The sequence below is a fragment of the Rhinoderma darwinii genome, chromosome 3 (genome assembly GCF_050947455.1).
Source record: "Rhinoderma darwinii isolate aRhiDar2 chromosome 3, aRhiDar2.hap1, whole genome shotgun sequence".
Classification (NCBI taxonomy): Eukaryota; Metazoa; Chordata; class Amphibia; order Anura; family Rhinodermatidae; genus Rhinoderma; species Rhinoderma darwinii.
The window spans coordinates 277,652,337-277,724,425 of NC_134689.1; the positions used below are offsets into that span (position 1 = coordinate 277,652,337).

The following is a 72,089-nucleotide window of genomic DNA, read 5'->3' on the forward strand; positions in this document are numbered from 1 at the left end:
ATCAGCGCCAACTGAGAAATGACCCTAATATTACTAGGGTGGACTGTGTGGCTCGCACGGTTATGGGAGGCATAAACTGTCTCGGTTATGCATAGCACAGGCCTGTGTGAATGGTGCACTGCTGCCTTAAGCCCTGCAGTAGGTATAATGTAGTGTCAGTTTTACCCAGGGTGCTCCTTTAAGCATCACTCCAGAGAGAATGAGATGAGGCAACACATGCATACTGTTCTCTCTATTAAAGTTGTGGAATTCCCCCAAAAGTGGAACCCCACCTGTCACATTCATATACGGTCGCTATGCCATAAATGTTCCAGATTGAGATACCGTTTTATGTTTTACTGCGGCCCTTGAGATAGGTATAATCTGACAATGAGTCCCTCGGACTAGAAAAAGTTGTGCACCCCTGCCTTAGCAGTGTGCACGGTCTGTGATTACAGGGACGGCCGCATTTAGGGGCCGTGCTCCCATTATAAAGTATGGGAGCATGGTCCGCAAAATATAAAAAACATAGGACATGGTCCCATTTTTTTATTTTTTTTACGGATGCGTTCTACGGCCCAGACACCTTCCCATAAATATACGGAAGTTGTCCGTTGCCATAGAAATGAGTGCATCAGTATTTTGGTCCATAATTGTAAATCAAAATCCAGTCTCGTTTATGGGGCCCTCATACAAACATAAGTATAGTATTTTAAAAATAATAGTAAATGCTGTAAATGTTATGCTGATAGTATGAAGATCTGTATACTGTTTAGGTGAATGCCATAATGTCGGTACTATACATAAAACATTTTGCTAAGGCTTTAGTTCACATCTGTGTCAGAGCTCCATTCCGTTGAAGCTTTCCGTCGCAAAGGAGCCCTGACACACAAACAGAAGCCGTAGGTTTCAATTTCCATCACCATTGACTTTCAAGTTGCGACTACGCTATTGAGTTTGTAAAAATGACGGATCCAGTGCACAACAGAGACCAACTGAAACCATTGGCACCGGATCCGTCACCATTGAAATCAATAGTGATGGAACCGGAAACTTATGGTTTCCGTTTGTGTCAGTCAGGGCTCCATTCCGACAGAAAGCTCAGTTGGAATGGAGCCCTGACGCAGACCTGAACCAAGCCTAAGGGTATGTTCACACGCTTACTAAAAAACGGCTTAAAATACGGAGCTGTTTTCAAGGGAAAACAGTTCCTGATTTTCAGACGTTTTTTAAGCCATTCGCGTATTTCGCGGCCGTTTTTGGAGTGGTTTTCAATAGTCTATGAAAAACGGCTCCAAAAACGTCCCAAGAAGTGACATGCACTTTTTCGCGGTCGTTTTTCAGAAAACGGCCCGTCGGAATAGAATGCCGGTTTTCCCCCATTGAAATCAATGTGCAGATGTTTGGAGGCGTTCTGCTAACAATTTTTCGGCCGTTTACGGGCCAAAAATAAGCTGTGTGAACTAGGGATGCACGATGCTTCAATACTGTTTCGATACTCTGCATCCCCAAACGGTTCGATACCGTTGTTTCATGTATTTCGATATTAAGCTGCGCCGCAGCACAGCTCAGTATAGTAACACATGAATGTATGAGAGCGGGGCTGCAGCTGTGTGATAGTCATTGCCCCGCTCCTGAGTCCTGACAAGTGCGCGCCGTCAGGATGAGGTAATGCTGCCGGCGCTGCACTATTGATTGCCGGCACTGAAGACAGAACATGGCGGCCGCACTGCAAAACACCCCTTGTTCTGTATTCAGTGCCTGAAACGCCGCACATTAGTGCAGCGCCGGCCGCATGACCTTATGCTGACCGCGCGCACGCACTTCCTGTCAGGAGCGGGACAATGGCTGTGTTACACAGCCACAGCCCCGCTCTATAACAGCGGAGATCAGAGAAACCTATAATCTCTGCCGCTATTCCCATGAATGCTGCGATCACAACGGACTGCAGCATTCAGGGGAAAGTGAGAAGGGGGGATACCCCTAGATCGCGTCACAGGGAATTCCTGTGATGCGATTGAGGGCCACACCATATATGGGCAGAGAGCCCAGGGTCTATTGAAGGACCCCAGGGCTGTCTTACCATATTTCCTGTTGTTAGGGCATACTTGGGTATTTCCTAACAACTGCCTGTGTACTATCCGTACACAGGCTAATGTACTGGCATATAGATATATGCCTGTGTACTATCAGTATATAGATATATGCCAGTACATTAAAGTTTAAAAATAAAGTAAAAACAAAGTAATATTAAACTTAAAAAAATACACATGTATTTTTTTTATTTATTTTTTTACAATGAACATTAAAATAAGTCCCAATACATAAAATATACACATATTCGGTATTGGCGTGGCCGTAATAACCTGCACAACAATTTGTTTGCGTCCTTTATGATGTGTACGCTGTAAAAAAAATTAACTAAAAACTTTTCACTTATTAACAGGTTCCCGACCGCTGGCCGTATTTATACGGCCAGCGGTCAGGGTCTCTAAAGTCCGGCGTATAGTATATATACGGCCGCACTTCAGAGACTGTGCACGCGGGATCGCGTGCACACAGCTCTATGCCCTGGCTGTTGCTAACAGCCATGGGCACTGGGCAGAATGTCAGGGGTCAATCTTTTGGCCCCTGAACATGTGATCGCTGTGACAACCAATCACAGCGATCACATGCATTTCTGCATAGAAAACAGTGTGCACGCGATCGCGTGCACACAGCCCTGTGCCCTTGCTGTTACCAACAGCTCTGGGCACTGGGCAGAGTATCAGGGACCAATCTGATGGTCCCTGAACATGTGGTCGCTGTGACAACCAATCACAGCGATCACATGCATTCCTGCTTATAAAACAGTGTGCACGCGATCGCGTGCACACAGCCCTGTGCCCACGCTGTTACCAACAGCTCTGGGCACTGGGCAGAGTATCAGGGACCAATCTGATGGTCCCTGAACATGTGGTCGCTGTGAAAACCTATCACAGCGACCACATTTGTTTTATTTTGACTTTTCTGGCAGTAAATCTCCTGCCTCTTTTCTTCTCCTCAAACATTGTTTCAGTTTGAGGAGAAGAAGAGACTCGGGAGAATTGCTGCCAGAAGATTACAGTTACAGTTACAAAAAAATACAGTTACACTCTAAAACATTCTCTGTATAGATAGATTTCTATCTATCTATACAATCTATCTATCCATCCATCTATCTTTTTTTCTATCTATCTACCTTTCTTTCTTTTATTCTATTAGAATAGGCAGGTAGGGAGTATATAATTATATATATATCCACATATATATAATATATGTAGCAATAGCGGTTTATTTTTTTGTTAGCGGTAGTGTAGATATATATAGCAGTTAGTTTGTGTGTTTTATAAAAAAAAAAAAATAAAAAAAAATTTGTTGTGTTAGTGTTAGTGTTAGTTACGTTATGGCGAGGAAGTTGTTTAGCGCCGAGGAGGCATACGCCATGCTGTGGTCTGAGTCGGAGACCGCATCAGAGATGGCGTCCGAGATGGAACCTGTTTTAGGTAGTGACGATGACAGCGTCACTTCAGGTTCATCTTCAGGGGACGTTGTCCCTGATGCAGTCGAAACTGCAGAACATGAAAGCGCAGGGCCAAGTAGCGCTGTAGCACGGGACAGCCTGGTCCCTCCAGTCCAGGCTCTTGTATGGGCACCTGCCCCATCTTTTGGGCCTAGAATCCACGGATTTACGGCCACTCCTGGCATAACCGTGGACAATACAAATTTTGTCCAAATGGATTACTTCCATTTATTTATAACGGACGACATCCTAAATCAGATTGTCCACGAAACAAATTTATATGCCACGCAATATATAAGGCAGAAACCTTCATCCACCCATGCCAGAGATTGGACGCCCACCAATTTGCAGGAATTAAAAAAAATTTTGGGGCTCACCCTAAATATGGGTATTGTCAAAAAGCCCTCCATTAGGTCTTACTGGTCAACAAGACCCGCCCAAGCCACCCCAGTATATTCAGCAGTAATGCCCAGGTCTCGTTATGAGACAATAATGAGGTTCCTCAACTTCAATGACAACGCACAGGCCCCCCCCAAGTACCGATGCAAACCGGGATCGGTTGTTCAAAATAAGACCGCTAATAAATTCCCTGAATAATTTATTTCTGCAACTCTACACCCCTGAGCAGAATGTAAGTGTGGACGAATCCCTCCTCAACTTTCATGGCAGACTTAGCTTTCGCCAATATCTACCTTCCAAAAGGGCAAGATATGGCGTTAAGCTCTACAAATTGTGTGAAAGCGGGTCAGGATATACCACCGCCTTCAGAATTTATGAAGGGCGGGACCGCACAATAAATGTTCCTGGATGCCCCCCTGATCTTTCCACCAGCAGTAAGATCGTGTGGGAGATAATGCAGCCTCTGCTTCACAAGGGGTACCACCTGTACTGTGATAATTTTTATTCGAGTGTGCCCCTGTTTAGGCATTTGCATGCTGCAAGGACTGGGGCATGTGGTACCATGCGCAAAAACAGAATTGGTTTTCCACAGCAATTAGTGGGGAAGCGCATGGTAAAGGGGGACTCCTGTGCTTATGCATCTGAAGAATTGCTGGCGGTCAAGTTCAGGGATCGCAAAGACGTGTATGTGCTAAGCACGATTCATACCGCAGGAACAGTGGCAGTGAGGGAAAGAGGGGCAACATCGGACAAGCACAAACCAGTGAGCGTGTCCGAATATAACAAGTACATGGGGGGGGTGGATTTAAGCGACCAGGTTTTACAGCCCTATTTAGTAAAACGCAAAACTAAAACCTGGTACAAAAAGGTGGCCATTTATTTGTTACAGGTGGCCATCCACAACTCATTTGTGCTCTACAAAAAAAACAGAGGCAGAGACACATACCTGGATTTCCAGGAAAAAATTATTGAAGGCCTCATTTTTGATGTTCAGGACACCCGAGAATGCCCCCAGTCTGAGGATGTCACGCGACTGACTGAAAGACACTTCATCAGTCGGATTCCCCCAACAGCAACCAGAAGCAACCCCCAGAAAAAGTGCCGCGTCTGCAGAAAAGACGGGCATCGCAAAGATTCCCGATATTTCTGTCCCTCATGTCCCTCGCAACCAGGCCTGTGCATTGAGCCATGTTTTAAAAAATACCACACTGTTCTGAATTATTAGATTTTAGTTAATTTGTTGAAAATATATTTGCCCTACATTACGTTTTTATTTTTCCCATGATTTTACTCCAAGGGTGAGGGAGGGAATGGGTGGGGGGTGGATGTCATGTTTGCATATTCTCTAAAGTTCATCTGCTGGAGAGCTCCATTTGCATTAACCTGCAATTTCTTATTTTAGAAAACCCCAAAAAATAAATTCCCATTATACCCCTAGATGAATATTTTGGGATTTCTGCTTCAAGAGCAGATATTTTGGAAGTGTTATAGCAACTCTGTTGAGTTTTGTAAAACCAGCTTTGAAAAAAAGCGATATGTGAAATAATCTTCTTCTATCCTCCGCCCTCCTACATCTCTATGTGATAAATAAGGCCACATATTTGGTATCCCCGTGCACGGGAGAAGTGGCAGAATGTGAACGGAGATTAATTTTGACCGTGGTCTATACCGTGTGTGAAAAATGCTGGTATAAACTGTCGCATTTGCTAAAAAAGTGCTGATTTTATTTTGTTCCATCTTATTCAAGAAACTTTCAGAAGAAAACTGGACTTGCTAAAAATATGATAAACCCCTTGAAGGAAACCTTGTGGGGTCTACTTGTGTGAATGAAGTCATTTATGGGGTGTTTCTAATGTTTCAGCAGCATTAGGCCCCCCAGAAAACAGTATGCGGCTATAAAATCAAATGCAAAATTCCTGGACCGAAAAGGCCAAAAAGCCTCCTTTTATGCCAAGCCCTGGCACATGCCCGCACAGTGAATAAGGCACACATATTTGGTATCCCCATGCACGGGAGAAGTGGAAGAACGTGAAAGGAGATGAATTTTGGCCGTGGTCTATACCGTGTGTGAAAAATACTAGCCTAAACTGACGCATTTGCTAAAAAAGTGCTGATTTTATTTTGTTCCATCTTATTCAAGAAACTTTCAGAAGAAAACTGGACTGTCTAAAAATATGATAAACCCCTTGAAGAAAACCTTGTGGGGTCTACTTGTGTGAATGAAGTCATTTATGGGGTAATTCTAATGTTTCAGCAGCATTACGCCCCCCAGAAAACAGTATGCGGCTATAAAATCAAATGCAAAATTCCTGGACCGAAAAGGCCAAAAAGCCTCCTTTTATGCCAAGCCCTGGCACATGCCCGCACAGTGAATAAGGCACACATATTTGGTATCCCCATGCACGGGAGAAGTAGAAGAACGTGAAAGGAGATGAATTTTGGCCGTGGTCTATACCGTGTGTGAAAAATACTAGCCTAAACTGACGCATTTGCTAAAAAAGTGCTGATTTTATTTTGTTCCATCTTATTCAAGAAACTTTCAGAAGAAAACTGGACTGTCTAAAAACATGATAAACCCCTTGAAGAAAACCTTGTGTGGTCTACTTGTGTGAATGAAGTCATTTATGGGGTGTTTCTAATGTTTCAGCAGCATTAGGCCCCCCAGAAAACAGTATGCGGCTATAAAATCAAATGCAAAATTCCTGGACCGAAAAGGCCAAAAAGCCTCCTTTTATGCCAAGCCCTGGCACATGCCCGCACAGCGAATAAGGCACACATATTTGGTATCCCCATGCACGGGAGAAGTGGAAGAATGTGAAAGGAGATGAATTTTGTCCGTGGACTATACCGTGTGTGAAAAATACTAGCCTAAACTGACGCATTTGCTAAATTCTTGCATTTTTTTCCAATTTTGCCCACTTTAGAGAAAAAAATAAAAATGATATATACTGACAAATGCCACTAAAACAAAGCCCTATCTGTCCTTTAAAAAGAGTGTAAAATTCAAAGATGAACTTTATTCACCTACAGAGTTATAGTCATCTAAAGAAGCGCATAGCAAAATTGTGACATTTGCTCTGGTCATTTAGCTGTAAAACAGCCTAGTCCTTAACCGGTTAATGTAAGGCACGAGGTGTGATGAATTTAACCTCCATGTGCCTGACATTAATAGTAATTAACCTCATAATGTACCTCACACATTAACCCATTATGACTGAGAAACATGATGGGGTTAATTACTATTAATGGGAGGCAAAAGGAGGTTAAATTCATCATCACACCACGTGCCTCACATCAGAAAATGGAAGAACTTTTTTTTATTTTTTATTTTTTATTACTGTTGGCAAAGTATCGAATTGGTATCGAAATAGCAATACTAAACGAAGTATCGGTATCGAAGTCCAAATTCTGGTAGCGTGACATCCCTAGTGTGAACATACCCTAAAGCTGGACAGGTTACAAGTGCAGCTGAAAGGAGGCCCTCTACGTTGCATCTTACTGTCTACAGGACTGCACCTAATGGACTGTGTTAATGATCTCCAGGACTCATAAATACTGGTAGATTAGGATTCACCAGAGAAATTGGGACAACAGTCATAGACTTGCTAGAGGGCTACGAGATATGTTCTGTGCTGACTGCTTGGCAAGTTAGCTGTAGGAGAGCGAAGAGCCGATATTCCGCATACGTATCCAAGATGGCTATCCTGTATATGGCTAGCTTAACTGAAAACTCTCAGATGTTCTTTTAACACATATAATTGAATACATGATGTGCTACGGCGTGTTCTGAAAAATGAAAGTGGCAGTATGATAGAAGAGAAATCTAAGCTGGTACAATCTTAGGTGCCCATTCCTTAGTTTTGAGAATGCTTGGTGTACCCTTCATTTGTTTAAGGAACACATATGTCTAGTTTATATTGACTCAATAAATTAAGTGTAGTAGGTACTGAACATTTCGATGAAGAATGGCCACAACATCGCACCACGGTTCGCCTGAATCGAACGTAGACCATTATAGGGTTGTATGTAATTGAAGTTCGGTTAAGTAGAACTATAGGGAGTCCTATGGGCGTAATACGGAGGCTAAAATTTAGGCTCTATTATGGCTGTGTGAAACTGGATTGAAGGCAATTTTCCTGGTGGGACCTGCTCCTTTTTTTGGCAAGAAATATATTCCACTAATAGGAACGGTTAAGGGTGCACTCACGTGATTGTATTGTAAATGTAATTCTCCATTGTATGGCTCTACAATAGATGGGCTATTACATGACTTACAATGTAATTATCACTCAGTTTGGGTATCCACCTTTATTTGACTGCTGTGTTCTTGATCTCGCTTGCTAGGCATTTGCATAGTATTCATATAACAGCCGCCCTTGACACTGAACGCCTTGCCAACAACAGCGTGTTGCTATGCAACATAATGGGACAGGATATTAAGGGCATTATCTTTAGAGCCTGCTGCCCTCTAAGGAATACATTGTTTATCTGACACAAAAATAACTAGGTAATTGCAAAGTAGTAACATCCAGTAACCGTCTGTATCAATGAACTCTCGTGTGAACACAGGCAATTACTGGAGACCCTGGCCAAAATCCCACTGGAGTCATTATTTTCTCCATATGTCCTAAGTATCAGAAAGTGGGATTAGGTTGGGATGTTGTAATGTTCAACCTGTTTCAGATTTATCATTTCTGCATTTCTGAATTCTCTAATAGGTCAAACGTCGCTTCTTCTTTTTCTTTTTTTTTTCTGAACGCTGTTAAATTATACAGTTTTTTCACAATAATAGCACTTAATTGACCAGGAGATGACAGGCAGATCATTCACGAATGAACAAGTGTCAAAGGTGGCATCAGTTGACCTTGCCAGGTCAGAGCTCTTTAGTACGACTCCTACTACTGCCAATGTTTGTATATGGAGATTCTGTGGCTGTGTGCTTGACTTTATGCAGCAGTTTGCAAAGGGTGTAGTTGAAACAACTCAATAAATAGGGGGGTGTTCATATACTCCAGGCCATGTAGTGTATTTAAAGAGGCTCTGTCACCAGATTATAAGTGCCCTATCTCCTACATAATGTAATCGGCGCTGTAATGTAGATAACAGTGTTTTTTATGTTAAAAAAATGACACTTTTTGAGCAAGTTATGAACAATTTTAGATTTATGCTAATTAGTTCCTTAATAGACAACTGGGCGTTTTTTACCAAGTGGGCATTGTAAAGAGACGTGTATGACGCTGACCAATCAGTGACCAATCAGTGTCATACACTTCTCTTCATTCATTTTTAGCTGTACTTGCAGCACAGCATGATCTCGCGAGATCACGCTGTGCTGTCACCTACTTCCACATTAACTTTACCGAAGTGTCTTGAGAGTGAATAGACATCACCTCCAGCCAGGATGCGATGTCTATTCACACTCCCGACACGTCGGTAAAGTTTCTGTGGGACTTAATCACACAGCACAGCGTGATCGTCAAATCTGCAATATAAATTGACATTCTGCGGATTTTTAAATCCGCACCGCAGGTAAATTTATGAACGTTTTCTCGGCAGTATGAGATCTCTTCAAATCTTATCCACTGTGCTGCTATTATAATAGATTGCAGATTTTCCATCTTTGAATCTGCCGTAGGCTGGGTTCCCACGGTTCGGATACGCTGCGTAAAAACAGTGCAGCGCATCCGACCTGGAACCCGCAGCACCTTCCGTCCGAAAAACCCCAAACAAATCGTGGTGCATTTTTTCTAACTGCGGAAAAAAAGCGCTCGTACTCCTGGGATGACATTGCAGGCCATGTGACGGTGCAGCCTGTGATTGGCTGCAGTGGTCACATGGGATGCAACGTCATCCCAGGAGGCCGGAAGAAGTAGAGCCTTATGGGTTAGGCCTGATCCACATGAACGTGTCCGTTTTGCATCCGCAAAAAATAGACACGTTTGTAATGCTTTGCAGTTCCGCGTGGCATCAGTTATTGATGTCTGTTTATGTAAAAATTTCTTATATTAAATTTTTTTTTTCCCTTCATTTCTTCCGTTTTTTTTATGAACGTTTGCGTGAATTACGGACAACACACGGAAGTGAGTCAATGATTTTCACACACCCATTGACTTCATGGGTGCGTGGTGCACAAAAAACGCACAAGAATAGGACATGCAGTGAGTTTCACGCAACGGAAACGCTGCGTGAAAAACACTGCAAGTCTGAATGGGCCCAATGAATTGCATAGGTCTGTGTGACGTACGATTTTTTTTTTCCGGATTTGCGATTTTTGCGGCGTAATCGCGAAACCGCCGCGAAAGTCGCAAAACATGGCTTTCTGTTGCAGGTTTTGTATCCCCATTGAATTCAATGGGGAAAACCCGCAGCAGAAAATCAACAAATTTGACATGTTGCGGATTTAAATTCTGCAGCGCAAGTCAATTTATTAACATTTACGCTGCGTTTTTGTCTGCACAGTGAGCATGAGATTGTCTACATCTCATCTACTTTGCTGCTACTGTAAATGCTGTGGAATTTTCACACAGGATTCAGTTTCAGAAATTCTGCAGCATTTACACTATGTGGGAACCCGGCCTTAGGCCCCATTCACACGACAGTGTTTTTATCTATCCCAAAATACACCCTAGGTATCGCTTTAGTGTGACCCCCCCACACTTACATGCACTTAGAACTTAACAAAATTTTCCCCTCTCCATAAAATATAAAGTACGCACACATGGCTCAGTGAACTCCGATGTTTTCGTACGCCAAGCCACCTTGGAGTATGGAGACAACTCTGAGTCTCCCCCTGGATGTGGCTGGCAGCAACCACCTCACTAGGCGGGTACACGGTTGGAGGACCCTGTATTTGATCTAGATGTGCTGGGACCTGCATCTATCAGACATTTATGGCATATTTCATACCTCTCAACCGTCCCGGATTCAGCGGGACAGTCCGGGCGATTCCAGGCGGTGCCCCGGGTATGTCCCACTGTCAACCTAATTCTGAAGCAGGGAATCATCAGCTCCCTGCTGCAGAATTAGTTCATAGTGGAGGAGCAGAGGGAGCTCCTCCGCTCACCGAGGACTGCCCGGGCACAGCGCTACTTTAAGCGCTGTGCTCGGGGACGCCCTTGACGTTACTGTCCATATATGGACAGTGATGTCAGTGGCTACTCCTGGAGCGGAATCTCTGGCCAGAGTCGGCAAGGGGTATTCCGCTCAAGAAGTAGTCGCTTCCTCTGCTCTGAACTACTTTTCAAGCAGGGAACAGATGGTTCCCTGCTTCAGAATGAGTGGCTACTCCTTTAGCGGAATCCCCATTGTCGATGATCTGGCCGGCGATTCTGCTCCTAGAGGAAACCCCTGAGGTCACTGTCCATATATGGACATTGACGTCAGGAGCAGGGAATCCCCGGCAGAGTCGGCAACGGGGAGTCCACTCAGGAAGTAGGTCCATATATGGACAGTACCGTCAAGGGCTTCCCCGAGCACAGCGCTTAAAGTAGTGCTGTGCACGGGGAGTCCTCAGTGAGCGGATAAGCCCCCTCTGCTCCTCCGCTCTGAGCTAATTCTGAAGCAGGGAGCTGATGGCTCCCTTCTACAGAATTAGTGGCTATTCCTTGAGCGGAATCCCCGTTTCCGATGGTCTGGCCGGGGATTCCACTCCTAGAGGAAACCCCTGAGGTCACTGTCAGTATATGGACATTGACGTCAGGGGCTCCTCCTGAGGTGGAATCCCCGGCCAGAGTCGGCAACGGGAATACCGCTCAAGGAGATGCCACTGACGTCACTGTCCATATATGGACAGTGACATCAGGGCTTCCCTCTAGGAGTGGAATCCCTGGCCTATGCTCTGGCTGGGGATTCCGCTCCTACAGGGAGTCCCAATTGTTTGGGAATTATACTGCATGGGGGCACCTGTATGGGCATTATACTGCATGGGGGCATCTGTGTTAGCTTTATACTGTATGGGTGCATCTATGGGGCAGTATACTGTATGGTGGCAGCTATGGGGGCATTATAATGTATGGTGGCAGCTGGAGGGTATTATACTGTATAGTGGCAGCTCTGGGTGGCATTATACTGTATGGTGGCAGCAATGGCTGCATTATACTGTATGGTGGCAGCTCTGGCGACAGTATACTGTATGGTGGCAGCTATGGTGACATTATACTGTATGGTGGCAGCTAGAGGGCATTATACTGTGTGGGGTCAGCTAATTAGTATTATTATACTGTTTGGGAGGCATGAAACTATGTGGGCTGAATTGGGTGTGTATGGGCAGGTATTGGGTGGGATTTGAGGCGCGACTTAAAAGAAAAAAAATTGTTGCGATGCGCACTCGGTTGTCCCTCTTTGTGATATTTGAAAGTTGGGAGGTATGCATATCCTGTGGATATGCCATAATTGTCTATGTTGGGAAAACCCCCCTTTAATCCCATTTTTGTAAATATAAACACGCACTGTTTTCAGATGTAATTCGGGCGTTTTACGCCTCGACTTACACCTGAAAAAACGGCTCCATTACGCCTACAAACATCTGCCCATTGCTTTCAATGGGTTTTACGATGTTCTGTTCCCACGAGGTGTTATTTTACGCGTCGCTGTCAAAAGACGGCGCGTAAAAAGACTCCCGCGAAAAAGAAGTGCATGTCACTTCTTGGGACGTGTTTGGAGCCGTTTCTCATTGACTCCATTGAAAAACAGCTCCAATAACGTCCATAAAATACGTCTGAAATCAGGAGCTGTTTACGCCTGAAAACAGCTCCGTATTTTCAGACGTTTTTTGCTAAGCCGTGTGAACATGCCCTTAATCTTAACTTTGCAACTGTTGGTGCGATACACGTTTCTTCTTGTCTTGACAACCCGAATGCCCTGTCTGTGGCTCCCATCGTCGTTTGGAAATTTCAGCAGATGCAGCTCGTAGTTCAGGTCAGTGTCACTTTAAGAAATTGGGTTTTACTGCTGTAAATAAACCGCACTGAGACAATACACGGTTGTGGGAACGTTCCCTGTGGGAGTTGTATGCATTGTGCCAAAGGCGGAACTGGATCCTATTAGAGGAAAGCACTTACTGAACAGGCATGGAGTTGGGGAAAATGGCTGACAACTACCTCATGTCTATTTACAGAGGATAAAAGGGCTGCCTGATTTTAGGACTTATCTTACTATTTCCTAATATAAGCTTAGATAATAGTATATCTAATGTTTTAGTATAATAATATTTGTCATAAAGTGTGAGGAAATAAAATCTCATGGAAAGTGAGATTAATAAAAGAACGCACAAAATATATTTTATTCAGCATTAATCATGTTTATGAGGTGAATGTCACCAAGAGAACAACAATAACCATAAGGATCGGTACAATCAATTCTGTTACTTTTATTTATGGTCTTTGATTAAGGGCGTAAAAAATGATGAAAATAAGGTACAAAATGGACGATATATATAAAAACGAGTGCAAAGGAAAAGTGGAGTAATTGCGCATAACAACCAATCAGAATCCACCTCTCATTTTTCAGAAGCCTTTCGGAAAATGAAAGCAACAACTTGAATGGTTGCCATGGGCAACCACACCCCTTTTACTTTGCACCAGTTTTGATATATCTCCACAAATGTTTTTAAAAATCAATTTTAGCATTATCTAAGTAGTATAAATAATACTGTATATGTACCGCAAAATGCTGCTGCAAAAAAGGAAAAAAGCAAAAAATCACACATAGATGTAAAGGGTTAACTGAAATGATTTGTCTAAAGTCTACGTCTGTTATCTGTCAGGTTCGTTATTTATCGGTCTTCCACCAACTAGAGGGCGGGCGGTCCTAAAGAAAGTGACGTGCGCTGGGTTTGCTGGGACTTGTAGTTTCCCGCTGCGCTCACCATTCAGCTCAGTGACGGGTAGGACAGGAAGTTCTCAGTCAGGACAGGATGTTGTCTGTTGCCAATAGCAACAAGTGTTAAGCGCGTTCCCTGACCAGTGAAGATGCCGATCATAGTGAAGGACTACTCATGGCAGCAGACCGAGAAGGAGATCTTTATATCCGTGCCACTGAAGGGAGCCGCGGTGGGTCACAGCAATGTTATGTGCACGGAGGAGTACATCAAGGTGAGTGAGGTGCAGCCTCCCCATAGTACACCCGATACCCGGACCGCAGCCATGAATGTTACTATTCATATATACTGATATCACATTTTTGTTGGAGTTTATTACCAGCTTGCTTTTATGTTCTCCTTAACTAGAGTATAATAAATAAGTGAGCAGAATTATTGTATATACCTCGTGATTAATATAGCGTCCACATGTTCTGTAGCGATGTACATACATTGTGATTACTCACATCAGTCCCTGTAACCAATGTATCTCACAAATTGAAAGGGGTTTAATCTATTTCCGAGGCTCACAAGTTTCGGAAACAGCGTAACTCTCTGTGCTGTTTATGTATCTCCCATTCATTTCTATGGGAGTTTGCTCTGCAAGCTCGGCTGTTTCTGTCCCGTCCCCCCCCCCCCCAACTTGTAACCCGGTGGAGAGAACCCAGTGACCGTGGAAGAATATGGGACAAAGGGCCCTGTTCTAGGGATAGGTGCGGGTCACAGAGATAGGACCCGCAACTATTAGACATCGATGTGCCACAAATATCTCAGATGGAAGACCCCTTTAAGCTTTACATTTTTTATTAATAATATTGTTATCATTCTTTAGACCTAATGTAAACCCCTATGCCGGCTTGAGCATCAACAGAATATGAGAATTGACCATTAGTTTTGATCTTTCTGAAACACAGGTGAATTTCCCACCTTTCCTGTTTGAAGTTTTTCTTTTTGCATCGATTGATGTAGACAGAAGCATCACAAAGATTGGAAATGGAATCGTTCTGTTCACTCTCCATAAACAGTCGCCTTCTATGTGGGATTCACTATCCCTCGCTAATGGTAAGTGCTGAAAATCACTGTTGGATAATATTTTGATAGTGATATGCTAAATGACGTAGCGTTAGGGGGTGCAAAACTGCATTTGCTCAAATGGCATGTTGCCGGAAGAAGAGGAGGGGGTCATATGCCCAGAGGCGTATCTATAATCCTATAGGACCAAGGGCAAATTTTGAAACTGGGTTGACCCCCCCGCCCCCCCATTTGTTGTGTGGGTCTGGGCCCGTACTATCTGTAACACACGTTCTAATCGGTAGAACTGCGCATTTGCTAAATAAAGGGCAGGGACGCTACGCATGTGCAGAAATGCTGATTAGAACGTCGAGCCGAAAGTTCGTACTGCGCATGCGCCGAGCAGGGACGCGCGTGCGTTACAGATAGCACGGGGCCAGGCATGAGTGCGGCAATTACGCTGCCTGGCCCCTGTCAATCCATGTAAGAAGGGAGGGAGGGGGGTTGAACTGGGGAGCGACGTAAGAGAATTTAGGTGCAATGGTAACGCCCTCATTGCACCTAAATGCTCATTAGCATAAACTTAATAAAACTTATTTCTCTACAATGGAGGCAGTAAGCAGAAAATGAAAATACACGTTAGGAACAGGTTAGTCTCCCCTACAATACCCTGTTACTAGTTTAACACTGACATTCAGCTGACAGACTCCCTTTAAGTGAATATTCCCATAATTATGGCATTGGTGTCCCACCCGGGGTCCCACTATAGCTGAATGTACCGCGGTGTCACCAATTGATTTTACTTCTTCTTTTAAACCGTCCTCTTGTCACGAGAAACTATTTTGATAGACAGAGTATATTGTGCGTTCATGATATGAAGTAATAGCTTTTGCTATATGGTCCGTTCAAACAGATATGTATTTTTTAACTGTACAATTTTTCTTTTTAGTCAATAAGGAGACCATGCAAAAACTTCGAGAGAACGCTGTTGTAAGAGTGCAGGAGAAAGCCAAGGAAGATGCTCAGGCCAAAGCTGTGAAAAAGAGAGAAAATGAGAAGTACTCTCTAGGGGTCATGATGAAGGTGACAATCACACAATACTTTATATATGTGCACCCGTCTCCGCATCTCTGCTCATTCATCTAGCGGTTTCCATTATACGGAGCAGTACGCGACATTGCAGTTTGAGACGGGAGAATAAAAACTCTTTTGCTTTTAGTTTTAAAGGGTTATCCAGTTACTTATAATTGTGTACGTTATGCTGCTTCTGGACAAGACAATTTATTTTAAGATGGATTATTTTGTGATTGTTTAACCCCTTCCCGCCGCAGCCCTTTTTCAGATTTTCATTTTCGGTTTTTTTCCTCCCCACATTCCAGAAGCCATAACTTCTTTATTTTTCCATCGATATAATACTATGCGGGCTTGATTTTTGCGGGACGAGTTGTAGTTTTTCATAGCACCATTTATTTTGCCATATAATGTACTAGGAAACGGGAAAAAAATTATTTGTGGGGTAGAAAATGAAAAAAACAGCGATTCCTCCATGTTTTTTTGCCCGCCGTTTTTACGGACTTCACTGTGCAATTAAAACAACATGTTAACTTTGTTCTGTGCGTCAATACGATTACGGCGATACCAAATATATATAGTTTTTTTCTATATTTTACTACTTTTACAAGTAAAAACCTAAGTGTAAAAAAAGAAAATTTATTTTGTGTCGCCAAATTCCGAGATTCATACGTTTTTTATTTTTCCGTACATTAAGTGGTATGATGGCTTATTTTTTTCGGGATAAGCTGTAGATTTTAATAATACTATTTTGGTGTAAATGCGACGGTTTGGTCACTTTTTATTGAATTTTTTGTGGGAGATTAGGTGACCAAAAAATAGACATTCTGGCGTTTACAATTTTTTTTTTTACGGCGTTCACCGTGCGGTTTAAATAATGATATATTGTAATAGTTCAGACTTTTACGGACGCGGCTATACCAATTATGCTTATTTATTTTTTTACTATGCAATAGGGGGGAAATGGGAAAAGGTTTTTTTTTTGATTCTGCAGCAGCATCAGCGTTTGCAGGTAAGTCGATGTAGCTACTTACCTGCAAACGCTGATGCTGCTGCAGAATCAACTGTAGCCTCTGGTGCCGATGTGTCCTCGCTCGTCCGACACGATGCAGGACCTGTGAGTGACGTCACAGCGTGATCTGGCAGAAGCTGGGCGTTGTGAAGAGAAGTGGATGATACTTCTCATCAGAACGCCCAGCTAGTAAAAGTATTAAACACGCCCCGATGTACGCACATAATACACGCCCACTTGGACTTTTACTTTTAAACACACCCACTTGAACTTTTGCAAGCCTCATTTACATAACTACAAAAATGGTCATAACTTGGCCAAAAATGCTCTTTTTTTAAAAATAAAAACGTTACTGTAATCTACAGTGCAGCGCCGATCTGCTGCAATAGGAGATAGGGGTTGCAAAATCTGGTGACAGAGCCTCTTTAACTGATTTTTACTTTTTTTATTAGTTCCCCTAGGGGACTTTAACCAGCCATCATTAGATCGCTTACACAATATACTGCAATACTAATGTATTGCAGTATTTCGTGATTCTGACAGGCATCTATTAAGCTCTGCCGGAGGCAAGGCTTAATAGGTGTACAAAGATGGCGGACCTGGGGGCGTTCATTAAGCCCCCAGGCAGCCATAGCAACCATCGCCCCCCGCGATTGCGTTGCGGGGGGCGCCCCCCTCCTTCTGACGATTTAAATGCTGCGGTCGGAATTGACCGCAGCATTTAACGAGTTAAACTAGCGGGATCGCGCTCGAACGCGATGCCGCTAGTTACTCTGAAGTGTTGGCTGTAACATACAGCCGGCATCGTATGGAGCGAGCTCACTGCGTGAGCCCGTTCCATACTTCCCCTACCCGACTTTGGCGTATGGATATACGTCAAATGTCGGGAAGGGGTTAAAGGTCGCTACTATGGGAATTTATACTTAAAGTGTAGCTAAACGATCGACAAACTTCTGACATGACATAGAGACATGTTAGAAGTTTGGATTGGTGGGGGTCCGAGCACGGAGACCCCCACCAATCGCTATAACGAAGCAGCTGAAGCGTTCATGTGAGCGCTCAGCTGCTTCGGGTCTATTCGGCTTTTTCCGGAAAGCCGATGTATCGGAGTACAGGCTCATAGACTTTCTATTGAGTCCGTACTCCGATACATTTATTTCCGGAAAAAGCCGAATAGACCCGAAGCAGCTGAGCGCTCACATGAATGCTTCAGCTTCTTTGTTCTAGCGATTGGTGGGGGTCTCAGTGCTCGGACCCCCACCAATCCAAACTTCTAACATGTCTCTATGTCATGTCAGAAGTTTGTCGAACGTTTAGCAAAACTTTAAAGAGGTTGTTCAGTTTCTTCAAATATGTTATTTTTTGTATAATAAAATGTTACACAATTTTCCAATATACTTTCTGTTTTAATTCCTCACAGTTTTCAAGATCTCTGCTTGTTGTTATTCAGTTGGAACATTCAGTGTTTACTTCCAGTAGATAAAGTTCTGTCCATGGTCATGTGATGGACACACAGGTGCATGGCTCATTATAGTACATTATGTGTATCAGAGCTGTGTCTTCTAACAATCCCAGCACCCGGGTCCTGGTACCTCAGGGGGCCAAAAGGCCTGTCTGCCAGACAAGAGCCGCACTATAAATGGCACATGGTAGGTGGAGAGCCCTGCTTCAGGTTACACCTCTGTATTCAAGCAACATTTGTTCCATTTAAGTATAAATTTATTGATAAGGGAAGAATCTCATTAGATACCTCCACATTTTACTAAAAATCTAAACACAGCCTAAAACTCCATAAATGCTGATCACAGGAACCATGATGGGGGCAATGTTTATTTATGTAGTTCTATTCCGTATGCATGGACAAAATGTATATTCCTTTGTTTGGGGTCAGAAAGTTTTGCCAATCGCACCCCTGATTGGAGAATTAGGGGCCACTTAGCGAGTGTTGGTGCACCTGTTAAATGAAGCCGGTTCAATAGCCACTTGGTGTAAAAGGTTGCCTAACACTTTTATTAATATATTTTCTTATCCCTCACTTAGATCGATGAAGAGGAACGAAAACGAATAGAAAATTTGAAAGAGGAGGAAAGACGGAAAGCAAGTGAAGAGTTAGAAAAGTTTAAAGTGCAGCAGAGAATAGAAGAGGATCAGAGGAAAGTCCAGAAGGAGCAAAAAAAACAGGAGGAAGAAAAGAGGAGAAATGCCTTAAATAAATCCATGTTCACAGATTCTCCAAAACCCTGCATACAAGGTACCCCTAAAATATGGAGTCAAAATATAAAGGGAAGAAGCAACATTCATCATGCTGCCCATAGGGGTTTAAGTTCCTTATAGATCCTTTTCATTCTGGAAATCAATGATGGCCGAGATCACAGACTTCACCAAAGTGAACTTCTTGCATGTAACTGTGATGTATCAGTAGAACATTTTGATTGGATTTCTTCATCAGGCATCACATTACAACACACAAACTATACAACAAAGCCATAAAATAACACATTTTATAGTGTAATCTATGGTTTAAATGGCGTTACAAATTTTTCTTATTTTAAGGATTCAAAATGTCGCCTTTAAAAATATATCGTTATGAGAGTGTATGATGAACTGATCATTACCCCTGTGAGTGAAAGGGTTAATTAACCTGACCGCTTTGGGATTGTATCTCAGACTGTTTGCTCCATTCGTTGGCAGCAGGCAGAGGGCTCTTCACTCGCCCAGAATGTTGTCACTGTCATGGCCGGCCTTAGCTATGTTCGACCAGTGCGGTCGCACAGGGCGCCAGCCGCCACACGGCAAGAGGGGCGCCAGCGGGTGTGTGTATCCCCACGCCGTTGCAACTACCAGCGTGGATACACACACTAACTGCAGTCGCCTTTCCACCCGGGCGCTTCTTCACTTAGTGGCCGTCGCTACCGCTGTAGCAGCCATAGCGGCTGCTAGCGGTGACACCGAGCATGAGGGCGGTGGCGCCGCTAGCAGCTGCTCCGGCTGCTATAGCGGTAGCGACGACACTATAGTAGAGCAGGGAGATATCTCCCTGCTCTGCTGTCTACTAGCGCCACTGTAGCTCCCTGAAGGAGCGGAAACCCCGTGTGGCCCGGGATTCCGCTCCTGGAGCGCTGCTTGATGTTTCTGTCCATATATGGACAGTGACATCAGGGGAAACTCCTGAAGCGGAATCCCCGGTCACAGCATTGCAGACTCTTATGACCTGGGATTCCACTCCAGGAGAAGCCAATGACGTCATGGACACAGACAACAGGAGCTTCTCCTGGAGTGGAATCGACGGTCATAGCATCTGCAACGCTGTGACCGGGGATTCCGCTTCAGGAGTTTTCCCTGATGTCACTGTCCATATATGGACAGAGGCATCAAGTAGCGCTGCAGGAGCGGAATCCCCCGGCCACACGGGGATTACGCTCCTTCAGGGAGCTACAGTGGCGTTATCTTTACTGGAAGGGGGGGTTGCTATCTACAGGGGGGCTGTGGGCTGTGTGGCACTACCTACAAAGGACAACTGTGCAGGAGCACACAAAATACCCAGCTTTCCCGGGTATCAAAAAAAAGTGTGGAAATAAACTAAGATATAACTTTTATTTAATCTAGCTAAAAGGATTAATCCTGTACTCAGACTAAATAAAAGTTATATCTTAGTTTATTTCCACACATTTATTTGATAGCTTGGAAAGCTGGGTATTTTGTGTGCTCCTGCACATTTGTCCTTTTCTGAATGTCTATTGCCCGCCAGCTATCAGGGTAATTTCGTAGTCCTTGCACTACCTACCAGGGGGCTGTGGGTAATATGGCACTACCTACCAGGGGGCTGTGGGCTGTGTGGCACTACCTACCAGTGGGCTGTGGGCTGTGCGGCGCTGCCTACAGGGGGGCTGTGCGGCGCTGCCTACAGGGGGGCTGTGCGGCGCTGCCTACAGGGGGGCTGTGCGGCGCTGCCTACAGGGGGGCTGTGCGGCGCTGCCTACAGCGGGGCTGTGCGGCGCTGCCTACAGCGGGGCTGTGCGGCGCTGCCTACAGCGGGGCTGTGCGGCGCTGCCTACAGCGGAGCTGTGCGGCGCTGCCTACAGCGGGGCTGTGCGGCGCTGCCTACAGCGGGGCTGTGCGGCGCTGCCTACAGCGGGGCTGTGCGGCGCTGCCTACAGCGGGGCTGTGCGGCGCTGCCTACAGCGGGGCTGTGCGGCGCTGCCTACAGCGGGGCTGTGCGGCGCTGCCTACAGCGGGGCTGTGCGGCGCTGCCTACAGCGGGGCTGTGCGGCGCTGCCTACAGCGGGGCTGTGCGGCGCTGCCTACAGCGGGGCTGTGCGGCGCTGCCTACAGCGGGGCTGTGCGGCGCTGCCTACAGCGGGGCTGTGCGGCGCTGCCTACAGCGGGGCTGTGCGGCGCTGTCTACAGGGGGGCTGTGCGGCGCTACCTACAGGGGGGCTGTGCGGCGCTACCCACAAGGGGGCTGGGTGGCGCTGCCCACAAGGGGCTGTGTGGCGCTACCTACAGGGGGAATCTGTGAGTGGGGGGCTGATGGTCATTTTACTGTGAGTGGGGGGCTGATGGTCTTCAAGTGGCTTCCGCCTCTGACCTCCAATTGAAATTAATAGGAGGCAGAAAATACCTGCGGCGCCCGTTTGGAGCTTTTTTTTCCAGCGTCTTTTGCATTCGCTTCAACAGTTTAAGAAAAAACAAAAAAAAGGTCACCCAACACTGTCAGTTGCTGAAAGAATTTTGAGGCAGATTTTTTTTGCCTTACAAAAAACGTGTGTGAACATACCCTACGAGTGTAGTACTTGTTCTTAACCATTTTCTGTCTTTCTCAAAACAATTTTTGGTAGGGGGGCCCTGAGGAAATTTTGTTTTTCCAGTGCTGCCTCGAGTCCGAAAAGGTTGGGAAACTCTGTACTAGGCTACAGGGTCCCGTCATGGAGCAGCTCAGTTCATCATGGGAAAGGGGCCTAGGTGAGTACAATTTTTGTTTTTGTTTGGGGGCGCTGTCTACAAGGGGAAGGTGCGGGGACTGTATGGCACGATCTACAAGTGGGAGGTGGGGGACTGTATGGCACTGTCTGCAAAAGGGAGGTGGGGGGCTGTATGGCACTGTCTAAGGGGGCGATGGGGGACTGTATGGCACGGTCTACAAGGGGGCGGTGGGGGACTATATGGCACTGTCTACAAGGGGGAGGTGGGGGGCTGTATGGCACGGTCTACAAAAAGGAGGTGGGGAATTATGGCACTGTCTACAGGGAGGCTGTATGGCAAAATCTACAGGGGGGCACTATACTGTGTGGGGGCCACTAAGCGGACATTATACTGTGTAGGGGTACTACAGATGGCATAATACTGTGGGCACAATTAGAGGACAAAATACTGTGTCCTTGAAGGGGTTGTAATATATTATTAAAATACTGTATGGGGGCACTAAAGGGGCTTTATAATTTTTTTATGGGGCATTTTTTTTTTAATGATGGAGTGGGGCTCCGAAAGATCATTTCGCACAGGGCGCCATCTATCCTAGGGCCGGCCCTGGTCACTGTCTATGCCTATGGGGCACCAATTGCATGAGTAAGAACAGTCAATAATAAACCTCTGATGTCTGAGCTACTCAGGCGAGTGGCTGAAACTAACATGACTCTCCTCTTCTGAAGGATGATGTCCGGTAGAGACATAGATTCTTGTTCTATATGATATCAACACTGGAGTTGTATAAATTGCGGTTGTTCACTATATGGCTGCATGCGTTTATGCAATGCATGCAAATTTCTGCAGCATTTATGATAAAAGTAGCAGACATTTCGCTACGGAAAAACCACACCTTTTCCTGCATTTTTTACTGCAGAAAATGGTGCAGATTTTTCTGTGTTTTTCTGAATGCTGGGAGTCCGTGACCTCTCCTCTGTAAAACGCAGCAATTCAGTCCACTTTCCGCAGCAGGAATTGACATGCTGCGGAATGAAAATACGTACCGCAGGTTAATTTAGTGACGTAAAATACCTCTGCAAGGGCACAACACCACTAAAATGCACCATGTTGAACCATTGAAGTGCTCTACTACAGACATATGGTCCATGAAACAAGGTGGGCAACATTCCTTAGACATTTGCCATACCTTACTGCAGGGGGCATTAAATGTTGCCCAATGCCCACGATAAACTGAAAATTTGTGCAAAAGTTGCAGTCTATACTTAGAAAATGGTGGGCACCACCCCAAATATCATATAAAAACAAAAACGAATAAAATATAAGGTAGTGTCCTGATAGAAGCCTATAGCATAGCAAAAAAAGGATAAAGAAAAAGTGGACATCCTAATAGCAGGGCTCTCAACATCCAAATAGTCTTTACAGATCAATCTTTATTGAAAAATGACCATACATTAAAAACATTGTTTAAAAAAAATAAAAATAAAATGGATAACAAGGGTGTTTTCAGAATGAACATGTGAGCAAAGATATACAGGGACGAAATAATCACCAAGTGGGGGGAAAAAGAAGCCCCACGCATATCGCAGCTCTCAATGTCTGCTTCCTCAGGGGTCGGTCAGTCAATCTTATATAGTATAACAAATTAAATCACCTGGAGCGAGGGAAATGCAACTAGTGAACAAACATTCGCCTGTTCTCTTTGGTTAAAGATACGAAGATACAATGTTTAGGAAATTCAAATGTGTCCCTGTGCGCTCAAATGACAGAATATGCGCTTGCGTGCCTTCATCAGGGAATTTATGTCACAACATAAACGATACACTGATAACGCTACCAAGGTGTAAGGGGGCACGCTGTAGTGGATAGATGACGCTGATATATTTATTAATATATATATATATATATATATATATATATATATATATATAATATTGATACAATAATACGTAAAATTATATATTACGCGCTGTGGAGTCACAAAACAGCCAGATTTAGCAGCAATCTATACATCTGCATATACCGGATAATAAAACAACGGCACCGGTAGATACTTGTATAGTTTGTAAAAAAAATAATAATCCCACTAGTATATAGATGAGGCAAATACGTTAAATATAAAGGACATGTATACAGGGTGGGCCATTTATATGGATACACCTAAATAAAATGGGAATGGTTGGTGATATTAACTTCCTGTTTGAGGCACATTAGTATATGGGAGGGGGGAAACTTTTCAAGCTGGGTGTTGACCATGGCGGCCATTTTGAAGTCGGCCATTTTGAAGCCTGTGCTAGCATTTCTTCTGCGGTGTTGCTATCAGTGTGTGAAGAGTGGGAGAAGAGGGTTGCATTGACAATCCAACACAATGGGCAGCACTTTGAACACATTTTATAAGTGGTCAGAAACTTGTAAATAACTCATGAAAGAATAAAGTACGTTAAAACCAAGCACACCATTGTTTTTCTTGTGAAATTCTCGAAGTTTGATGTGTCACATGACCCTCTTCCCATTGAAAAAACTAAAGTTGGATACAAAATGGCCGACTTCAAAATTGCCGCCATGGTCAACACCCAGCTTGAAAAGTTTCCCCCCTCCCATATACTAATGTGCCACAAACAGGAAGCTAATATCACCAACCATTCCCATTTTATTTAGGTGTATCCATATAAATGGCCCACCCTGTATATAAAGATAAAGTAGATGATGAACAAATTTAGATTAGTGTTGATCCAAATAATCATTAACTTATGACATACATGAATAGATTATATAATGATAAAAAAATAGTCCTAATAAGCGCACGCGAATGAAACCCCAAAGACATATAAAGAATATGTATATATTATAATAATAATCTATAAAACTTATATATATATATGAGCAATAGCAAATTAGTACATCATATAAAAAATCTTCACTTACAAAATATTTAGAAGATAAAAATAGCCCTAATAAATAAGACGTGTGCTCCCCCACAAATCGAGTCCTCCAATAGAAACTGCGTAGAAGAGAAATTCTCATAGAGAATTTCAGTCAGACTAAACCGTAATAATACACTCGATATACCAAAGTCACATCCTCATAGCTAGAGGAAAGACCCTTGGATTGGTCCTACGTGGATAGTGGCAGGCTGACTAACATGGCCACTGATCACCGGCAGCGCACCCCGCTCCTCAGTTTACATTAGGTCTGTACATTGGCAGGCAGCCATTCTGGTTTCTGATTTCTTGGCAGACGGGAAGGGGCAGAAGCCTGAGTCAGGTGTTTTGGCACTGTGGCTAGTATTTAATATGGGCACTGTAAGTCAGTAATTTTATTTTCTGTCTAACGCTGATAGAATCGACCCTGCCCTAAACATGTACAACAAAGTGAAGCAAAGCTGTAAAACAAAAAATTTGGGGAGCACTTGATTTATTTTGTTTCTATCAATGAAGTATTTTTAAATATATATTCTATTGGTAAATGCAGAAGCACAGTGCAATAAACCGTTATTAAATATGAAATATATTTTTCATAATGATTGCTGCTTACTTTTGTAGTCTGCATAGATAATAATTGTCAGAAAATCTATTTTTATTTTTGATGTTGTGTATTTCTTTTTGGCTTGGTTTGTGTTTGCCCTCTTGTGGTGAAACATGAGTAAGAACACAGCAATGAAAGATCGCCCCATGCATGCATGCTTGCCCATACTTATTGCATTGTTCCGTATTTACCTGGGTTGACAAAAAGACATATGTCCATCAAGTTCAATCCCACTCAGATCAATTACACGTCATTCGTTGTCAAATGTATTTGTAACCCGCAATGCCAGTTTTCATTAGATACACATCTAGCCTTTCTTTGAATGCTGGCATAATATCTGCCATTACAACCTCTTGGGGTAGGGCATTTAATAGCTTGACAACTGCAAAGAACTTTTTCCTATATTGATGTGTGAATCCCCTATCTACCACACGTAAAGAATGTCCCCTGGTCCTGTGTATATTTCTTGGATAGAATAAATAATCTATTTCTTTGTATTGACTACACGTATACTTATACATGTTAGGGCTCATGCACACATCGGTTATTTTCTTCAGTGTACTTTCTGTGTTTTTTTTTTTAAAGGATAGCACACTGACCCATTCACTTCTATGGAGCCATGCACACATCCATTTTTATTTGTATTTTTGCAGATCCTTGTGCCCGATCTGCAAAACTCATAGAAAGTGTAAAGGATCTGCCAGACACCTCTTCTGTGTCGACGCCCGTGGTTAATCAGTCTGCATCTGCTGCTAGGTCTGATAGAGTGACTCGATCTGCTACCACTCAGGCTGGTAGGCTGAGGAGTGGGAGAGCCTATCACAGCCTGGCCAGACGGAGCTAGCTCCCGCCCTCTGTCTATTTATATCTTCATTTCCTGCTCTTCCTTGCCTGTGATTCTGTCTGTTTCCTGGCTCTGCTGTTCCTGCTAGTACTATTGACCTCTGCTTCAAATTGAACCTGGCTTTACTGACTACGCTCCTGCTCTGCGTTTGGTACCTCGTACACTCTTGGTTTGACTCGGCTCGTTGACTACCCTGTTGCTCACGGTGTTGCCGTGGGCAACTGCCCCATTTCCCATAGCTTCTGTGTACCCTTGTCTGTTTCTCTCTCGTGCACGTATTGAGCGTAGGGACCGTCACCCAGTTGTATGCCGTCGCCTAGGACGGGCCGTGCAAGTAGGCAGGGACTGAGTGGCGGGTAGATTAGGGCTCACCTGTCTCTCCTTACCCCGTCATTACAGAAAGGTTCTATTCCTGTCAGTTTTTGCCGATCAGTCTTAGGGTATGTGCACACACACTAATTACGTCCGTAATTGATGGACGTATTTCGGCCGCAAGTACCGGACCGAACACAGTGCAGGTAGCCGGGCTCCTAGCATCATAGTTATGTACGACGCTAGGAGTCCCTGCCTCTCCGTGGAACTACTGTCCCGTACTGAAAACATGATTACAGTACGGGACAGTTGTCCTGCATGAGGCAGGGACTCCTAGCATCGTACATCACTATGATGCTAGGAGCCCGGCTCCCTGCACTGAGTTCGGTCCGGGACTTCCGCCCGAAATACGTCCGTCCATTACGGACGTTAATGTGGTCGGGTGAACCCAGCCTTACACATTCTATTCAATGGTCTGTTAAAAAAAAACTTACCGCACATGGAAGCCATCTGTGTGCGGTCTGTGTTTTGCGGATCCGTGCATGAGGCCTTACTAAGATCACCTCTAAGGCATCTTTTTTTTCCAAGCTATAGAAGACCAATTTCTCTAGCCTCTCACTGTAAGCGACACCACCCATCCCATTTAATAATCCAGTCGCCCGCTTTTGAACCCTCTCCAGTTCTCCTATGTCCTTTTTACAATGCGGTGGCCAAAACTGAATTCTATAAATCCCAACATGTGGCCTTATAAGGGATTTATAGAGGGGTAATATTACATTTGAATCTCAGGTTTTTATTACTCTTATGACTGCGGCCTAGGGGCTTTACATTAAAATTCATCTGCCATGTTTTTGCCCATGCTGCCAGCTTATCTAGGTCTTTCTGTAATATTTTATCGTCCAGCTGAGTTTTAAGTATCCAACAAAGTTTTGTGTCATCAGCAGAAACTGACCCCTTACTGTCAATATCATTCACAAGGTCATTAATAAAGAGGCCCTATTCTTTTTAATCTAACACGGATCCTTGTGGTACTCCACTTCTGACTTCAGCTTATTTTGAGTAAGTCTCATTTATAACGACTCTTTGTATTCAGTCCCTTAACCAATTCTTTACCTATCTACATATGTCCCGTCCTTGTGTCTGTAGCTTCAGAACAAGACTGTTGTGCGGTACAGTATCAAATGCTCTTGCAAAATCCAAACATCTCATCCGTTGCATGACCAATATCCAGATTCGCACTTCCCTCCTCATAGAAACCGAGCATGTTGGTTAGGCACGACCTGTTTTTCATGAATCTATGCTGGTTATCAGTTATTAGATTATTCACTGCTATATATTTTTGCAGTTCATCTCTTAGAATACCTTCAAATATTTTACATACCACAGATGTCAAACTTACTGGATGGTAGAAACGTAGTTCCTTCTTTTTCCCCCTTCTTAAATATTAGTACAACATCAGCCATTCTTCAATCTAGGATATGCCATAAATGCCTAATAGATGCTAGTACCACCTCCTAGTACCCGCACCTATCTCTAGAAGCGGGCCCCGATATGCGGATATGCCATAATTGTCTGAAATGTTCATTCCCCTTTAAGTTGGTAATATTGGGAGGATTACATTGATTACTGTCCCCCTAAATATCTGGCAATGGCAGCTTATCCGTGAATACAGATCAAAATTACATGTTTAATATTTTAGACTTTCCTTTGATCTCTACAATTAAGTTTCCCTGGTCATCTTTTATGATGGGAACAAGTAAAAAGTCTTCACCCACATAATTCACTTCTCCATTGGATCGGAATGCCATTACTGATGCATTTTAAGCATCAGTGATGGATTTTGTCCTACATGCAATAATACAAAACAGGCAATACATGGTGTCCCAGAAAAATATTGAGACCCAGCAGAGCAGAAAAGAAAATATATTAAACAAATGGATCTTATGACCACTAGATAATGGTGAGCATTGCGTGTGATCTGCTTGTTTACAGTCTATTGTGCTATGCCCTCTGTGCCCCCACTTCCTCCTCCTAACCCCTTACCGTACCCTGTTATTCTTTCCGTTTTGCGTTTTTTGTTTTTTTTTGGTGATGGACGCCCCAATAGCTCTTATTTACTTTGTGTACTGTTATTGCCACATTTTGATCACTTTTTGTACTATTCTCCTGTTCATACAAAAAACTAAATTTTGAGCCATGATTATGTTTAGTGTAAAATCCTGTGTAAAGCCACCCGAATAGAGTATTGTATTAACCTAAACAATAATGAATAATTATTAATAACCTCTTTCTTTTTGTAGAAACTCTATTATATATGGTAGACATGCAGCGTAAAATATTTATTTAATGTATTTTATATGTCCCCAACAGAAAACCACAGTAGAGAAAAGACCGTGCCTGCTACAAGAAAATTTGGCAGCATTAAAATCCAATTTACCCCTCGGGTCTTCCCTACCGCTCTCAGGGAATCTCGATTGCCAGAAGAGGAAGAGGTAAGCAAATAAAAAGTATCTTGTGTGAGGTTTTTATTTTTTCCTCTTCTCTCAGATCTATAATCGGTCCTGAATGGGCATTCCATATTTGATGGTCATGCAGGTGGATAACATCTTTAGGGCATGTTCAAACATGGCGGTTTTGTGTTTCCGCAATGCAAATCTGCAGCAATTTACAGTACAATACAATGATAGGCTAAAACCTGCGGCAAATCTGTTAAATCTACAACAAAATCTGCATTTAATATATGCAGATTTTGCAGCATATTGATTGCAGATTTGTAATGAATTTGCGGGAAAATCAGCGCTGGAAATTATCCGCCACATCTGTACCTGCCCTTAGTGTGTCCAAACCAAATGGTCCCTCTTCCAGGAAGATGTTAATTTAGGCCCTCAGTGTAATGGCCGTGCACGGGGCACTGAAAAAAAGAAGTCCTCTGTTGCTAGTCAATATAGCAATTACCTACACGCACCATGTCCCCATATATGATGTCACTGGATCTCCTGATCCATGAGAGACACGGAGCAATGCTGAAAAGACCACAGACAAAATGTATTCTGGCATTAAAAAAAAGTTCCTAATATTGGCGCATGTCCGTTTTGCGCAAGTTCTCTTTTTTTTTTTTTTTTTTTTTTTTAGATTTCACATCTCTCTTGCCACTTTTCTAAAAAGTGGGTGGGGCTTATCAGGGTTAATCAAATTTACGCCAGAAATTGGCATAACTTATAGCGGAAATCTATGCCAGTTAGTAAACGGTGTGGAGTAGATTTCAGTTTGTGGGGCACTGATGGCCTTAGATCCCACAAATTTATTAAGAGGTGTTGATCATATACCACAAAATGCGATGTTTGGCTTCAGAGAAGTCCAGTGACTGTTTTTTTCCAAGCAACTGCTATAGTCTGATTGGTGGGGGAAGATAAAATAAATAAAGACATAGATTGGTTTATGGATGTTGGGGAAATGTCAGCCCGTCAGCTTGCTTTATACTTTACCCCTCCCGCTATGACATGCAGCTACGTCATAATGCGGGAAGGGGTTAATAAATTTGTCGAATTTTGCTTAATAAATTCCCCCCAATGTGCTCATGCAGGAATGGGTCTGTATCATGCAGAGTGTATGCTCCTGCACAAATACAAAAATCATTCCTTTGCACCCCAATTTTTGACTGCCTTACCTTAACCCTATCCTAAAAAAATATGTACACCGGTGCGTTCCTGCTCGGTTATATCGTCATTGTGTGATGCAGCTGACCGTTGTAGTATTTCCTATGCTGCTCCCAAGTGGCTCATGCCATCGCTGATCCATGGTCAGGTTTCATGTACAGCCTAGTAGAGGACAGCCGGGATCCCCAGAAATGGAGCAAATTAATTTTGTGTAATTGCAAACACTCGATGATCTTGCAATTAAGAAGGTTGTTGGCGTGCAACATGTTGACTCTTCTCCATGCCTCTTTACCATGTGACTACGATGTACCCTTCATTGCAATATTGAATAATCGCGACATGTAAAGACGTGCCGTAGGCTTCCTTCACGATTAAGACCTATAGTCTAATCACTGAACCGTACGTCGTATTGTATTTATTAAATCCAGAGAGTGTGAAGGAGCCCACTGGTAATGCCCGGGGATATGCAGACAATATGTTTGAGCAGTGTTTGTATTGGTAACTTAAAGTGTAGCTAAACGTTTGACAAACTTCTGACATGTCATATAGTTTGCACAATAAAAATGTTAACAATAAAAAAAGACTGGGTCATACCGTTGTCCAACTTGAATAATCAAACTTGTGAACATAAGGGTAAGGTCCCACAGAGCGCCATGGAACAAGGAAATTAACAGTACCGTCGAACAGGGTGCCAGCGCAGCTGTCGTTCATGTCGCGGGTGCGTCAATCCTGCTCTTTGGGGCCTTACCCTAATAGGTATCAATTGCATGTTCAATTTATACAATGTGAGGCATATCTTAGCTTGGTAGTTACTGTATATTTCCTATAGCAGACAGAAATATATATGGCTGTGGACGTACACTATAGTGTCAGGATGGAAAAATAGCTGATGGCCCTGCTACCTATAGATAGAACTTTTATATAAAGTTACCAATCTTTGATAGCAACAGCCAATGAAAAGTAAGGAAATTATAGTCACACAGGACTTTGGCCATTGAAAGTCTATTTCTGTGTAAGGTCATGAAGAGCTCACATTGTTCTAACAGATAAATCCTACCACGTCTGGTTCATAGAAAAAAAAAAGTTGGTGTAAAGAATTATCAGAAGACTCATTATGGTTTTCCGATGTGCATTACAGTGGTTACAGAAACAGGCAGAAGCCCGCAAAGCCATTAACACTGCCGACCTTGACCTTCAAGACTTAAAAGAAGAAGAGAAAAACCCAGAGTGGCTGAAGGATAAAGGGAAGTGAGTGTATTATGCAGCGTCCTTGAGAGTTAATGAAAGGAGGGTTTTCTGCTCATTTTCTTTATATATATATATATATATATATATATATATATATATATTATTTTTATTCTTTTCTATTTTTTTCCAATTTTTTTTTCATTATTATCATTTTATCCTGTTAAGGAACTAATATTAACTTTTATTAATTACTAATTAAAAGAATAGTCTGGTTATTTTAAACATTAGAATTCATAAAGGACTACTATCAATTCTTTGTAGCCCTGATGATAGAAAAGGAGGGGTGAAAATCTGACGGAATAGAGCTAACCACAGCAGGAACATTAGTATTTTCCTAGCCAGTTCTGCCTAATACTGCTCTTTCCAGTTCCGCCTTTACTGCCTCGATCACCTTGTTCTTCCCTAATATTTACACCAATATATACGTAGCTCTATTGAGAATATTCTACTCCGCATTGATTACTCCATTCATTCTCTGATCTAAGCTGCACTTTATTTATTTTTAAATCAGGTAACTTTTTATTAAAACAAACAAGTTTTACAGGTTCCCCAATTACTGGCGCATCCCACCCACTACAAGCACTTACAAGCCAATCCCCCCCCCCCAACCCCGGTGCACCCAAGAAGGAGCTCCCTGCAATCCGTAAAAACAGTGTGTCATCATGTATTTTAGCAGCTCCCAACCAGACCCACTACTGACAGCAGCCTGTCACTTTACCATTAGCACACTCATATAAGTACAACCCTAGCATAATAGCCTATGATCTAAACAGGACTTCTAGATATACCTCTATCTCTTGTGAGTGCAGCAGTAGCCAAACCCGAGTCATCCAGCCAAGAAGCCCACGTCTCCTCATATTTATTGAAGCACCCCTATTTAGGTATATAGGCTTTTCCATAGATACAAGCCAGTTCACTTTAGCAATATACTCTGATCGAGTGGGAGGTAACTCATGCAACCATCACTGAGCGATCAACTTCCTTTCCATGTAAAGTAATCGAGCTACTAGAGTTTTCAACAGATCCGACCCCCTAAAATCATCCACATAACCTAGGATACATATATATGGTGTCCATATAATATCAGCAGAACACACCTCATTAATTACACTTACAACCGCTCCCCAAAAAGTGTCAAGAGTTGGACACGACCACTTCATATGAATGAGACCAGAGTTTTACATCTATTACACTCAGGACTAGCTCTCAAGCCAATATCAAAAAGGAACTGAGGTGGTTTATACACCCTGTGCAAAAGATATAATGGTGACAGTCTATGAGCCTCACTAAGCGACAATCTAGGGGTGTACGCCACTATATCCTGCCATTGCCCATCTTCAATAGGACCAACATCCCTTTCCCATTTGGTTTTGACCCCTAAAGGATATTTAGATTGCTCTCTGTCCAACAAATAATTGTATACCATTGAAATAAGCCCCACCTTATCCCCAATGAGAGTGACCATTGGATTCACAGTACACGTGAGAGTATCACCCAAAGTAGTCTCCTTTCCGAACACATGTCTCTTCTGCAAATATTCGAAACAGGGATCTTTCGGTAAAGCAAACTCAGATTGCAGATCAGAGAACATTCTCATATTCCCCCCTTTATAGAGCTTAGCCAACCACCAAATACCCTTGTACTTCCATCTCCCGAAGCCTTCCAAACTTGCAACTTCCGGTAACCAGGGGTTATTCCAAAGAGGAGTGATCTGAGTATGGCCCTGTATTTCCAAGAGGTACTTCACCTTCCCCCACACGTTATGCATTTGATACAAAGCGGGCATTCTCTTTAGTCTTGAATTTTCCAATTTCCAAAGCTGCAAATAGCCTGTCACACTGTGTATAATGTCGCAACATATCTAGCGTGGAGTCCTGTTCATCCAGCCCCTACCCCCTTAAGTGCTGAAGTTGTGCTGCCAAATAATAGAACCGTGGATTAAGAGCTGCAGACGCCCGTCAGTTTTACTACGCTGTAAAGTGTCCAATTTTATGTGTACATGTCCCTTCTTCCATATAAGATCTCTAAACAATCTATTAATCATCAGAAAAAAACGTTGGGGTATCCAAACCGGAGAATTATGTAAAACATCCAGCAATTGAGGCATCCATACCATCTTAATGAGATTCGTTCGCCCTATTACAGACAAAGGTAACCCACACCATGCCACTAATTTGGTCCGAAATTTAGCCATTAGAGGATCTAGATTTAAACGTTCAAAATCTGTCAGCACTGCCGATATCCTGAGTCCTAAATATTTAAGAACAGAAGCACACTGTAGTGGTATATGTGCATTATCGAAGTCCCGAGCTGCACTTTACACATTTCAGCAGACCAATCATCCCCTGCTTCATCAGGAGCGCTGTCGTTTTAAAATAACCAAATATCACATCCAGCGTTGAGTAGCGAGATTCATCTGTTATGTTCGATGATATGATATACAACAATGATTAGAAGAGTGCTGTCAGCGATGTTGTGACCTGATCGGCACAATCGGACCGGCACTTCCACAATAAGATTACCTGATGTTTGGTGTAAGAAGGTTGCCTGTTTACCAGGACGGCTTTTACTATGGTATTTATATACACTGTATTGTGGTTATGGCGGCTCAGTCTATGTGTATTGATAATACGGGCATGTTGGCATTTAGTATTCATTGGCTGCTGCAGTCAGATGGGAGATGCAGGATTGCTGAGCTCTCATTGGCTAAGGGCAGAACCTGCAAGTCTGATGTCACTGTCCCCGATTTAGCTTGGGGCTAGGAAAAGACTAATGTTCTTGCTGCTATTTCCTTTTTTCTGTCACATTTTCACCCTGTCCTTTTCTATCATCCCCACTGCATAGAATTGATAGTAGTTCTTTATGAATTTTAATGTTTAAAATAATCAATCTTTTCCCTTTTTAATAGTAATTATTAAAAGTTAAGTATTAGTTCCTGTACAATCTCTGTAGTGATTCAAGATAGAGGAATCCTATTTCTTGCAATTGCAAGGGTTATCAGTAATTGTATCCTGTTATTTTTAGATTAAAATTTTTTCTATTGTTTTTCTATTTATCTTATTTTAGCTTATTTTTTAAGAGCATTTCAGAGTTTTCCTAATCTAAAGTTACGCTCTCTTAACAGTAAACTTTTTGCTGCTGGTGACTATTTAGCAGCTGTGAACGCCTTGAACCTAGCGATACGATTAAATGACAAGATGCCAACCCTGTATCTCAATCGATCAGCCTGCCATCTTAAACTAAGAAACCTCCATAAAACTGTTGAAGACGCCTCCAAGGTATTACCTAGAAGATGTACTGTGTAATTCTTAGTCAATTATGCCATGTACTTGGATCCTGGTGTAGACTGCTCTGGTGTAAAGCACAAACCATAGGAGTAGAGCATATAAACTTTTCATGACCTTGGAAATATTGATTTTACCATGCCGCATTATAAACTAGTCTCTGATGAGTATTCCACTTGCTTGTTTATTTGTTAATGATTTTATCATTATATAAGGATGCACGTGCTCAAATGCCTTGCATTTTTTAAAATTATTTATTACAGTGTTTTTTTATTGGTTTAAACAAGTTTCGAATAAGACAATAATAAACAAGGATAGAAGTACAGTAATAGTAGGAGTATAAAACGACCACTCCATGACCATGAGGGTATGTCACAGTCAGTAGCAATATGAAAATAAACACATGCCAACCAATATAGTCTGATAAAGAGAAGTCAATTCCTCGGAGCTAGTGTAGTAGAAGTATGAAATCATAGCAACAATACACATGCTACCATCAATCTAGTGTCCAACATGACGGTACCAGGGAAACCGGAAACAATTGGGAAAGGGGTGAATGTTTATTGTTGTTATGGCCTAGTGACCTACTCATCCTGTGGAGCCCATATCTGATAAAAGCGCTATAACAAGTTATTCACTGAGGCCATAAGGTATTCCATAAGACGAACTTCCATAATAGAAGTGTGAAGTTCACCGAGAGAAGTAGCTGTCGTACTCAAGCAGTGAGAGGAAATAAAGACATTTTGCAGAGAAGGAGCTATGACTGTATAGTCCCAACATACGAGTGAGGGTCCCCATCCCATTATGCCGTCTTTAACACAAGTCAGAATCATCAGGGAAGAGTCTATTCAGAAGAACCGGCGGGTGATACCATTACATAAGAATCTTAGATAGATTTTCGATTTGAGACTAGAAATTTGCCAATGGGGATGGGGCTGTTCCCTTCCCAAATAAGCCTCCCACTTGGACATGTATCTATGTTTTGAGTATCCATTGGAGGTGAAGACAAAATCCCATATATGTGATGAGGCAGAGGGACTTTGTTTACAAAGATGCTCAAAGGCCATAGTCCAAGAACAATGGGTGTCATCGTGAAGGGAAAACGCATAGTGTTTGATCTGTAAGTAGTGGAAGTGTGCTATAGTAGGCAAATTGTATTTTTGTTGTAGGGCCGTATAGTGCGAAATGTCCCTAGTGTAATGGTCTACTATAACAGCAAAGCGGAAGAGTCGAGCATTAAACCATGGTCTGGTCATGGCTGCTGATAGACTATCCTGTATTAGAGGGGTATAGAGGAAGAGGTCATAGGCGATTTCAGTGAGGTAAGGAAGTACTTGTTGTTGCTAATTTGCCAGATGGCTTTGAGAACACTATCAGACCCAATAAAGTCCCTAGAAGGTTGACCGCAGAATAAGACCAAAGCAATGCATTAGGGTGCGTCAGAGCAATCTACAGCTTTCCGATCATAGTATGGTCTCAAATGCCTTGCTGTAAAATAGGTTGTGCCTTATTTCCTGTTACAAAATGTACTCCTAGACTGCCTGTAATGATATGCTATATGGTAAGTTTGTGTTTTAGGCCTCTACACTATTATGACCTTAGCTTTGCAAACCATTCCATTAATTTTATGTTCTAGACAATGTTTTATCATGTACCGTTGCTACGCTGTGATTTGTGCTGTTGGTCAAAACATGTGTACAATTCAGGATTTTGGGTAATCCATATTTCACCATATGTGGGTTAGGGGCATTCTTTATGTTAAAGCGCTTGTTCAGTGTGCAATAACCAGTATTATATATAGTGCTCAGATCAGGGTTACTAAGTGATACATACAGTGCACTATCCCTGTGCTACTTACATTGGAGAGATTTATCAATGGCGGTCTCATGCGCCAGATTCAGCAACAGGGTACACGCTGGGGAATAGGAGAATCACTGGTGCCTGCTGGTGATCGGGATTGAGGGAGAGAGAAGAAGGGTTATGCAAACTGCAGATACCGATTAATTCTTGATTATAAATAAGTCAGCTGGCACAGTAGAAAGTGGGACGTCCTTCATTCTCGGAAGAAGCGGCTGCTTACTCTTCTGTTCTGCGGGCTTCTTTCCTTCATGCTGCTGCTCGTGGGGAAGCCTTACTGTCATTGTTATACACAGGTGGTGCAGGCAAATGCCTCTGGCTTCAAGGCTCGCTCACAAGTGAGACCGCTGAGACCCCTAGAGCTACGCCACTGTGATACACTGTTATCACAGAGCAACATCATGTTTAAAGCCAAAGTGGTTTTACCACTATGGGACACTGTATTTTTTTAGTGATCCATGGTATCTCGGGCAGGAAAGCATAGAGACAAATGTGGTCCTATACAGTTAGGTCCAGAATTATTTGGACAGTGACAAGTTTTGGCATTTTAGCTGTTTACCAAAACATATAGAATATACGGTTATATAATCAATATGGGCTAAAAGTGCAGACTCTCCTCTTTAATTTCAGGGTATTCACATCCTAATTTGAGGAAGGGTTTAGGAATTGCAGCTCTTTAATATGTAGCTGCCTCTTTTTCAAGGGACCAAAGGTAATTGGACAATTATCTCAAAAGCTATTTAATGGTTTTCATGGGCTATTCCCTCATTAATCCATCATCAATTAAGCAGGTAAAAGGTCTGGAGTTGATTCCAGGTGTTACGTTTGCATTTGGAAGCTGTTGCTGTGAACCCACAACGTGAGGTCAAAGGAGCTCTCAATGCAAGTAAAGCAGACCATCGTTAGGCTGAAAAAAATGAAGAAATCCATCAGAGAGATAGCACAAATGTTAGGAGTGGCCAAATCAACAGTTTGGTAGATTCTTGAAAAAAGAGATCGCACTGGTGATCTTGTGAACTCCAAAAGGCCTGGATGTCCATGGAAGACAACAGTGGTGGATGATCGCAGAATCCTTTCCATGGTGAAGAAAAACCCCTTCACAACATCTACCCAAGTGAAGAACACTCCCGTGGAAGTAGGTGCATCAGTATCTAAGTCTACCATAAAGAGAAGACTTCATGAGAGCAAATACAGAGGGTTCACCACAAGGTGCAAACCATTAATCGGCCTCAAAAATAGAAAGGCCAGATTAGACTTTGCCAAACAACATGTAAAGAAGCCAGCCCAGTTCTGGAACATCATTCTTTGGACAGAGGAAACAAAGATCAACCTGTACCAGAATGATGGGCGGAAGGAAGTATGGAGAAGGCTTGGAACGGCTCATGATCCAAAGCAAGCCACATCCTCTGTAAAACATGGTGGAGGCAGTGTGATGGCATGGGCATGCATGGCTGCCAAACGCACTGGGTCACTAGTGTTTAGTGATGATGTGACTTAAGACAGAAGCAGCCGGATGAATTCTGAAGTGTTCAGGGATTTACTTTCTGCTCGGATTCAACCAAATGCAGCAAGGTTGATTGGACGTCGCTTCACAGTACAGATGGACAATGACCCAAAACATACTGCGAAAGCAACCCATGAGTTTTTTAAGGCAAAGAAGTGGAATATTCTGCAATGGCCATGTCAATCATCAGATCTCAACCCGATCGAGCATGCATTTTACTTGCTTAAGACAAAAGTTAAGGCAGAAAGACCCACAAACAAGCAACAACTGAAGAAGCTGCAGTAAAGGTCCGGCAAAGCATCACAAAGGAGGAAACCCAGCGTTTGGTGATGTCCATGGGTTCCAGACTTCAGGCAGTCATTGCCTACAAAGTATTAAAAATAAAACCATTTTATTTCTGGTAATGTTAATTTGTCCAATTACTTTTGAGCCCCTGAAATGAGGAGGCTGTGTAGAAAAATGGTTGCGCTCCCTAAACATTTCACAGGATATTTTTGTTCAACCCCTTGAATTAAAACTGAAAGTCTACACTTCAATTGCATCTCCGTTGTTTCATTTTAAATCCAATGTGGTGGCATGCAGAGCCCAAATCATGAAGATTATGTCACTGTCCAAATAATTCTGGACCCAACTGTAGTTCTAAATGCTGCTGGTGCTACTATATCACCCTATAACGTTTATCGCATTATTCGTTGCTGTATTGGCGTGTATACCAAATAAGTTTCATGCAGATGTTCAAACACCGGTAATATTGACCGCAAATCATTGTGAATTTTATGATTACCGTAAGTAGATTTTTCTGACAACTGTTTCATTATTTGTGTTGTAATTTTAGCTCTTATTCGTGCTAAACAATATAGGCATTAGAGCTGCTCACTCCACCAGTACCAGACAATGCTGCAGCCAGGCTTAAGGCTCATGTAAGACGTGGCACTGCCTTCTGTGAGCTGGAACTCTATGTGGAAGGTAAAGATTTTTTTAATTACATATAAGAAAACAGAATGTAATATTTCATAGAAATTTGAATTTTAGACTGGTTGATACACTAGGTACACTCTCCCCCCCCCACCCCGACATTATTGAGATGTTCTGCTGCACATACTCTTTAAAGGCCGATGACCTCATAATATTATCTCTTATGATGACAAAATAACATAAATTAGAACAAAAACTAGAGCATGGGAATGCACATTGTCATTGTAAAGAACCCTACCATGTGATTTAATTTGCTGTGGTTTCAGTGCTCTTGTGTTCAATCCAGTCCACACAAATCAGCTCTCTAAAGCATTCCTCTAAAGGATTGCTGAATTTCATTTAGTCTCTAAGGGTCTACCTGACGCCTGTGTGGATACACCCTAAAGCAGGCTGTTTATATAGTCAGAGGAGGAGTGCTGGCGTATGTAGAACAGAAATGAACATGTACTGATAGTTGATCAATTTTCATGGTACAGTGGATATTATCATCTGCAATTTATCCGCAAATATGGTCCATAGTGCATCCGTATATACGGATCTGCAAAAAGAACAAAATCACAAATGATGTGCAACATATGCAAACCTGCCGTCGCCTAGCAACGCTTCCATAATTACGGATGGCTACAGGTGCACATCCGTAGCTGTCCGTAATTACGGAAGCACCCATAGACTTCTATGGGGAGTTCGTGTCGTAACTATGGACAAAAATAGGACATGTTCTATGTTTTACGGATAATTTCTACGAAACGGACACCCATCCATAATAATACGGAAAGGCGTCCGTAGCCCATAGAAATTAGTGGGTCCGTAATTACGGATGAAAAATACGGTCGTGTGCATGGGGCCTAAGATTTTTCTGTCTAGATAGAAGCCGGCCTTATCGTTCTTCGCTTGGACTACTGTATTACTATATATGGCGTTTGAACAATAGCACACTCTTGCTTAACCCCTTTGCGCTCAGTGACGTACTATTTCGTCATGCTGACCGCACCGTTTGCACTCAGTGATGGAATAGTACGTCACTGGGAAAATGCATCGCCATTTTCCGCCGGCGCGTTCACGGGCTGGGACAGCTGCTGTTTCGGATAGCAGGCTATCACAGCCTAATACGCCGGGACCTGTCGCGATGGTCCCGCCTACTCGATCGCCGCTATTAGTCAGTCAGTGACTGTCCAATAGCGTTGATCGGTCTCTTCCCTTCCTCTCCCTAACATCACATCCTGCTGCAACCGCCCGGAATGCCTCTGTTGGAGATAGCGAGGCATTCAGAGCGGTTGTGAGAAGAGAGAGAGAAGAGCAAAGTGCAAAAAAAGCCAAAAAAAACTAACTTTTTTTGCTTATTTCTGCTTCCCACCTCCCCCATCTGCTACCCACTCCTGTGCCCTTCCTCCTTGTGTTCCCCCCACGTTTTTGGTCAGTGATCTCCTATCACTGACCACTTTTTAGTCTTCAGGACGAATTTCTTGGTCCCTGGGGATTATTTTTTTATTTTTATTTTTTTTGCTTATAAAATATATAAAACTAAAAAATATATAAAAATGTTACAATTTTTTCCAAAAAAAAATTTGTTTGTTTAGACAATTTAACTGGTTAGTTTAGTATTAGGGTTAGTTAGTGTCAGGGAACCGTCAAAAAGCGTAGTTAGGTATAGCGTCTGGGAATTTAGTGTCAGGAATCCGTCACCGTGGTTAGATCTAGCGTTAGGGGTCCAGCACCGTAGTTAGGTTTAGCACCATGGAAGCACGGAATAATCTAGTTAGGTTTAGTGTCAGGCACCCGTCACCGTAGTTAGGGAAGCTCGGAATAATCTAGTTAGGTTTAGTGTCAGGGAATAGTCGCCGTAGTTAGATTTAGTCTCCGGGAAATTCAAATAAAATCTAGTTAGGTTTAGTGTTGGGAACCTTCGCCCTAGTTAGGTTTAGTCTCAGGGAAGCCCACTCGTTCTATATAAACACTTTTTTGGGCTGGTTTAGGTAGCAGCCTATTGCTCCTAGTTTGAGAAGCAAACAAACATGTCCCAACGGACATTTACTGCCAAATAGGCATATTCATTTCTTGCCACGACATAGACTCGTCGGATGGTGAGACTCTGAATTATTTATCCACCTCCTCATCCAGTGATGAAGAAGAGGAACCCCCTAGGAGATGCCCCAGGACCACCACTACAGTAGAAACCCCGTCGCAGTTGAAACCCCTGAGCGATTTGACCCCTCCGCAGTTGAAACCCCAGAGCGAAGTGACCCCATTTGGACCCCCACACCAGACATTTATAAGCCCCAAATGCCCGAGTACACGGGTAGCCCAGGGCTCAAATTTAATATGGCAGGGCTCAGTGAAATGATGACTTTATAGAGCTTATGGTCTTCTAGACAAATTTCTATGCCCAACAGTATATTACTAAGAACCCCACATCATTTTATGCCCAATCCCACAGGTGGACCCTGTAGACACAGCAGAGTTGGGCAAGTTCTGGGGACTTCACTTGAACATGGGGCTTCTGAAAAAGCCGTCCATTAGGACCTACTGGAGCACGGACATCTTATACCACACCCCGATGTACCGTATGGCCATGTCCAGGATGCGTTATGAGACAATACTTTGCTTCTTACATTATACTGATAATGAGCAGTGCCCACCCAGTAATGACCCCAGTTTTGACCGTTTGTATAAACTGAGACCCCTATTAGGCCATTTTAGTGCCCGGTTTGCCCAAGCATACACCCCCAAGAAGTGTATTTCTGTTGATGAGTCCCATGTACATTTTAAAGGGAGGCTTCAATTCCGCCAGTACCTGTCGAGTAAGAGGGCAAGGTATAGCGTGAAGATGTATAAGCTCTGCGAGGGTGCAACAGGGTATACGTACAAATTTAGGATACATGAAGGGAAGGACAGCAGTATTCAGCCCCCAGAATGTCGCCCCTTACTGGAAGTTAATGCAAAAATTGTGTGGGGTTTGGTGCACCCACTGTTGGACCAGGGTTACCACCTCTACATGGATCATTTTTAAACCAGCGTCCCACTCTTCAAGTGCCTCGCTTCTAGAAGTACTGCGGCATGCGGCACTACTAGAAGAAATCTGAGTTGCCTCCCTAAGACTCTGCTTGGGCAAACACTCAGAAGGGGTGAGAGCAGGGCACATTCTAGCAGCAACATATTGTGTCAAGTACAAGGACAAGAGAGATGTCTTTGTATGGACAACAGATGGCCACACCAGTACCCATGTACCAGTACGAGGTACCAGTACAGTGACCCCCAAACCAGACTGCATCCTGGACTACAATAGGTACATGGGAGGGGTGGACTTGTCAGATCAAGTCCTGAAGCCCTACAATGCCATGCGGAAATCGAGTGTGTGGTATAAGAAACTGGCCCTGCACATCATACAGATAGCATTGTACAATGCGTATGTGCTACGTCGATGTTTAGGCCAGACTGGAACTTTCCTTGAATTTCAAGAGGTGGTTATCAAGAACCTAATCTTTAGGGACCAACAAGACGGGGCACCTAGTACTTCTGGAAGCGAGGCCACACGCATCGTACCAGGGCAACACTTTCTAGGAGAAGTTCCCCAAACTGGCAAGAAGGGAAAAAGTCAAAAGAGGTGCAAAGTCTGCTATAAGAGGGGGGATAAGGAAGGACGCAATATATCAATGTGACACGTGTCCCGGAAAACCATGGCTCTGTATGAAAGAATGTTTTAACATTTTATCATACATCGCCTGATTTTTAATCTACCCCAGCTTTACTTACCCTGATGCACTCCGCACAGCTTATCCCCCTCATCTTTCCCTTCTGAGCCCTGCCGTGTGCCCAGGCTTCAGATAACTGAATTGGCATATATGTATAGAAAATTGCAGATCTCACTCTGCAGCATCTGCTGCGCATTATCTTTTACACTATACCTGTGGGGTCAAAATGCACACTACACCTCTAGATGAATGCCTTAAGGGGTGTAGTTTTGAAAATGGGGTCACTTCTCGGGGGTTTCAACTGTACTGGTACCTCAGGGGCTTCTGCATACATGACTTGGCACCAGAAAATCCCCAGTAGGCCAAATGGTGGTTCTTCCCTTCTGAGCCCTGCTGTGTGCCCAGGCAGCTGTTAACAGTCACTTGTAGGGTATTGCCATACCGGGGAGGACCGACATTACAGTTTATGGGGTGTATGTCTCCGGTAGCACATGCTGGGCACAATATATCAAACACTGAATTGGCATATATGTATAGAAAATTGCAAATCTCACTCTGCACCATCTGCTGCGCATTATCTTTTACACAATACCTGTGGGATCAAAATAGTCACTACACCTCTAGATGAATGCCTTTTAAAGGGGTTGTCCGGTATTTAATGAGTTTGTGTTAATGCTTGCAATTTTATAAATGTAAATACATTTGTAATATACTTACGTTTTCCAAAGTGGCTCCGTTTCCAGATCCTGCCGTGGGAAACTTGACGGGTGACGTCACTCTCTGCACCTGCTCTGGCCGCTTTGTTGATCTTGAATTATTTTCCGGGTATAAGACACGTCACTTGTGACGTGGTGTATATCGGCTTGTTCTGTTGTAATGCGCATGCGCGGCCCCTGCTGTTATCTCGAGAACAGCATAGACCGCGAGAACAGCAGTGACAGCGCATGCGCGTAACGGGCTGTTAAGCAAAACAAGCCGATATACACCACGTCACAAATGACATGTCGTATACCCGGCAAATAATTCATTCAATTGAATGAGGTATTTTATTCCTTGTGAAAATTTGAAATTTTGAGCCAAAACGACATCTTATTGGAAAAAAATTCCATTTTTTTTTAATTCACAGCCCAATTCAATTAAATTCTGTGAAAAAACTGTGGGGTCTTTATCGTCACAACACCCATAAATGAATTCCTTAAGTGGTGTTTCCAAAATGGGGTCACTTCTGGTGGGCTTCCAGTGCTTTGATACCTCTGGGGTTCTGCAAATGCGACATGGCACCCGAAAACCGATCCAGCAAAATCTAGACTCCAAAGAACACATAGCGCTCCTTTCCTTCTGAGCCCTCCCATGGGCCCAAACGGCAGTTTATCACCACAAATGGGATATTGCCGGGCTCAGGACACATTGGGCAACAAAATGGGGTATTTTATTCTTTGTGAAAATTTGACATTTTGAGCCAAAACTACATATTATTGGGAAAAATGTATTTTTTATTAATTCACAGCTCAATTCAAGTATGTGCTGTGAAAAAACTGTGGGGTCAAAATGGCAACCACAACCATAAATTAATTCCTTGAGGGGTGTAGTTTCCAAAATGGGGTCGCTTTTGGGAGATTCCTACTGTTTTGGCACCTCAACACCTCTGCAAACCCGGCATGCTGCCTAAAATATATTCTAATAAAAGAGGCCTCAAATTGCACTAGGTGCTTCTTTGCTTCTGGGGCTTGTGTTTTAGTCCACGAGCGCAGTAGAGCCACATGTGGGACATTTCTAAAAACTGCAGAATCTTGACAATACATATTTAGTAGTGTTTCTCTGGTAAAACCTTCTGTGTTACAGAAAAAAAATTGAATAAAATTGAAATTCAGCAAGAAAAATCAAATTAGCAAATTTTCCCTCCACATTGCTTTAATTCCTGTGAAATGCATAAAGGGTTAAAAAAAACTTTCTAAATGCTGTTTTGAATACTTTGAGGGGTCTAGTTTTTTTAAAATGGGGTGTTTTATGGGGGTTTCTAATACATAGGCCCCTCAAAGCCACTTCAGAACTGAACAGGTACCTTAAAAAAAGGCTTTTGAAATGTTATTAAAAATATGAGAAATTGCTGTTTTATGTTCTAAGCCTTGTAACGTCCAAGAAAAATAAAAGAATGTTAAAAAAACTATGCAAATCTAAAGTAGACATATGGGAAATGTTGATTAGTAACTATTTTGTGTGGTATAAACATCTGCCTTACAAGCAGATGCATTTAAATTCAGAAAAATTCAATTTTTTCAAAATTTTCTCTAAAATATTGCAATTTTTCACAAATAAACAATGAATATATCGACCAAATTTTACCACTAACATAAAGCCTAATGTCTCATGGGAAAACAATCTCAGAATCGCTTGGATAGGTTTAAGCTTTCCGAAGTTATTACCACATAAAGTGAAATATGTCAGATTTCAAAAATGGGCTCTGAGCCTTAAGGCTAAAACAAGGCTGCGTCCTTAAGGGGTTTTTCCCTGAGAGACATTTATGACATATCCACAGATTATGTCATATTTGTCAGATAGATACGGGTCTTACCTCCGGGACCCGCGCCTATCTCCAGAACAGGGCCTGCTAAACCCCATTCTGCTGTTCTGTGTTATGGCTGAATCAGGTGATTTACGACCATGAAAAAGGTTATATGGTCGTAAGTTACGAAAACAGCGTAGCTAGCTGAGCTACGCTGTTTCCATAAGTCTCGTAGAACTGAATGGTATTTACGGAAATTATGTAGCTCACATGCTACCATGCTTCCATAACTGCCATTCACTACTATGGGAGTTACGGAAACAGCGTAGCTCAGCGAGTTACGCTGTTTTTGTAACTCACGACCATATAACTAGGAAGTGGCCGGGAGGCAGTGAGATCAGACAGAGCTAGAACAGGGTTTAGGTGGCCCCGTTCTAGAGATAGGTACGGGTCCCAAAGGTGGGACCCGCATCTATCTGACATTTAGGACATATCCTGTGGATATGTCATAAATGTCTCTCATGGGAAAACCCCTTTAAGTTTTTCCCCGATCTCCCTTCCCCCTTTTTATTCTTTTTCTTTATATAACAGTTTGATCTTTAAGTAGTACAATTGAAGCATGAAATCTTGTGAATCCAGGAATGTATGGAAAGCATTTTAAAGCAAACTAAAAAGATTCTTTGTTCACATGCTCCCCATATTGTCGCAAAGGTCATCTTTATTAATCTCTGCCTTTTGCAATTACTTGTTATAAAAAGTGCAGATGCAAGAAAAGCTGTTCCTCAAGGGCTCGTGACATTGAACATAACAAAATAAGACTATTCAAGGTTTTCCTGAATAAAGCACTTTTCTTTGTATTGTTTGTGTTACAGACCAGTATCGCTAGACCTCTAATAACTACAGTAAGGAAAATCACTGACATAATGGGACTAAATCTTCCGCTGAGCACTTTTACTGTAAACTTTCACATGAATGCCTTATATAATGCTTGAACTTTTTTGTAATGTACTGTATGAATGAAACGTGGCATGATGCTACCTATAATAGATACAAAGAAGACTAAAAAAATAACAAGCTATTATCCAAACTTTCACTGGTAGACAATCACTCAGTTTCATCTATTTATGCTTTCTTTTGTGCCAACATTAAAGGGAACCTGTCAGGCCTCAAAACTGCTTACAGAGCGATAAAGGGGAGTGGGGGGACATTTTAAATATACCTTTTGTCTGTCATGCATGCTGCATGACCGAGAAAATGATGTTTAATTCCCCAGAAACGCCGATCGTAGGTGCCGCTAAGGCGGGTCTTGATGTGCAAGTGCTCCTGCACTGCACGCTGCAAATCCCGCCCCTCTGCTCTGAGTGACGACTCTAGCGGTCTCCTGATTGGCCGCTAGAGCCATCACTCACAGCAGAGAGTGTCACTTGTGACCGGCGCCCCGGGGAATCAATTGTCGGTTTCTCGGTCCTGCAACTTGCGACCCATGAGTGTATTGTGTTGGTCCTTACGCATTTCATGCAAGTAGCTTCCTGAGGGGGTTAAAAACATTGTTTCGCCGCCCTTTGTATTTCCCGGGCCCGTGATAGACATTCTCCATTGGTCGCACAGTGTTTGCCACATATTTACACTGCTCCTGCTCCTACTTCTCCGCTGCCGGTAGTTAAGTGGAAGTGCACATGTCTGGAGGCAAGATGCATCATGCTGCTCTCCAGACATGTATAGGCCCACGTAGAGACACTGTGGCGGTATGCAGCATAATGGAAACCCATCGCTCATGCGCACATAACCATTTGTTAGAACATCAATGGAAGCCTTTCTAACCCAAGCCTTTCACATATTAACAAATCCCACCAGTAAGTCTAATCATACCTATGTAATATACATTAGTGCAGGGTACATTAGCTAACAAAAATACATAATTGAAAGGCCCTTTGCTTTGTTATGCTAAGTTGTCTTCCTTTAAGAGTGAGAAACCGAGCAACAGCCCCATCTATTACTGTGGTCCTAGTGACAAATATATCAAACCAACCAAAGAAAGAAAAAAGTCACGACCATGTATTTGAAAAGATAAAAAAAAATACTTTATTAATGTTACCTGAACATACACATGAATAAGGCTAAAAACACAGGATAAAACAACCCTCGCAGGATAAACATGGAATCAGAACGCTGAAGCAGCGCATAAACCAGATGGTAACACGGTGACAGGATCCCCCAAGAACAAAAGTGTATACAGAGTCATTATAAACAGGTAAAATGTATAACATGATGCACAGATTATTTTAAACCGAAAAGAAAAATCTCGACATAATAATAATATAAATACATGGTCGTGACTTTTTTTCTTTCTTTGGTTGGTTCCCTTTTAAGAGTGAGGACACAGGTAGCGGCCGTATTACTGTAATTTTACTTGTGGTTTTGTGGGTTAAACTACAGCATTACCTTCATTTCAAAAGTTTTATATTTTGGTCTCCTATTACTTCATACCCACCAAGCCAGCCCACGACACATCACTTTCTTTATGGGCTACACGCTGCAGACGTCGAGAGTAGGAGGTGGTCCTAATAATGTGACTTGACTGTGTCTAATCACTCTTCAATTTGTTAATAGTTTGCAGGGTGATTACATGATTGTAAAATGACCACAGATTCAACAGTTTTTTTTCATTCTTTATTTATAAAGAGTAACCATGCAGAGACAACAACAGCATAGCTAAGAAACAAGAATACAGTAGATAAGATTACAGAAGTCAATGCAAATTCCAACCGTAGTTTGACATATTGATGCAGCGTGCCTCCTTCTTAGGGTATGTTCACACACTTAGCAAAAAACGTCTGAAAGTACGGAGCTGGTTTCAAGTGAAAACGGCTCCTGATTTTCAAACGTTTTTTAAGCAACTCACATTTTTTGCTGGGCTTTTTACGGCCGTTTTTGGAGCTGTTTTTCTATAGAGTCAATGAAAAGCTGCTCCAAAAACGGCTCAAGAAGTGACTTGCACCTCTTTTTCGTGGGTGTTTTTTTTACGTGGCCGTTTTTCAAAACTGCCATGTAAAGAAACGACCCGTCGGAACAGAACACCGTTTTATCTACTGAAATCAATGGGCAGATGTTTGTGGGCATCCTGCTTCCGATTTTTCGGCTGTTTACGGACCCGAAAAACGTCCGAAAATAAGCCGTGTGAACATACCCTAAAAAGGATGACGACGCCTGTTTTTTTGTTTTGACTACAAAGTGTTGGGCAAAGATGGAAATAGGATTTTTGCCCCCCCAGCCCCCTAACTTAGGGCCCTTTTACACTGGCCAATTATCGGGCAAATAATGGTTCACAGACCGCTTGTTCCTGATCATTGCACTGTGTAAACGCTCGTTCATCAGCTAGTTTTAAATGCCGAAAATATTGCCGTTGTCGGCAGCACATCCCCCTGTAAACAGGGAGACGCGCTGCCGACATGATAAAAATGTATGAGGATGAGCGATCTGAGTAATGAGCACTTGTCCCCATACATAGCTCCTTGTGAAAGAAGCAAACTAGTGCGGATCAACTAAGATAAGATTTTAGTAAAACTAATTTAAACAAATATAATTAGCTAAAAGTACTGTATATGTGAAACAAAATGTTAGTTGACCTCCTCTTAGTCCTTTCGTTCTGATGAATCTCTTTTTGAGGAACTACAATCTCTACAACAGAAAAGCGTATAGCAATTTAGGCTTTGGTCACACCATTGCACATATAACTATTAGGCCTCATTTACACGAGCGTGTGCGTTTTGCGCGCGCAAAAAACGCTGCGTTTTGCGCGCGCAAAAGGCACTTGGCAGCTCCGTGTGTCATCCGTGTATGATGCGCGGCTGCGTGATTTTCGCGCAGCCGCCATCATAGAGATGAGGCTAGTCGACGTCCGTTACTGTCCAAGGTGCTGAAAGAGCTAACTGATCGGCAGTAACTCTTTCAGCACCCTCGACAGTGAATGCCGAACACAATATACACCAACCTGTGAATAAAAAAAGACTTTCATACTTACCAAGAACTTCCTGCTTCCCCCAGTCCGGGCTCCCGGCCGTTGCCTTGGTGACGCGTCCCTCTCTTGTCATCCGGCCCCACCTCCCAGGATGACGCCGCAGTCCATGAGACCGCTGCAGCCTGTGATTGGCTGCAGCCTGTGCTTGGCCTGTGATTGGCTGCAGCTGTCACTTGGACTTAACTGTCATCCCGGGAGGTCGGACCGGAGTTATCGGTAAGTCAGAACGTCTTTTTTTTTACAGGTTCATGGATTTTCGGAGCGGAAGTCACTGTCCATGGTGCTGAACCAGTTTAACGCTTTCAGCACCGTGGACAGTGACTGTCTCCTGACGTCGCGTACCCGAACATTTTTTACCGGTTTCGGTCAAAACGAGTTTGGCCGCACCCGGTGAAGTTCGGTGCGCTCATCTCGAATTTGACACTCCGTTTGGATGTTTGTAAACAGAAAAGCACGTGGTGCTTTTCTGTTTACATTCAGGAGTTTGACAGCTCTTGCGCGAATCACGCAGTTCGCACGGAAGTGCTTCCGTGCGGCATGCGTGGTTTTCGCGCACCCATTGACTTCAATGGGTGCGTGAGTGCGCGAAAAACGCACGAGTATAGAACATGTCGTGAGTTTTTTTCTGCGCACACGCGCTGAGCGGAATTCACGCATCGTCTAAACTGCCCCATTGACTAATATAGGTGCGTGCGACATGCGTGCAAAGCACGCGCGTCGCACGCGCGTATATTACGTTCGTGTAAATGAGGCCTTAGGCTGGGTTCACACAACCTATTTTCAGACGTAAACGAGGCGTATTATGCCTCGTTTTACGTCCGAAAATAGGGCTACAATATGTAACTATGTAACTATGTATGTAACGTCGGCAAAGATCTGCCCATTCATTTGAATGGGTTTGCCGACGTACTGTGCAGACGACAGCTGTCAAACGATGACGCGTAAATTGACTGCCTCGGCAAAGAAGTGCAGGACACTTCTTTGCAACGTAATTTGAGCCGTTCTTCATTGAAGTCAATGAAGAGCAGCTCAAGATTTACGAGCGTCAAAGACGCCTCGCATAATGCGAGGAGGAGCTTTTACGTCTGAAACGAGGCAGCTGTTTTCTCCTGAAAACAGTCTGTCTTTTCAGACGTAAAAGGCACTTCTCGTGTGCACATACCCTTAGGGACAGTTCACATGTTGCGTAAATACTGTGGTTTTTCCGCAACGGAAAATCCGCAGCAAATACAGCAGCAGCAAAGTGGATGAGATAAAACAAATCTGCGGTGCGGAAATTTATACTGCAGCATGTCAATTGTATTTGCATAAACGCTGTTTATTTGTTGCGGGTTTTCCCCATTGAATTTAATGGGGAGGGAAATCCAGCAACAACTAGTAGTTGTTGTGTTTTTTGCAGTAGGTTCGCAGTAATTCCGCCGCAAAAAACGCAACTCAGAAAAAAATAAATCTCATACTTACCCAGAAGTCTGACTTCCTCCATCCAGCGCAGCCTCTGGGGTGACGTTTCATCCCGTGTGACCACTGCAGCTAGTTACAGGCTGTAGCGGGGGTCACATGGGATGAAACCTCATCCCAGGAGGCCGGCCTGGATGACGTCAGAGGGCCGGCCTCCTGGGATGACTCTTCATCCCATGTGACTCCCACTGCAGCCAATCACTGGCAGCAGTGGTCTCCTGGGATGAAACGTCATCCCAGGAGGCCGGCCTGCTAGCAGGCAGGTAAGTGCTGCAGTTTTCCGCAGCGGACATTCCAGGAGAAAAACTGCACCACAGTTTGGTGCGCTTTTTCAGACGGAAATTTCTGCGGCGCACAGGTTGGATACGCTGCATGCTTTTACGCAGCGTATCCGGCACGTGTGAACACCGCCTTAGGCCCCATGCACACGAACGTAAAAATGCCCGTAATTACAGGACCATAGACTTCTATTGGCCACGGGTACCTTCCCGTTTGCTTACGGGAAGGTGCCCGGGCCGTTGAAAAACATGGAACATGTCCTATTTCAGGCCGTAATTACGGCACGGGCAGGCCCATAGAGGTCTATGGGGCTCCCTTAATTACGGGTGGCTACGTGTGTGCACCCGTAATTACGGGAGCGTTGCTAGGCGACGTCAGGGGATAGTCACTGGCCAGGGTGCTGAAAGAGTTAACTGATCGGCAGTAACTCTTTCAGCACCCGGGACAGTGACTACCGCTGGAGTTTATAGTATTAAAAGTTAACTTACCCAGAACTCCCTGCTTCTTCCTCCAGTCCGGCCTCCGGGATTACGTTTCATCCCATGTTACCGCTGCAGCCAATCACAGGCTGCAGCAGTCACATGGACTGCTGCGTCATCCAGGGAGGTCGGACTGGATGTCAAAAGAGGAACGCGTCACCAAGATAACGGCCGGAAGGGCTGCCCCTTCTCTCTATCCAGCACTGATAGAGAGAAGGGGTTGCCTATTAGTGCAGAGAAAATAGGTCCCTTAAATACGGGTGGAATACTGGTGACAACGGACCCGTATATACGGGCACGGGTCCGTAAATACTGGTGGAATACAGGTCGAATACGTGTGACAAAGGACCCGTATTTATGGGAGGAAAAAAATACGTTCGTGTGCATGGTGCCTTAGAGCAATTTCTTCTTTCCAATTCTTGAATCAATTTGCCTGCATTTGGGATACATTGAATGAATCAATATCACACGTTATGGGTTTGCATTTGGTGAATTTTAGCGAATAATAGTCAAATCAAGTTTGATTCTATGGACAGATGGCCAATAGGCAGTTTGTTCTTACCTCTAGTCCATGATACGTTATGCAACCTGTCAAAAACTGTCCTTGTTGCCCCAATAGCAACCAAGCAGTGCTCGGCTTTCGTTTTTTAAACTGCAGTGGAAAAATTAGATGCACTGTGATTGGTTGTGATGGGCAGCAAGGCCAGTTTTGCGGTCCGTTTTAATAGTGGAGCCTCATTCTCCATTATGGGTATGGGTAGAAGTGTTATTTCACAAGATGTCCTAATAACCCTTTATATGAAGCATCATCGTTTTAATTTTGCAATATATCTTTCTGTCAGTTTAAGTGACATGAGTCTGTGGAAATTGTGGAAGTTATAATGTTACTATGATTCTTGTACTGTATTGTGACTAAGCAACATTCAGATTGATGTTTTTCGATTCTACCTGATATACAGGTCTTCAGGACTATGAGGCTGCCCTAAAGATTGACCCTGCGAACATGAGTGTGAAATCTGATGCTGAAAATATTAGAAGGATCATCCAAGGCACAATTTGCGGTTCTGAATAAATGGCCATACGCTTTTTATATGTATATTTAAGTGATATACTTTTCTTTTTTTTTTTTTGCAATTTGTATGTTTAATTACTAGGACAGAAAATGATTCCAATAATACAATTATTATTCTGTGATTGATTGTATACATTTCTTTCATCACTGTCTGACCTCAAGATTTTGGATCATTTGAGAGGTTGATCAAAACTTTATATAGTATAGGTTATTATTTTTCTGTAGGTCAGGCCCCCACCGATCAAATTTTGATGGCCATCAATGTTTATTTACCAGAGAAGAACTAACTGCAATCACATCTAAACTTTCAGGTTTTAATGAGATTTAAAGCGAACCTGTCATTTCAGGTGACTTTTCAGAATAAGCTTTCATATGTGTGTACATGAGGAATAACACTATTTCTGGCCATTATATGACTTGTATATAGCAGCAAGTTGGCATAGACTAGTTGCTATCATGTCTTCTAAACACTGCACACTATTGCTCTGTCGCACACCCTTAGGCTGGGTTCACACGACCTATTTTTAGGCGTAAACGAGGCGTTTTACGCCTCGAATTACGCCTGAAAACACGGCTCAAATACGTCGGCAAACATCTGCCCGTTCATTTCAATGGGTTTGCTGTTGTACTGTGCCGACAACCTGTAATTTTACACGTCGCTGTCAAAAGACGGCGTGTAAAATAACAGCCTCGTCAAAGAACTGCAGGACACTTCTTGGGACGTAATTTGAGCCGTTTTTCATTGACTTCAATGAAGAACAGCTCGAAATTACGCCCGTAATGGACGCCTGAGCAAAACGCGAGTACGAGCAATTACGTCTGAAATGCAGGAGCTGTTGTCTCCTGAAAACAGCTCCGTAATTTCAGCCGTAATTGACGTGATCGTGTGCACATACCCTTAGAGGCATAGAGGTCATTATACAGCAGTAGTGAGCAGTGTAGCTGTGAATCCAGAGCTGTAGTGAGATAGCTGCAAGCTTTAGTGAACTCTCTCTCTCTCCCCCTCTCTCCATAGACTTTTATGGACAGCATAGTGATTTAAAAATCTGTTTGGTTTCTCAAGACAGATTTTAGCAGTGAATTGAGAGTAAACGATTAGTGCAGGGATGAGGAGAAGTAGTGACTCATAAGTGGAAAAAAGTTGCATTTTTCTCTAATAAGATATATTACAAAGTTTCTTATACTCGCCTGTACTTATGCAGTTTGTTGAAATGACAATGACCATTTAGAGCTGCTAATCATTTTGATTTAAATTTCTAAACAATATTATATTGTTTGGATCAATTGGCAATAACAATGTCCCATTGACAGAAGATCATAACCACTGAACAATCAAAATTTGAAAGGTCAAAAATTTGACAGATTGCTGCCAATTCTTTAGTAACTGTCATCATTTATAATTAACTGTTTAGAACAGTGGACACTCCCTTTAAATTCATGTCAGCAATGTTGAAAAATGCATACTTGCATCTGAGCTTTGCGTTACTATAACATGACAGTACTGAATACAGGTTCAGTAGGGGTGACCATCAGAAGCTAGGCCCATTATTTAGCTGGAAGGAGAACAGGAGATTCCCTACTCCCCTGTAGATACGTACCTGTGTAACTAACACTATGCACTGCCATCACTGCAATTATAACTGGCGTCAAAATCGGCATAAATAAATGTCTGAAATAACGGAAGAAGAATAACAAATACCATCATAAATAGGGTACACCATGGCATAACCTGACAATGGGAGCCCTACCAAAATGACCCTACATTACACCTCAACAGCTCTGGAGAGTCTTATAAGAGACAATACCGGCTGTAGAGCATATTATGCCAACACTACTTTATAGAAGGGCTGTGCTTGAATCCTTTAATATTAATAAAAACAAGTGGATTGATATTGAAAGTGGTGATTTATTATACTTTAAATTGCAGTTCTCTTTTTCAACGCTGCATAACAGTCATCATTCCAAGTCATTGAAATACAAAACTAGAGAGACGTAAGAAAAGAATTAGTTACCAGTTAGATAACACAGAGTTATAATGTATTGTGCAGGTTTACACAGTCGCACACCCTACTTTTATCAACCACCGTGTTTAAAGATTGATTTCTGTACATGCCACAAGTACCCAGGTGTTCTGAAAACTGCTGAGAAACCGGGTAATAGTAACATGGTGCCATCTCATAGGATGGTCGCACGGCACCATATTCACTGGAGGTTGTTCTGAACAAGATGCTTTCTGGTCTGGCCTGGAATACACTGCTGGTGGAAGTCATTGGATTCATGGTACAAGAGAACACCGGGTTACCAAGGATCATGCAGGGAGATCCAGTTTTCTCCTGCTTATTTTCTGTCTTGGGAACAACAGGTGATCCTTGACAAGAAGACATTTTCTCCACCTGGGTAATAAATGAAGATATATAATCGTCCACATTAATAAATCTAGAATAAGAAAATGCAGGAGATGTAAAACCTGTATAGTGAAAATTGTGTCTTTTCAGAAGTAATATACATTTTGCTTATAACAATCGCATAAATTGATGTATGCAGGAGCTGTGAAAGTACTAGAAGGGCTACTTTTATATTTAAATTAACATTTCTTATGACTCACATATAAGGCCCAGTGCACACTTGGCAGAAGTGGTGCTGCAAAACGCTTCACCATTAGTATGCCATGAAAAGTTATTTTATCACTCTAAAAATACAAAAAAATAAGAGTATTACATGTAAAAGGAAATGGTTTTTACTTGCAGTTTTCCTTTTGTGTTTTTCCTATTAAAAAGTCAATGGGGAAAGCACTGCACACAAATGCTAGGGTTAGAGTATGTTGCACTTTGGATACTGCATGTCCTAGGGAAGGCGAGGAAGGTGACATGCAAATAGCTAGCTGCCAATATGAACTTGGCCTTACTTGCTATGTCTGGAGCAACAGACACCAAACTGTAATCTAGGGCAGGGTTTCTAAGCAGTTTCCCTACTCAAATACATGTCATCAAATTACCCCCAAGACTATGACCATACACTGTGCTTTACCTATTACAGGCAGAGCATAAGGACAGTGCAAGCACCCCTAGAGATGGGGCGGGGGGGGGGGGGGGGGGGGTTTATTAAGACTGGCATTTCATACGGCAGTCTTACTAGACAGAATATTGGAGTAAGATGCAACACATTTATTAATAGGCGAAATCCTCCACAACTGTGTCACAACTTTTGACCAACAGTTTGCACAATTGTGGAGCTACGACTGTGGCTGTGCCCCATCCATTTCCCTCAGTCATAAAATAAAAAGTATACTCACCTCAATGCTTCTCCTCTTCCCTCTGGGCTCGCTCAGCTGGCTCATACAAGGTCCTGACACCGAGCAGCGTCACGGCCTTATATGTGACAAACTCAACGTTATCAGTGCTGTGTCACATACAACGTCCAGAATCTACCAGGCCTCAGTACGCTGTATGAGCCGCAAGATGCTGAGGGGACCCGGGGGGGAGGAGCGGTGTGGTTAGCATTCATTTTTCTTATTTACTTGTCCGATATGGGGGGGCAAGGTACGGAGCCCGGCACGGGTCCCTACCTTCCTACGCCCAGAGAGTTAATCTACGCCTACAGTGGGACCTGTGATCACATCCCAGCACAGTGCAGCACAATTGGTATTTGCCAGAGAGCACCAGAATTGTCAGGTTTACCATTGGCGCCCCGTTCTCTTCACATAGAGCAAGTTCACACTAAGCACATGTGGCGGACTTGGTAGAATCTGGAGACGCAGTGGTGGTGAACACTATGCTGCCTGCAACTTCATCCAGCATGACCAGTTTGGCGGTGGGTCAGTGATTGTCTGGAGAGGAATATCAATGGAGGGTCACACAAACCTCCACATGATAGCCAACAGTACCCTGACTGCTGTCCGGTACCGGGATGAAATCCTCAGAGCCATTGTCAGACCTTACGCTGGTGCAGTGCAGTGCAGTGGGCCTGGGTTCCTCCTGGTGCAGGATAATCCCCTGCCTCATGTGGCCGAGGTGTGTAGGCAGCTCATGGATGAAGGCATAGATAGATGCCATTGAGTATCCCTTACATTCTCCACACCCGAGTATAATTAAGAACCTCTGGGACATTGTGAATCAGTACATTCCATGCTGCCAAGTAACGCCACAGACTGTCCAGAAGCTCACGGATGCCCTGATTCAGCCGTCTCATCAGGAGCATGCCAAGACATTGTCAGATGTGCATACAGTCATGTGGAAAGCCATACACACTGCTGACTCACATCGTGAGTTGCCGTGATAAAATTCACATAGATTGGATCCGCCGGTGATTTACATTTTATACTGTGATTTTCTCGGGTGCTTTGGAATCCAGCCCTCAGTTGGTTGATGATTTTGGTTTCTATTTACCGTTAATACGTCATTTTGTTCTGAGCGAATCACACAATTTACATCAGTAAAGATTTTCAACTTGATATTACTTTGTTGCTAGTCATTAGCGATTGACTCTTACTTTGGACAATCTCTTTTTGCTAGAAAGGATCCCGCAAATAAGTGGATGACAGGGTTTCCTGCTGCTGGGACCACCAAGTGATCAGATGTAATCTGTGCCACCACCGAGCATATGATGCACAGTTGTCATTGAAATCAGTGAGGCAAATTTACTAAGGTTAGGATCACACACGAAGTTTTGATTACGTTTTTGGCTCCGTTTTTTTTTAGCCAAAACCAAAAGTAAATCCAGAAGGAAGGAAAGATATAACATAAAGACTGATACATCTCTTTTCTTTTGTGTCCACTCCAGTGTTTGTCTCAAAAAAACAGAACTAAAAACTGCAGCAAACTTAGACCTGGCAGGCAGAAGATGCGCCAAATTTATCACAGTGGTGCACGCTGTATGATGGTGTGGAGCATCTTGCTAGACATGTTAAACACTTTTCTCTTCCTTATACCACCTCTTGGTTGGCTTAGTTTGAGTGTTTTTTTGTGTGGGCACATTTTAAGCCACACTCTTTTTTCAAGACACTTTGAAAAGTGTCTAGTGAGGTACAAAAGTCTGTTCTTTTGGCATTTGCTTAAAAAATAGGTGTAAAACTTGATGTGACATTATACACCAGAAATCAGAGTGATAGGGGACCGGAATGTGTATTAGCAGTGTACTCACATACTGCAGTGCGTACACTGCTAATACATTTCAGTCCTCACATAACACCTTTAAAGCAAGACATAGCTCTCCACTCCGGCTAATAGATAAGAGTCCTAAACACAGACTTCTCTATTAAGGCCTTATTCTCATGACAGGGTTTGCCGGCCATGTGACGACCATTCAGAAAACGGCCGTCACACGGAAGCAGTAGGAACAATAGACCCCAAATGAGACTATTCACACGACTGTTTTTTTGACGGCCCGGGAAACCGGGCCGTCAAAAAATGGGACATACCCTATTCTCGGCCGTTCTCCCGGCTCCCACAGAAGTCTATGGGGCCGGGTAATACACGGCCATCACTTGAATGTGTTCCGAGTGAGGGCCATGTCTTCTGCCGCTCGCTCTCTCCTCCTCCCCACAGTGCGAAGTGCATGTGAGGAGGAGGAGGGTATTTTTTAGCTCCCTGTAGGAGCGGAATCCACAATGCCCGGCCACAGCTTCGGCATTGCTGTGGCAGGGGATTGGGGATTCTGTTCCAGGAGAAGTCCCTGACTTCACTGTCCATATATGGACATTGAAGTCAGGGACTTCTCCTGGAACGGACCCCTACAGTGGCGCTACCTACAGGAAGATAGGGGGGGGGGGTGCTATGTAAAAGGGGGCTGTGTGGCATTACCTACAGGGGGCTGTGTAGCATTGCCTAAAGTGGGGCTGTGTGGCATTACCCACAGGGGGGCTGTGTGGCATTACCTACAGGGGGGCTGTGTGGCATTACCTACAGGGGGGCTGTGTGGCATTACCTACAGGCGGCTGTGTGGCATTACCTACAGGGGGCTGTGTGGCATTACCTACAGGGGGGCTGTGTGGCATTACCTACAGGGGGGCTGTGTGGCATTACCTACAGGGGGGCTGTGTGGCATTACCTACAGGGGGGCTGTGTGGCATTACCTACAGGGGGCTGTGTGGCATTACCTACAGCGGGCTTTGTGGCATTACCTACGAGGGGGGCTGTGTGGCACTACATATGGGGGGGCTGTGTGGCACTACCTATGGGGGGGCTGTGTGGCACTACCTATGGGGGGCCTGTGTGGCACTACCTATGGGGGGCCTGTGGCAGTATCTACAGAGAGCAGTGTGTGGCAAAAAATTTACAAATTAAATTCATCCGTTTTTAAAACAGACAGGGAAAAAATAAATCGGAAACACAGCCCGGAACGGATGCAAAACGGCCGACACTCGGACCCCGCCGTGTGAATAGAACCTTACTCAGGGTATTTGAAAACTGACAATGTACAATCAGTGCTGTGTCAGACTGTAGGGACACGCCCATTTAACAAGGGGAATGGTAACACTCTGTTGTCAATTTAGTCCTACATTTCTAGTAGGGATAACAGAGGAACAGCACAACATAGAGTTCTAAGAAAATACGATTCAGAATTGTTATTTTTATGAGGAATACAAGTATTTACTAAAACAGTATATCAGGAAAGGGGACAGGTCGTTTTTAGGGACTGAATAACCTCTTTCAACATCTTGATAGGAGACAACAACAGAAGGGGTAAAAGCAGAGTTGTAGCTAAAGGTTCATGGGCCCCGATGCAAAAGTTCTTCTGGGGCCCCCCCAAACTTCTCATTGCCGACGGCCCGCAGCTTTCAGCTGCATCACTGCATCTTCTAAGTGACCCAATGATCCCCCCAAAAAAAAAGTGTGTTTTTTTTTACAGGTTCGGTTGTTGGACTTCTTCGGATTCGAGGACTACTTCCATTATGGTGTTTTTTTATTCCCAATAAAATGGTTATCGAGGGTTGTGTGTTTTTTTTAATTTCAATAAAATATTTTTTTTATGTCCTTTTAAACTTTATTACTACCTCCTTAGTAATGGCCGCTGGTTGATTGACAGTGTCCATTACTAAGGCGGGGCTTAATGTTAGCTGATAAAATCCTAACACCAACCCCCATTATTGCTCCGGTGACCACCGCCACCAGGGGTACTGGGAAGAGCCGGGTGCGAACCAGTACCCGACCATCTGTAGTGATGGTCGGGCACTGAGATGGCCGCAGACTAATATTATTAAGCTGGGAAAGGCCAGAAACAGTGGCCCTTCCCACCCTGGTAATACTAGCCTGCTACTACTACGTTGTATGTGGCTGGTCATGAAAAATGGGGGAACCCCACATCGTTCTATCCAATTATTATTATTTTTTTTAAATGACGTGAGGTCCCCATATTTCATAACCAGCCAGATAATACATGGCATCAGCAGGCTAGCATTACCTGGGTGGGAAAGGCCACTGTGTTTGGCCTTTCCCAGCCTAATAACACCAGCACTGTGACCCCCCCCAAGGCCCGACCATCACTACAGATGGTCGGGTACGGGATCATACCCGGCTCTTCCTGGCACCCCTGGTGGCGGTGGGTACCGGGGTAATCATGGTGGGTTAGTGTTAGCCTCTGCACTGGCTAACACTAAGCCCTGCCTTAGTAAGGGACACTGTCAATCAGTAAAAAAATACAGACATAGAAAAAATACTTTATTGAAATAAAAAACTCCCACAAGACCCTCGTTAACCATACCATTTTATTGATGATAAAAAAAACGTCTGTCATCGAAGTAGTCCAATGACCGAACGTGTAAAAAAACCACAAACACACAAAAAAAAAAAAAGATTAGTAACGCATGTGGTAGGCTTAGATACAGTATAAGATAACTGTCTGCTGGAGCCTTTGTATCTAAGCCTATCATGTGGTAGGCTTAAATACAGGGCCGATCAGACAGGATCTCACATGGGCCATGTATCTAAGCTTACCATTTGGTCATGGTGAGATGCTTCGATACAGGGCCCCAGTAGACAGTAATATTATACAGTATAAGATTACTGTCTGCTGGGGCCCTGTATCTAAGCCTACCATGTGGTAGGCTTAGATACAGGGCTCATCAGACAGGATCACACATGGGCCATGTATCAAAGCCTACCATATGGTTGGCTTAGATACAGGGCCCAGCAGACGGGATCACACAATGTGTGATCCTGTCTAATGGGCCCTGTATCTAAGCCTAACCCCATGGTAGGCTTAAAGGGGTTGTCCAGTCCCTAAACATTGATGGCATATCCTCAGGATAGACAAAAACAGACGAGGAGATTGCACTTCCAACATATGCCAGCTTTTTAATCACCCGTGCAACGTTTCAGTCCAGCAGGACCTTTCTCTAGCATATGACATATGCTGGACTGAAACGTTGCACGGGTGATTAAAAAGCTGGCATATGTTGGAAGTGCTGTCTCCTCGTCTGTTTTTGTCTATCTTGTATCGGGGACCTTGGATCTGGTCCTATTAAGGCGTGCACCCACTTGTGGTCCAGTGCTGTGGTAATTTTCTGCTTTGGATATCCTCAGGATAGGCCATCAATAGATGACGGGTCGGAGTCCGATTCCCGGGACCCCCGCCAATCAGATGTATTGAAGGGGGTGCAGCGCTCGTACGAGAACTGCTTCCCCTTCATTTCCCTTACTTGCTCACACTGTGAATCACCGACACGGATTCACAGTCTGAGCAAGTGGACTGGAATGAAGGGGAAGTACCGCTCTTATGAGCGCTTTGGCCCCTTCAAAACAGCTGATTGATGGGGGTCCCGGGAGTCGGACCCCGACCTATCAGCTTCAGCAGACAGTAACATTAAACTTACCCTCCTCTTCGGCCGCAGCTGAGGTCCTCACTCCATCCAGCGTTGGGATGTTGTGCGTAGTGCAGAGTCGTGACGTCATGCGCTGCGAACTGCATTCTGACGTCAGGACCTCCGCTGCGCTCCGGAACGAGCAGAGTAAGTACTGTCAGTTATAATAGCAACAGGGGCCCATGTCGTTTATTACATAGGCCCCAGTTACTATAGTAACTTTTTATAGATGTGGTGCAGGGATCCACAGGCCCCCCTGGCTTCGGGGCCCGGTCGCAATTGCGACCCCTATAGTTATGCCGCTGTATTGCTGTTCTATCAAGTAGAGAAAAGGTTGTTTAAAAAGGCTCTGTCACCAGATTCTCATATCCCTATCTCCTATTGCATGTGATCGGCGCTGCAATGTAGAGAACAGTAACGTGTTTTTTTTAAAACGTTCATTTTTGGCCAAGTTATGAGCTACTTTATATATATATGCAAAGGAGGTTTGAAATGGACAACTGGGCTTTTTTTTTCGTTATGTCCAACTGGGCGTGTATTGTGCTTTTAACTGGGCGTGTTTACGTGTATGACGCTGACCAATCAGTGACCAGTCAGTGTCATACACTCCTCTCCAGTCATTTACACAGCAGCGATGTGCAGCCACATACACAGAGATTAACGTTAATCCAGTGTCCTGATAATGAATACACATGATCATCCAGCCTGGACGTGTATTCAGAATCCTGACACTTCTGACTCTTTTCTTTGAGATTTCTAGCAAGGGAAACGAAATCTCGCGAGATTACGGAGGTAAACGAGATTTCGTTTCCCTTGCTGCAAATCTCACAGAAAAGATTCAGAAGTGTCAGGATTCTGAATACACATGACGTCCAGGCTGGATGATCACGCTCGTGTAAATCCAGGCTTATTGTTACCTAGATATATAATAAATACAGGCAGTTGGAGGCAGCATCGCCCACAGAGAGAGTCTCATATAGTGATGCTTCTTTCTGGTGACACAGGTTTCACACCAGAGGATAAAAATGGATATTAGGAGGGGATTGATACTATAGGGGGCTGGGGCTGTCATGGGTGGACTGTGGTTGTCAGTTTTGAGGAAGCTGTGCCGGTCACTGTTATGAGGGCACTGTGCTTGTCACTGTTATGGGGGAACTGTGCTTGTCACGGTTATGGTTTGTCGCCATCACTGTATTTAGAGTTTATGGGGCTATACCTACCTTAAGAACTCTTGGCACCACTGAATGGAGAAGAGGAGTTGACTGACAGGGCTTTTATCCTCAAGTACCACCCACAAATCTTTTTCACAGGGCCCCCAATTCTTAACCCTTACAGTATCACTGTCGCAAGACAATGGCACTTTAAACTGTATTCTCCCAAAGATAAATCCTAAAAAATATGTCCTGTAACTTTTTGCCTTTTTTAATTTGTATTCGGCTGGTTTTGAAATGTAAACTCTGGGCATGAGCTAGACTTCAAATTCTAGTACGCCTGGTAGTCGCAGTCCATGAGCCCTCTAATGTACCTCCTTATGTCCCATATATATTTCATATGTAGTAATACACTTTTTTTCTGTCAGATTCTTTGCGAATTCTACAGAAAGATATGGATGTATACTCCGTTTTTAAAAACGGCCACGTAAAAAAACGCCTCATAAAAAGGAGTGCATGTCACTTCTTGAGCCGTTTTTCATTGACTCAACAGAAAAACAGCTCCAAAAATGGCTGTAAACAACACAAGTTGCTTAAAAAAAACGCCTGAAATCAGGGGCTGTTTTCCCTTGAAAACAGCTCCGTATTTACAGCTGTTTTTTGTTAAGCGTGTGAACATACCCTCACACATAGAACTCCAAATAACAACCTATGACAACACTTTTTGCGTGCAGGAACAGATGCCAGACGGATTTCCCGTGCAAGTCTGGGTTGCGTTCCATTAGTTCCCTCTTTAACCCCTTAGTGACATACAATACGCCTTTTAACGTTGGTCACTAAGGGGCCTTAGGCTAGGCTGATGCCTTTTCACGTGAGTCACTAAGGGGCCTTAGGCTAGGCTGACGCCTTTTCACGTGAGCCTAGTCTAAGTCCTGCACGGGTCTCCCGTGCAGGCTGGAGCCGGGGCTCAGCTGTCTGATGACAGCTGAGCTCCTGCTCCAACGCCCGCGATCGAAGTTTACTTCGATCGCGGCCGTTTAACCCGTTAAATGCCGCCGTCAATAGCGACCGCGGCATTTAACTTTGTTTACAGAGGGAGTGAGCTCCCTCTGTCACCCATCGGCGGCCCGCGAATGCAATCGCGGGTCTCCGATGGGTTGTCACGGCAGCCGGGGGCTTGATAAAAGCCCCCAGGTCTGCCCCGGACATATGCCTGTTAGGATGCGCCGGAGGTACGTCCTAACAGATTGCCTGTCAGATTTACACTGACAGGCAATAATGCTCTGGTATACAAAGTATACCAGAGCATTATAGCAGCGATCGGAATATCGCACAGTAAAGTCCCCTAGTGGGACTAATAAAATAAGTCATCAAAGTGAAATAAAGATTATTAATAAAAAGTACAGTAAAAAAATAAATAAAACCATTTTTTTCCATAATAAAGTGGTTTTATTTAGTAAAAGTGTCAAAAAAAATAAAAGTACACATATATGGTATCGCCGCGACCGTAATGACTCCATTAATAAAGTTAATATGTAATTTAAACCGCAAGGTGAACACCGTAAAAAAAAAATGCAAAAAACCATGGCGAAATTGCAATTTTTTTCCATTGCCCCCCCAAAAAGTCATAGTAAAAATGAATCAATAAGTCCCATGCACCCCAAAACAGTACCATTCAAAACTACGTCTTGTCCCGCAGAAAACAAGCCCAAAAAATCACTACATTGATGGAAAAATAAAAAAGTTACGGCTCTTGGAAAGCGACGATGCAAAAACAAATAATTTTAGTTCAAAAGTGTTTTTATTGTGCAAAAGTCGTAAAACATAAAAAAACCTCTACACATGTGGTATCGCCGTAATCGTACCGACCCATAGAATAAAGGTAACATGTTATTTACGCCGCACAGTGAACGGCGTCAATTCAAAAACGCATAGAACAATGGCGGAATTTCAGTTTTTTTTAATAATCCCCCCCAAAAAAGTTAATGAAAGTTAATAAAAAAATTATATATACCCAAAAATGGTGCTATTAAAAAGCACAACTAATCCCGCAAAAAACCAAGTCCTCATACAGCTATGTAGACGAAAAAATAAAAAAGTTATAGCTCTTTGAATGCGACTATAGAAAAACGAATAAAATAGCTTGGTCATTAGGGCCTAAAATGGGCTGGTCACTAAGGGGTTAATGACTTCACGAGGCGGAGCTTAAATATGAGCAAAAGGGGGGCGGGGCGTAGACGATCCCATGCGTCTTACCTACTTAGCCGCTGCTCAGAGTTTTGTGTGGTCACGGGCAGATCTCTCTGCCTTAAGCCGGATTCACACGAGGGTGTGCGTTTTGCGCGCGCAAAAGGCACTTCACAGCTCCATGTGTCATCACCATATGATGCGCGGCTGCGTGCTTTTCGCGCAGCCGCCATCATTATAACACTCCGTTTAGATGTTTGTAAACAGAAAAGCACGTGGTGCTTTTCTGTTTTCATTCATACTTTTCACTGCTGTTGCACGAATAACGTGCGTCCCACGGAAGTGCTTCCGTGCGGTGCGCGTGATTTTCACGCACCCATTGACATCAATGGGTGCGTGACGCGCGAAATACGCACAAAGAACGGACATGTCGTGAGTTTTACGCAGCGGACTCACGCTGCGTAAAAATTACGGAACTGTCTGCACGGCCCCATAGACTAATATAGGTCCGTGCAACGCGCGTGAAAATCACGCGCGTTGCACGGACGTATATCACGTTCGTCTGAATAAGCCCTTAGGCCTCATGCCCACTTCAGTTTTTTTGTCAGGGTGCTATCTGTTGTTGTCACGGATAGCATCCTGACACATTCATTTCAATGGGGCCATGCACACTTCTGTTGTTTTAATGGAACCGTGCGGCCGTTCAGTCAAAAAAAGGACAGGTCCCACTCCTGCCCGTTTTTGACGGAACAGTCTCGGCCTTTGCATTGATTTGGTCCATGAAACAAAGGACTGCACACGGAAGCCATCCGTGTGTGGTCCGTGTTTCACGGAACCGTCATTAGCGGCCGTGCAATGACCAACAGAAGTGTGCATGAGGCCTTATTCTGCGTGCCACTTGATATGACACGGCACAGGGATATTGTTTTGTAAATGGCACGGCTGACGCTCTTTACCACATAGTACTGTGCCCCACATATTAATAATGGCTTATTCTGTGTCTTATTTTCTTTTGCACCATTTTTTCCGGAGTTTGTTTTGCGACAACAATACGACACGTTGCATGGCATATATTTATGACATTTTATGTTGGAGAAGGTGAGGTGCTTTTGGTCTAGTTTTGTGGCTTACATTTTACGGCTGTCTGCAAATCTAACTTTTTGAGTTTTAAAAAAGTAGCATTTTATAAATATTAAAAAGTAACTCCACCCATAAACACACCCACTGGGCTAATCGTTTTTTTTTTGTGGAACAAATCATGCTCACACTGTAAAAACGCACCCCAAAAGTGGCGCACAAGCGGGTCTGTGTTCATAGAAATTAGAGGCAACTGATGGTTTTATTTTCAACAATATACAAAGGAGGGAAAAGTAAAATACCTGTAAGTAACCGCTATATAATCATTACATCCACAGTCATTACCTTATCCGAGCACTTCAGGGGTGACTTCTACCAGACCTCGGCACGATATGTACGATCAGAGCTGCGTGCGCCTATTGCTATGACAACCGTGTCGGCTCGTCGTCCCCACCTCTTGGTTTCGCCCCTTTGTTGACATCTAAAACTCTTGGTCGCTATGTTTTCTGGGAAATGTAGTTTACTATGAGCGCAGTTGCTCTTAGCTCCCGCAGTAGGGCACTATGGTAAACTACAACTCCCTGCAGTCGCCGTCTGCAAACCACGCCCCCTGTGAAGCCAGCTGCTTCTGGTCCTCTCCCAACGCTGTTATTTTGCAGAGACGTCATTGGGAGGCTGTAAGTGACAGTTACTGAGAAGCAGGCGGTCGAGCGCAGTCCATGTAAACAGCAGAAGTGGGGGTCCCCAGGGCCTGCCTCCGCTTCAGCGGTAAATGACCAGTCTTGGGGTACCATGTCTATCTGTCGGGGTTACGAGGTTCCTCACACGGTGCGGGTGACATTGTTCTTAGAATGCTGTGACTTACAGGCGGCTTGTTATTATAAGAACTGATTCAACAATAGAGTAACGTTTCCGAAGGCTCCTGACTGAAATCGCATGGATGTGAATATTATTGTGTGTCGTGAGGACAAGAGTGCGGTACTCCATATGCTGCGCGCACCTGGAAATGATACTAAATGAATATTAACCCGCTCTTGTTATTTGTACCGCCATTTATATGCTAGCAGCAGCTTCTTGCGCGACTTTGCATCACATTACGAGTCGAAGTCGTGATAAGTGTTGTAGTTTTCAGAGGAAACGTAACAGAAATCATCAAGTGACATCAATTGGATCCGCAGTACGTAGCGACCAATCAGATTACATCTTTCATTTTTCAAAAGTATGTTGGGAAATAAAACCTGGAATCTGATTGGTTGCTGTGATTACCTGTCTCGCTTATGTCTCCAATTGTTTTTAGACATGAGGCCTACTGTGTGCGGTGTAGAGAAGAGATCTCCAGCTGTTTGCAAAACAGCAACTCCCAATAGGACAGCCTGGGAGTCGTAGTATTGCAATAGCTGGAAAGCCACAGATCAGAGAAAACAGTACCAAGGAATATGTTTCTGGTTGAATATATATTATGTGGGCAACATCTCTCATGCTGTGAGTATTTCTGTTCCAAGGGCCTAGATGGTTACCGCTCCCAAGTTCTGGTGATTATTAATTCCATAAACGCTGATGGTGTCGGGGGAGGGGATGTTAGGCATCCGCCACAGCCTACATTTAACGGCAGGAGCTTTTTCCTGGCCTACGCAATAAATGTAGGAAAAAAACGTGATGTGAATGAGGCCTAAGGGCGATCTGGTAATGGATATGATGTTAGAGTTTATTTCTATGATCTTCTTTATTGTAACATTTCAACGGGATGCCGGCAGAAATGCTCCGCCACCTCATGATGGTGAAACTTTTGCCAGTGGTGTCACATGCCTTTTGTCAGGCACACCCTTAAAGTAGTACAGGACATGTCATAAATTTCTGATAGGTGGTGGTCCCACTTCTGAAGACCCCTGATTCCCGTCTGCCGTACTCTTCATACATGGAAAGGTGAACTGTATGTATAGTGTGGTGGACTGGAATCGGCAAACTGGGGTACACTTAGCAAATTATCAGAAACTCTGTGTCGTCATTGATCTGTCAAGGAATTTCAGCCCTGAAGCATTGTGAATGCAGCTCTGGACAATAATACAGACTGTAACTCAACCGTACAAAGTATTCAACTTTTTATGTACCTAAACCGTAAGGGTTTCCTTCCCTTTATAGTATTGAAAACCTGTTGGTTCACGTTGCCTGGGCTTGTTCTGCTTTCTGAAAACAGACCGGTGTCAGCACTCATGGTTTCCCCCTCTAGTAAAGTCATTTTTTACACTTTGAAGTAGTTCTTGACTCCCTCCTCCCAGTCTAGAGCTTTAGTGCAGAGCCTGTCACGCAGTTGCTGTTAACTTGCGGTTCGTTTTCCATTTAAATCTAGGTACGCGTTGGTTAAAACATGCGCGTGATCGCCTCCATGCAGGAGGTCTAACAACCCTAGCTATGGATTTTCACATATTATTACATTATCTTATAGAGTATTATGACACTAAGCCTAATATAGCAGATGAATACACCCAAAAAAATCATTTTTTCTATGAATTTACATAGGGATCAGAAATGACAGCTTTGGATTTCTATAGTGTAGAGGCGTATACACCCCTAAAATGTCAAATAAAACCATACTTGTGTTACACTGTCTTCACATCATGTTTATTTCACGAAGTTTGACGTATATGTTACATGTAGGCTATAATGGATGCCTAAGTGTATGTTCACACAGAGTGGATACGCTGCGTAAAAGCACACCGTGTATCCGCCCTGGGCGCCGCAGGGAATTCTGGCTGAAAAACGGTACCAAATTGTTGTGCAGTTTTTCTGGCAGAATGTCCGCTGCGGAAAATAGCAGGTAAAAAAAATAAATAAATCATACTTACCTGTAGTCATGGCGAGACGTGTCCCTCTGACGTCCTGAAGCCCGGCCTCCTGGGATGACATTTCATCCCATGTGTCCGCCGCTACAGCCTGTGATTGGCTGTAGCAGTCACATGGGATGAAACATCATCCCAGGAGGCCGGGCTGGATGCAGGAGCAGAGAGATCTGGGTAAGTATACAGTTTTTTTAGTTTTTTTATTGAGTTGCAATTATTGTGGCAGCTTTTACACCGCAATAACCACACCATTTGTTGCAGGTTTTACCTTCCCATTGAATTAAAAATCGCAATAACCACACTATTTGTTGCAGGTTTTAACTTCAATTTCTGAACGATTTTTCTGTGTTTTTGTTTTTTTTGTGTTTTTTTCAATGCAGCGTGTGGATGAGATTTGTTAAAATCTCATCCACTTGGCTGCTAACTGTAATACACTGCGAATATTCCACAATTAAATCCATTGCGGAAAATTGCAGTGTTTACGTTATTTGGGAACCCAGCCTAACAGTGGCATCTGTCAACGTAGAGCATAAGGATATACGTCATGAGCCAGTTCATAATGTAAACGTCGTAGGCTTCTGTCACCCATAGACCAATATGGTTTCCATTTAACGTATACGTCATGAAAAGCTATTGAAAGGCCCATGATGTGCCTGTGATGTAATGGCATGCCCATTTGCGCAAACAAGTTAAGGGTGTGTTCACATCAGCATTTGGCTTCTGTTCATCTGTTTCGTTCAACCTTTCCATCGGAGGAACCGATGAACGGAAAGCCAAACTGAAACTATAGCTTCTGTTTGCATTACCATTCCTTAAATTGTAAACATTTTCGCTCAACCAATAGCGTAGTCGACTACGCTATTGTTTTTGTGAAAAAAACTTAAACTTTACGGAACATATACAAACGGAAACCAACTGCAATGGAAGCATTACCTTTGAAATCAATGGTAATACAAACGAAAGCTATGGTTTCAGCTTGGCTTTTCGTTCATCAGTTCCTTCAACGGAATGGGCAAACGGAACCGATGAATGGAAGCCTGACGCTGATGTGAACGAGGCCCTAAGCTAATTCAAAAGTTGTAACCAATGTGGCTGCACTTACTATTGTAAAATGAAAGCTCCAGCAAATAAGAAAAATGCCAATATCCCTGTAGGTATAGTAACTAACATGTCTACATTTGAATGTTTTGGGTGGCATTAAAGTAAAGCTTTAGTCCTCTAGACTAGCGTTCCATTTTAGATTCCCCTCTAACATGTAAAACATAATTCTACATCTAAAAGAATAGATGTGTAATAAAAAAAGACGATGTGTATACCTGTGTCGCCTAGAAAACCTTCAGGACCCCACGCTCCTTCTCTGTCCTGCCCTGCAGTGTGGAGTGGGCGGGTGGGTGGAGGCTGGTGAATGTCGTTACCAGTCTTTACCCACCTGTTCAATAGCAGAGACTTCGATGACATAATATTAGATGTCCTAGCAGTCTCTGGAGATTATTCCAGACTTTTGATTCCCCTCCATGGGCCATAGGGGGGTGGTAGTCTGAGGTCATGGCATCAACTGTCGACTCCTATAATTGTAATAGGGGCTTTTTGTCATGATTTTCATAAAGCTAAAGATGCCAGTTTTCTTTTGTAGAAAAGTCAAAAATTTTGGTGCTCGCCATATCTGTGCTAAAGTTTGTAACTTTTCATTCTTCTCGCCATTTTTGAAAAGTGGGCGGGGGTGGGGCCACCGTCGGACTAACAGATGTATTATAATTTATGAATACAGATACTGTAGTCACTTTTGCAAAAACGGCTGCCACAACTGAACCAAAAAAATGCCCCTAAAGGCTACGTAAATCTTTGTGGCCTCTTGTTTTTTTTGCCTTTTTATAAAATGTACGTGTTATATTTTTTTAAAATGCAATGTTTTTTTAAAAATTGGATTTCATTTTTCCGATGCAACTTTTATGTATGCACTTTAAATAGAAGATGCATAGTGCCGCTAAGCCGAATCAGTCAGTCAGCTGGAACACCGACTCGGCTGACAGTGGCTCCGGTATGCCTCTGACACACAGGATAACCCGAATACCGGTCTTGGTTCAGGTAATGTAATATATATTACCTGAACTTTTATGGACAGTGAAGTCAGGGACTTCTGGAGCGGAATCCCCGGCTGTAGCTTCGGCCGAAGCTATGGCCGGGGATTAGGGATTCAGCTCCTACAAGGAGCAACAAAATACCCTCCTCTTCCTCACGTACACTTCGCACTGTGAGGAGGAAGATAGAGCGAGCGGCAGAATGCACGGCCTTCACTTGGATCACATCCGAGTGACAGCCGTGGTTTACACGACCCCATAAACTTCTATGGGAGCTGTGCAGCCGGGAGAAAATAGGGCATGCTCCATTTCTTGACGGTCCAGTTTACCAGGCCGTCAAAAAATCGGCCGTGTGAATAGCCCCATTTGGGGTCTATTGTTCCTACTGCGGCTGTGTCGGCCGTTCAAAGAATGGCCGTCACACGGCCAAGAATCCATGTCGTGTGAATAGGGCCTAACACCACAGATAACACACAGTGATAACTCAGAGTACAGTTAATGTAGTAGATGCACACGCAGAAATATATACAGATACATATATAGCCACTTAGACACACATACACACATACTGGAACTTGTACACAAGCAAAAACACAGAGACACACAGACAAATAGAAGCACAAACAGACAGACTGTCTCATAGGCTTCTTGCAGGTCAGGCTGTTGGCGGAGCTAACTGTGCCTCTTTGCCAAACATATATATGATGATGCCAGTACATTATTTTTTTAATTTATTTTATTTTTTTACTTTAATGTTAAATAAAAAATTATTAAAAAAAAAAAAATACTCACAGAATTTACAATAAACATTAAAAGTCTCTATACATTAAATATACACATATTCGGTATCGTTGTGGCTGTAATAACCTGCACAACAAATTTATATCCTCCTTTTATGATGTGTACGCTGCAAACAATAAAATAAAAACGGTTTTCTTTCACTTATTAATGTGAAGCACGAGGTGTTATGAATTTTGAACCTCCATGTGCCTCACATGAATAGTAATTAACCCCACCATGTACCTCACACATTAACCCAATGTTGTCAATTATGATTGATGAACATGATGTGGTTAATTACTATTAGGCCTGATTCACACGAACGCTGCGCATCTCGGACGTGAAAAACTGCAGTTGAGAATCTATGGAGGGATGCGTGATGCGCGAAAAGAACGGACATGTACTATTTTCGCACGGACCCTTCACACGGTCCATTGAAACAACGGCTATGTGAACGGCCACATTGAATTACATAGGTCCGTGGGACGGCCGCTGTTTCAACGGCCGTCCCACGGACGTTTAACACGCTCGTGTAAATAAGCCCTTAATGTGAGGCACATGAAGGTTCAAAATTCATTACAGCACGTGCCTCACATCAGAAAGCGGAAGAACTTTTTTATTTTTTGTATTATTATTGGCAAAGTATCGTTTTGCTATAGAGAATCGCAATACTACACGAAGTATCGGTAT

General features: G+C 43.3%; 2 protein-coding genes across 5 annotated transcripts in view; both read left to right on the forward strand.

Annotated features, from left to right (window-relative positions):
- The first annotated feature begins 13,670 nt into the window (after positions 1-13,670).
- Positions 13,671-54,384, forward strand: DNAAF4 (dynein axonemal assembly factor 4). 4 transcript variants are annotated; one of them, XR_012882440.1, is made up of 9 exons: positions 13,671-14,010; positions 14,690-14,837; positions 15,736-15,869; positions 18,910-19,120; positions 28,841-28,962; positions 31,265-31,374; positions 34,499-34,652; positions 35,828-35,980; positions 38,880-38,966. XR_012882440.1 is itself a non-coding variant. In XM_075857971.1 (9 exons), exons 1-9 carry the CDS (start codon positions 13,888-13,890, stop codon positions 52,490-52,492), a joined length of 1,221 nt encoding a protein of 406 aa, XP_075714086.1. In that variant the 5' UTR covers positions 13,679-13,887; the 3' UTR covers positions 52,493-54,384. The 4 variants fall into 4 exon arrangements, 1 of the variants encoding a protein (XP_075714086.1); XR_012882439.1 differs by having other exon boundaries at positions 38,855-38,927; XR_012882441.1 differs by lacking the exon at positions 35,828-35,980 and adding an exon at positions 52,380-52,516 and having other exon boundaries at positions 13,676-14,010; positions 38,855-38,985.
- Positions 54,385-66,345: 11,961 nt separating this feature from the next.
- The window catches only part of CCPG1 (cell cycle progression 1), a 35,681-nt gene continuing 29,937 nt past the window's right edge, over positions 66,346-72,089 (forward strand). Inside the window, exon 1 of the mRNA XM_075857969.1 lies at positions 66,346-66,472. The gene's annotated coding sequence lies outside the window, so the exon portion shown is untranslated. The remainder of the gene's footprint in view (positions 66,473-72,089) is intronic.

Excerpts from the sequence above, each read along its gene's own strand:
- DNAAF4 (XM_075857971.1), top strand. The coding sequence starts at position 13,888 with ATGCCGATCATAGTGAAGGACTACTCATGGCAGCAGACCGAGAAGGAG. Across the intron at positions 19,121-28,840 it reads TCCAAAACCCTGCATACAAG|AAAACCACAGTAGAGAAAAG; the intron begins GTACCCCTAAAA and ends TGTCCCCAACAG. Across the intron at positions 28,963-31,264 it reads GATTGCCAGAAGAGGAAGAG|TGGTTACAGAAACAGGCAGA; the intron begins GTAAGCAAATAA and ends TGTGCATTACAG.